The sequence below is a fragment of the Juglans regia genome, chromosome 8, assembly GCF_001411555.2.
Source record: "Juglans regia cultivar Chandler chromosome 8, Walnut 2.0, whole genome shotgun sequence".
Taxonomy (NCBI): Eukaryota; Viridiplantae; Streptophyta; class Magnoliopsida; order Fagales; family Juglandaceae; genus Juglans; species Juglans regia.
The window spans coordinates 25019776-25088536 of NC_049908.1; the positions used below are offsets into that span (position 1 = coordinate 25019776).

The following is a 68761-nucleotide window of genomic DNA, read 5'->3' on the forward strand; positions in this document are numbered from 1 at the left end:
GTAATAACCAATAGAACTGGACAAAGTTTTTTTTTTTTGATAAGTAGAACTGGACAAAGTGAATGCAAAAAGTCACCAAAAGGTACCACCATGAAGTAGGATGGTCATGGAATTGACTTTAAATTAAGAAAACTGCTTGCACAGAAAACAGTAACCATATTAGGATCCGCTCCCAACATGAACCTAATTGGGTTTTGATTTTCCCCAAGAAATACAGGCAACTATAAATCACACTAGCATAAACATCAAACCACCCTTTTCCCAGTGCCCATTTCCGGTTAAAAGGTCGAGGACTGGGGCTCTGAAATTACCACAGGTTCCAAATTGTAGGACCCCGGGTATTTACAAACTCGCCTACCTAACAATCACTATTTTACACAAAGTCCATTGGCCCTACTTAAATTAAAAACTAATTGCTTTCAGCAGCAAACACTTGGCCAGAGCTACTATCCATCTGACATGAGGATTCACTCACACCTAACAAACTAGAAACCTTTCTCCTATTCTTCTTTTTTTTATTCTTCTTTCCTTGCTTCTCTTGCCTCTATATAAGTAGTTAAAGTCAGATGGAACATTTATGAGTAGTTCTAGCCTCTTTTTCACCTGTTTAATCACCCCAATTTGTGGTAGTCATAGGAGCACAAACAGCTTCAACTGATAACCTCTTCATCACATTTGGACATGGGTCTTGCCCAAAGTTACTGTTGGATATTGTCACCGTGCATCTCTGCTTCCCTATGCACTTCTGTAAAAATTGAAATTATAAAGGATTAAGCATCATCAAAATAATGAATGCATTGTACGAGATTGTTTAAAAGAAAAGGACATTGCTGTTTGGGTACCTTCTCTAAGATAGCATATGAGGTTGGGGCATGGCATGCTCCTTGCTGGTAACTCCCACAAGTTCCTAGAGGAGTTCCAAAGCTGGCAAACTTAATGGAAGATATGCTCTGCCCCTGACTACACCGCAGGTGAACCTTAGGTCTGTGTAGCTCTTCTGATTTTCCATAGCTTTCAATGTGCCAATTCTTAAAGGTAGGATGGTACTCTGTGACCTCAGCACAAACACTGGCCATTGATCTCTTCACAAGAGAAATGCTTGAGGGATTTCCTCCAAGTTCCTCAAAGATCACCAACAGATTTTGTGTTGGCTTCAACCAAGACCGAGGCAAATGGTACCTGAAAGGGGAAATATTGTTGGGGGTTTAATGAAGAAATTCTTTGGCCCAGTAAGATATTCAATGCTCTTTCATTCTCCAGCACTAGAACATTTATTATAGATTTCCGTTTCAGTCGTTACCATCGTTGAGTGGGCTTGCCACAACCCAGCTGACACTTTGGAGGTCTAAATGTTCCAGCATAATTGCAACCATTGCAATTACCGCTAGCATATGCAGTCCAATATCTCCCAATACTCTGCCCATTAATCCATATTTGACCTTTGCCCATACCCTCCATGTCCAAGGCCAGTGGTTCATCTCCTTCTGGTGCATTGAAATATGTCTGCCAAGTAAAGAGAGAATTTTAATTTTCAATACCAATACATTTTTCCACTATGACATAGCATTTGATTTGTTTCATACCTTATGCCAAGTCAATGGCTGTTGTTTCTGTGCAGCTAATGATCCCTGCATCCATTCAACAGAGGAAATGGCATTTGGAGAAACTAGGTCCATGGCTTCTCCTTTTAGCCCCACCTGTTTAGGGGAGGCCACTGTGAGCAAAAATTATATGCATCAAAACTAAATTACTAAAAATTAGGAGGCAAGACATGGCTACCTGGTAGGTCCATTTCTGCCAGGATAAGTCCCACTTTCCCTGGTCAAGTCCATGCAGTGCCACTGGACCAAGGATTCCCGTGTTATATGACTCAAAATGGCCACCCACGTTCTTCAGTAGGAAAAAGAAAAGTTAAGTCCGTATAAGAAAATGATTATCCATGTAACCAAAAGTCAAACGCCTGTGCAATATTGTTTAGACTAGGCTTTGTGTGCCATCAAAACTAAAAAGCACTACGCCCCGGTTTGGATTGGAAACTCATCTCAACTTATCTCATCTCATCATTACAACTTTTCCAAATTCCCACACAAAATAAAATAAACAATTTAATTTTTTTAAATCTCAAAACAATAATAATATTAAAAAATAATATTCTAATAATATTTTATTCAACTCATCTAAAACCATCTCAACTCATCTCAATTCATCTCTGATTTGATCAACAAACCACCTAAATATTACGTTCTACTTGAGGATATGATTTCATCAATAAAGCACCCAAATCTTCATTTTTATTTCAAGATGATTTAGTCTACGCAGGGTTCCGGATCCTTTTCTTATCCTGCCTTGATTAAGACGATGAGTTTCCCCAGAATAGAGAAGTCTGATGGCAAGTTTTTTTGATAAGTCTGATGGCAAGTTATCTTAGGTTTTAGTTAACTATAGCCCATTAGGATGGAAGTAGGAGACACCATCTTCTGATTTTTTGACGATTGCACCATATCAATTTGTTCCTTGTCTAGTAGGTTACAATATTACCAGGGTAGGAAACAATACAGGTGGGGAAAGGGAACTAACCGGCAAACCAACGGCAACACTCAGCAGTGCAATTCTGTTTGTTCCAGCGCGTAGATTAACCTTGCCGGTATAAGTGAATCTCCTAATGTCCCTTGTCCCGAACGCAGAGCCTGATATAATATAATGGATGTTAAGGTCTCCTTGCCAATCAGATAAAAAAGCAATCCATGGGAAACTAAATTAAATCTGTACCTGAAAGCTGTCCGTTAACAAAGACATGGACAGCATGGCCAGTTGATTGAACAATTAGAGTGGGGAGTTCACCTCCACGAAGGAAGGATTCAGATTGGCCAATTTCAACACTGCAGGCAATTGAAAAAGAAGATTTTGTAATAGGAAATCATTGTAAGATCCTTCAAGACCACCCTTTGAATTGTGTCAATGAAAAAATTGGGCACATGTCTAGAGCACCCCAACAATAAATGTGATATTAAGTCATGAGGTTATATCATGGGAACTAGTAGGTTGCACAAAAACATTTTTCTCCTAGCTTTTCATCTTCACTAGTATCAAATTCCACCAATGGTGGGTTTTCTAGTGAGAAAATAAGAATAATAGTGACAATATACGGCGTCGAGGAGTTCTGCTGAGCCAGTGGGTGTTGAAAGAAACGAAATATCAAAGTAAACAGTCGTGTTGGAAACACAATTTCTTCCACGTGAAAAAAAAAAAAAAAAAAGGTTCCCAAAGAACAGGTAGACAAAATCACACGATGGATGCATCCTCACCTAGTTATGTACCAGAGATAATCACTAGTATCCCTTGTGACATTTATCTGCTCCAAGAGACCAGGGGCAGTGATTGTTGAGCTATCATCCAGAGAATAAATATCTTCATCATAGCTCTCCCATGAGAACATCTCAGCATTTGTTGGCAACATTTCCATTTGTGATGTTTGAACTCCAACCTAATGGGGAAGAATGAGAACCAGTCAATAACTCAGAAAGTTCTAGTAGTAATTTTATAAATTGTAGAATGAAACAAGATGATTCGAGAAAAATTCTCACCAATCAATTGCACTCCCAAGACCATATCAAATTCACTAGATAAAATATCATACCTTTGCTGTATTGAAGACTACATTTCTGCAATCGGGAAGGATGCTGATGGACCAGGGGGGCAAATTATAGTGCATGTTATTGAACATCACTCTTGCGGTTGACTTTGTGTCATAATTTGAAAGAAAAGCTGCACAATCTCCTGATTCTGATGAGTATACATGAGCCTGGAAAATAACAAAATTTGACTGGCGTCGGTGAACTTGGCTAAACAATGCATTGCCAGATGTGGGAGAGATTGAAAATAGAAGTCAAAACCTGTTGAAAGCTCCCTAACGATGTCACAATAGGATCGGCTGAAACCAAAGCTTGCTCAGACATCTTAATTGTCCTATGAAGCTCCTTCAGATGGCCATACTTTGGTTGCCGAATCAAACCTACCATGTTTTTGCAGGAAATCATTTATATTTGAAGTAGATGTGCCTGGGGTGATATACAAGAGTGTAAATATGTCTGTGCGTGGGTGTATGTGTGGAGAAGCAACTCAGAAATAGAGTTCTTTTTTTCAGTTAAATTCATCTAAGTTTGGATGATGGGTGGTAAAGGCCTAAAAGTGTGAAATTGCATCCACAAGAATGGCTCCCTAGTTCTCTTTTGTTTTGGTTTCAACAGTTCTTCAAGAAGAATTATTCAACAATATGAACTACTTGGGAAAATAAATGGAAAATAAATTTTTTTCATGCTCACCGTATTCATCTATTGGAGCATCATAGTCATAGCTTGTAGTGATGAAAGGACCCCCAGCTGTACGTCCAAAATTGGTTCCTCCATGGTACTGTTTCAAAAAAACACAGAACTCGGTTTTACTCTACTGGTTCAACATTATAAATTGCCTGTATCCTCAAAGTGAATGTCAAATAAAGCCAACCATGTAGTAGTTAACCAAAGATCCTCCTTTCTGTATGAATCGAGCAACCGCAAAAGCCAAATCCTGGACTGGTCGCTGGTGGAGTGGACCACCAAATTCCGAAAACCTTAAGACCAATAACAAAATGAGTGAAAGGGTTTTTTTGTTAAACTTGCAAATCTCTGGTTAGAACACAAAATGAACTTATTTATAAAATACCAGCCACTCCAAGCCTCTGTCCACATCGTGGGCTTGTAGGGTTTGTTGGGAGAGAATGCATCACAGTAAAAACCATTGCATGTGTTTATCTGTCATCAATGGAGAGAAAAAAGTGTTTTCAGACAACCAACAATGCCTTCTGTTAATTGATTTAAATGCCAAAGAATCTAAATCACACTTAGGATTGCTAATTGAAGGGCAAACAACAGTGAAGTAAATTAGATATGTTGGAAAAAAAGGGTTGAGAGTGATTACCACTGGATCTGGGGCATCTTCTTCCTTGCACATCACCCAGGGGACCCCAGTTCCCAATTCAAGAGCCATATTTGCCGCCCAAGTCATGTAATTGTGACCAGCAGCCCCGAGTAACTTACTCTGTGCCCCATACTCATTCTCAATCTACACAAGCATAATTTGCACAATCCATTATAATAACTCTATATGTTAATTATTTAAATTCAAAGAGATAATCTAATCTCGGTATAAAAACTTCCATGTTGTTCACATATATTTAGCGTTTTGACACAAAGCTAAGACTGTCACATAAATTTTGCAGCCGCAAATGGAGGAAAAAGGGACAGATGGAAATCCAAAGACCTAAAACTTTTACCTGAGAGAGTATGATGGGGCCACCCTGGGACTCAAACAGGTTTTCCGTCTTCATCAGTCCCACAATCTTCTCAGTGAACCCTTGCATTGCCCTCTGCAAGACCCCGTAAGTGTGTGCTTAATATGCTAATATTACACTAAATAATGGAGAATCATGGAATTTCTACATGCTTCATTGATTTTTCTTTTTACTATTTATACAATATAAAGCTGGAAACAAAGGTTTAGGAAATGAGACCTTAAAAGGTTCATTGTCTGTTCTGAAACTGATGCCCGGGATATACTTGAGCCAAACGGGAAATCCTCTTAACACAACACAAAATTAAAAGCAGAAAAATGTACAATAATCAGGTTAAACCCTCAAGCAAACAAACGTACGAACTGTAAATACCAAAAGCAAAAACAGAGTAGAAAAAGTAAGAAACGCCCCACTGGTAAAACTGGTTTTAGATCTAGAAAAAGAAAAATGGTGCATACCCAAAATTCCACTCCGCACAAACATAAGGTCCAATGCGGAGATGGGCATAGAGCCCTGCTTTTTGTATGGTCTTCATGAATCTCACCAAATCATATCTCCCTTCGAAATTATACTGAAACCCACATAGGAAACAGAAAACAAAGCACACTTTCAGATAAAATGCTAAAGAAAAAACAGGGAATAACAGAGTACGAGCAGTTCAGGAAACAAGTAAGGAGCGAAAGTAAAGTACATTGCCAGGAGAAGGCTCATGAACATTCCAGAAAACATAGGTTTCAATGACATCCAGACCTCCATCTTTTGCCTTCTGTATCAGGTCCTCCCACATCTACATGCAGCTCATTCACCAAGAAAGTAAAAAACAACCCCAAACATATTTCACCCAAAACACACAGAGACAGAGAAAATGGAAACGATTAGTGTACCTCTGGAGTACTTCTGGGATAATGTATAGAGCCAGAGAAGAGAATTCTCCTTCGCCCATTGATGACCATGGCCTTCCTATCGTAGGTCACGCTACACTGGACCGTCTGGAAACCCAAACCCAGAAACCAGACCAAACCAAAGAAGAAGACCAACTTGGAAATCGAGTTAATTTCCATTGCTGTCTGCACACAAAGCTGGGTTCTTTGGGGCGGAGGGAAAATCAATTGCGCGGGTTATGATACGTGGAATGCAGAGAAAGAGAAAGGGTTTACGGGGCTTTCGTGTAGTTAACAGTGTAGTGGCGCAGCAAAAGCAACCGGGTCCATTCTATGATTTGGACTCAACGCTCAGAGGTCTCTGGGACTCCGAGCAGGGCAATTTATAAGTAATATTATATAGAAGCACGACAGCTTGCCTTTTTCTTTCACGCGCATTCACAAGTGGCGACTACCATAGCACTACTAGCAGTGTGAGTCTGCAGCCTGCAAGCCAAGGATGAAGCGAAGCGTAACTACTAGCAGTAAATTTAGGGACCCTTTATACGGTTGTTGAGTAATATCAGATGCATCCATTTTTCTGAGTTCTCGTCTTAAATTTTATGATTTAAAATTAAAAAACAGACATAAAATATATATATTATACATTATACATAAAATTCGTGGAGGGAATTCCACGAATAATTATAAAATATTATGAAACTTTCTTGAGGTGTCTATTTATCAATCATTTAAATCTCAAAATCTAGTCCCTCATATCCAAATTCTTGCTAAATATGTCGGTAATACATATTTGAATAAGTCTTCTCATCAGTCACAATTTACTATCTCACATTCTATGAAACTATCAGATGTAGAGTATGAAATAATAAATAGTGACTGATGTAAACTCATACATATTTAGTTGCTAGATTTGTTGCTTTCTTTTTCTTTTTCTTTTTCTTTGTCTTTTCTTTTTTGAATTTCTTGATTAGTTTTCTGGAGATTCTTTTAAGAGTTTACAAGAGGAAAATCATGAACCAACAACTTTCAGTGAGTTATTGATAAAGAAAAGGATTAATATCTCTTAGAGTTGCTGTCCAAATTAATTTAAAATATGAGACAAGTAAATACATAGAGTGAATCATATAATATTTATTTTATTTATGATAATGTCCAAGATACTCGCAATTGTAGCAATAATATGTAGGATTTACTTAATAATATTAGCAATAATAATAGTAGCAAGAGCTTGATGGCCTGATGACATATGATCCAGTTCTCTAAATAAAATATCTGGGTTCGAAACCCTCCACTTTTATAAAAAATAATAATAATAATAATCTAGCTTTCTCTTATACTCTGAATTTAGAATTTGGATAAAAACTCTAAAATATTTTTATATTTTTTTAATAGAATTGCTTGAAAAATGTTTTAAAACTTCATTTTTTTTACCATAAATTTGCTTTTCGCATTATGCTAGTAATAGAAATACCATAATTAGTTAATTAAACATTATTATTTTTATTTTATGTGGATTTGATAGGAATTTTGAAGTGTTGGGTTTGACTTGTCCAAGTCATTATGAGGAGGGACATTAGAGGGTAATGAAAGCTTAAAGAATTAAAACATTGGCATATGGGATGATGCTTCGTTTGCTGCCCTTTTGTCTCGGGGCTTTGTACTTTGACATGGACCCCATCCGTACCATTATTTCCATGTGAACCCGAAACTCCCTTCACTTGCAGCCTCCCATGCCCCCTTCTTCTCCTTATTATTATTATTATTATTATTATTATTATTCTTGTTATTATTATTACTTCTACATCACACATACCCTATCAATCACCTTTTACGTCTCAACCCTATTGAATTTGTATATCTCAGTACATCGCAGGTAACTGCATGTATCGGAGGCCACAAGGAGCCAAGAATCAGATATCATTATTATATCGATCCAATAGAATGTCTAAATCACATGATATATACTTTAAAAAAACTAATCAATAATATAATTAGAGTCTCGTCGAAACTTTATAAAAAACAATAACTTCTCATTCTCAAATAATGTCGGATCACATGCACTACCTGTCCTTATCTATATCATATGGAATATCACAATCTACTATCCTTAAATTCCCGACGTCCTCATCGGGCCTATTCATTGTAGATGACATGGCTCAAGTCTCACATTTCTAGTTAGGATAATCTCTGATACTATTTGTAATACTCTAATAGAATGTCCAAACCACATGGCTATATTTCAAAAAGACCAATCAATGATATAATTGGAGCCTCATTAAAACATTATAAAGAGTAAGAACTTATCATTCTTAAACAATGTAGGATCACATACACTATCTATCTTTATTCATATTATATGGGTATCATAATTATCACTCGTATATAGTAAATACAAATCAATAAATATTAATAGTCTCATGCTTCTTCTTTTTTTAGCAAATAATATTTTCTCTAATTTTTTAATCGAATTAGATGTCCACAGACACAAAGATATTAAATAAAAGTAAATTTATAAACTGATGTAATTTCATGAAACACTATATTAAGTTACAAGGACAACTGGCAATTTCTCATAGCATTACAGTAGTCAGTCCCAACCTTTGACTTCATTCTGTCTTCCATTTTAAAGTTGAAGAATTCTAAAGTCGTTTAAGAAAAAATCTAGGTTCACACATGAGAAACAAAATAGAAAAAAACGACAATAAATTGATGAAATCCACTATTTGGATTTATAAAAACAAAATAGCATTTCAAGGCTGTAATATAATCAGGTTAAGATAAGTATAATTAAGAGTTTAAACTTTGTTCATTTATTCCTATTAAGCTAAACTCGATTATTTGAATTTTTCTGAATTTGTTTGATTGGATTATTTATATTTTATATAAGAGTTATTCTATTCTCAAGCCTGTGTGTACTGAATACCATCCAAATTATTTAATGGTAATATTTGATTTGTAAGATTCAAATTTTAAAATCTCTATTCTAAATCAAATTATGTCACGTAAGTATTTTACTAGGTGTTATTCACACCGACTTATAAATAGAATTTTTTTATATATAAACTAAATATCATAATTAAAGTTTTATATATTTGCATTAACCCATTCTAACTACTTGTTGTTTGGTTATTTTTAAAATTATTTCATTCAAGTTAATTATATACATTACATCTTATGCTCTTGTCTATAAATATAGAAAAATCAATCTCGAATTTATATAAAAATGAATGTTATGCATCAGTTACTATTCATTCACACACCCCACACCTCATCTATAGGTTTTTCATAAGGTGTGGGGTGTCGATGGTGAATAGTAACTGATGAGAATAATTTTTTTTATATAAATCAGTATTTTGTGTGTGTACATTGATGTATATGTATACATATGATATGTCTAACCATTTAAATAAACTCATTGTGAATAAAAGTAAAATATAAGATTTTATAGAATCGAGTCGAATTTATACGAATTGGGCATCTTTAAGCAAAAGAGTTTAAATTTTCGGTCGAAATTGTTAATTTTCATACTAGAAATGAACACTTTAACTAATTATTTGTACCATCGTTGTGGTTTAAAGCAACTGGACCAAAAGTATAAAGCAAGCAGCTACTAAAGACCAACCCATATATATTACTTTAAAGATCCAACTTTATTTCCAAGAATCTGGTTTCGTAGAAGATAAATGCTTTGAGTCTCGAATTCGGATCTAAAAAATGTCTCGAATGAGATTTTTTTTTTTTTTTTTATCAAATGATTAAAAAAATATTTTTTAATGATGTTATGAATTTTTTATTTTTTTAAAAAAAATATTTATGATGATTAAAAAAATACATGAAAAAAAAGAATAAAAAGAACAAAAAAATTTACTCTTTTCGAGACAATTTTTGGATCTAGAATTTGGGACCCGTAGCAGAACTCTTGGTAAAATATTTTCCACCATGTAACATGCATGCAAGCTCTCAATTAGTATAATAATTTTAACGGTAAAAATAGAAAATGATTAATAAGTATTATAAGATTTATTTTATGTGTCTATCTTTCTTCTATTTGAATAATTTATTCTTAAAAATAATGAGAGGATATAGTCAAACTTTTTGGTAGGCAATGGCCACAAATTAAGTAACCGCGAATTACGAGAATACCTAATTGAAAAGGAAAAAGAAAATGGTTGTTGGAATATTTGTTCTCATTTCATGGGGGAAGTTGGAAGACCAACGTCTTCCCTAACTGCATTAAAATAATCATGCATTAATCCTAATTAATATGCTCTACTGAATAGAGTCAACTGGGGCCAATAACATAGATAGTCATCATCTTTAATTGGTGTCACATACATATATATATATATATATGTATACACTAGGGAACGGCCCAGTGCGTTAGCCTCAGGATGTACCTAACATAATGATTTAAATAAAAAAAATGAAAAAGTTAGTAACTTATTTATCTGAGAAAAGAAAATATAAGATTAAAAAAAGACAAAAAATAAAGATTAAAAAAAATCTAAATTTCAACAAAGTATCTAACCGCAGGACTATTAATAGCCTTTTGGTAAGACATGATTCTTCATTAAATTCTATAATGGAGTTATACGTCAAATAATAAAGGGTCTTAAAGACTTTTTGATAAAACATAATTCTTCATTAAATTCTACAAAGAAGTTACACGTCAAATGATCAAGAGTTTTAATGATCTTTTGATAAAATATTATCTTTCATTAAATTTTATAAGGAAATTATACATTAAATGGTTAACGAAAAATATGATTTAACGGACTTATAAGGAAGTTTTAAAGATATTTTGATAAAATATGATTTAACAGACTTAACCAAAAAATAAAAAAAGTTAACAAAAATGACTATTTTTAATTAGATAATTATTTATTATAATATAATAGATATATATATTATATGTATATGTATACCCCCACATGGGCATGTTATGTGGGCTAATGAACCAAACTCAAGCAACGTTCCTTTTACCTTTTCGTCTCTTTTGTATAGGGTCCAGCGGCGAGAATGACGGAAATTAAGGAACGGGAAACCCTACGACAGTGGGACCACTCCACTCCGCCTAATCTGACCACTATTTTCTTTGCGCAGATTTCGGTTTCTACAGGTCTACAATTAGGTCACGCAGTCATCATAAATCTCACCCCCTAATTAATTAAATATAATTACTTGGTCCGAAGTACACTTTAAAAAAAAAAAAATAAGATATACTAAAAAAATAATAATATAATGTATAGTAAAAGTGTTACAAAAGTTTAAAATAAGAGGACGGGTATATCAATAAATAAATTACATCAAAATAATTTGATTTGATTTAATTTATTAGATTTATTTTATAATAAAAATAATTTTATAATTTAAAAAATCATATCAAATCACGTCAATTTTTTTTTAAAAGACGGAGATGTGGAAATGGATGCAAGTGGGTGCAGGAGTACTCTTTTCTAGAGGTTTTGCACAGCATATAGAAATTCATGAACCGTCTTACAATTCTGGAACCTCGTGTTGTATCATGAGTCATGACACCTTGCGTGTGCTGTATCTTTATTTATTAATTCCACCGCATTTTCTCATTGCAATCTGACAGTGACCCCCCTTGTGTTATGTCATTTTTGTGTTAGGTAAAGTTAGGTCTACTCCTCATGCACACAATAATGCCACATTCGAAAAATTCTAAAAATTCTTCTTAACAAACCTACACTACTCACATGTACATTTGCTTTTATTTTTTTTTATTTTTATTTTTTTTCTTAATAGATGTGTAGTATAGGTCTGCTCAGTAAAATAACTCTACAACATTTATACTATAAGAAAAACAAGTATTTGTGACAGATTATTTACGACGATAATGACTATTTATGACGAAAACAGATTATTTTTAATAGAAAATAATCATTTTTATCAAAAATAACTGGTTACAAATAAATAATTTTCTTATAATATCGATCATCATTATCATCATCGTCATATACATATATATATACATATGAAGAATTCTATTCATTATCCCCACACACCACATTTATCTTTATTTTTTTTTCTCCTACTAAATATGTGATGTATGGATGATAAAGTAGAAAATTTTCAATTAGTTTAAGGACAAAAAAAAAAGTATGATGTGTAGAGATGATGAATAGCAAAACTCATACACATACATAGGTTTCACTATTTACAGACAACACAACATAATGTCATGACATTTAGTGTATCCCCATGATTTGGTATCTTTTTTCATATTCCTCTAAATTGGAGTCGTGGGATTAGGGTTTTATGAAACTTCCGAAATAATATGGATGGTACTGTTAATTTTTTTTTTTTTAACTTCAAAATACATAATTCAATCTTAAAATAATGAAAAGTTTTATTATCAAGTCAATGTGTAAATCACGTTTAATAAAGTGTTTATGTGATATAATTTAATTTAAAAAATAAATTTTAAAATTTAAATCTCACAAATCAAATATTATTATTTAAATAATATGATAGTTTGCACTCTACATCCGTACTTTTCTAGAATGATTGAGGAGATCTAAATTGGTTCCATTGAAGTACATAAATGCCCCCATCAATTCATTTAAGAAGTAGTGTAGCACCATCCATAAGTTAATAAATAAGATAAGATTGGTGGACTCTACTATTTATTATTTCGCTGTCTTTATGGTTTGGTCGGGCCGATTGACAGGATTCGGTCGAGTATTTTGCAAGAACCAAGGGGCAGGCAATCGACAGTACCCGAGTGGATCGGGTATTGTGGAGATACATATGAGAAATCATATATAATTAAATAATTTTTTTTATATATATCTCATATTTATTTATTTATTTATTAAAATAATTATACGATATTTATATATTTATAATTATAATTATAATTTATTTATTTATTATTTATTTATTTTTTAAAGTAAATGAGAGTCACCAAACAACATACAGACACATCAAACAACATACAGACATCAAAAAAGACATTGAGAGAGTGGCAGTAGAAGTTGTGGGCTGGGGGATTCGACAAGATTATCAGAAGGTATCGAGAGCCACGAGTGCTGCCACCGCGTGATCTGATTGGCTGGGATGTGGGATGGTCCACGTGACAGATGGTGGGCACCACAAGTGTGGTAGTTGAATGGGGGGACCTACAAAAAAGAAAATAAAAGCGACGGTGCACGTGGCGTGCATGATTGCCTTTTCCCACCGCTCGAGATCCTCCTGTCGCGAACGTCGGTGGTCCGGTGGATACAACATATACCGTTGAGTTAATTCTCTTTGGCCAACTGAGAATCCAACTCGTCCCACGTCAGCATAAAAAACAAAAACATGAAAATCTTATTCTTATAAAAATGAAAAATTCCTTGTCATTTCATAGAACTTTTTAATTAAAAATAAATATATAAATAAATTTACAAATTAATATTTCTTGACATAAGATATCAAATTATAAAATTAATTTATTATAATATAAATATTATATATTACATAAAATCTCGTCAATTTATAAATTTATTTTTATAAAAAAATTTTATGATTCTAATATTTCTCTTCATATAAAATTTTACTCATGATACTTTAACTGTCTAATTATAATATTATTTTAAGTAGAGTTTTTCTATACAACTTCTACTAAACTCTACATTTCACATTTTTTTAAATTTTTAATATTTTTAAATTTTTTTTTGAGTTTATTTTTTTTAAATTATTTCAAATTTTATATTCATTATTCATATAATAAATATTTGATAAAAGAAAAAAATAATAAAAATTAAAAATAATGTAGAGTGTGGAGTGTTAAGAGGTTGTAAAGATTTTTTGTTCTATTAACAGACAATGAGTTTTTATAATAATCATTTTAATAATGAAGTCTCTCATATCAAATGAATTAGGTACCATAAAAAATAAAAATAAAAATAAAAATAAAAATAAAAATAAAAACAAAAGAAAAGAAAATTCTTTTTTTTTTTTTAATTTTTTTTCAAATTTGTTTTGAGAAGATTCAGTTTTTCTCTTTTATAGGTTAATTAATAGAGATGTTTTTTAATTTATTTAAAATCTAAAAGATGAGTTCTTTGTTTTTCTTGTTTTTTTTTTAAAGTAGCACTTCTCCTAAAATTGGTAGGGGAAGGGGAAGTTTCCAAGTTTGTTTGGGAACCATGCCCCTGCCTTCCATTTGTCTTTGTCTAGTTTCATAGAGATACGTAACGCCTTAAGGAAAGTTTCAAGGTATATCTAGACCTATATTTCAAAAAAATTAGTCAATAATATAATTAGAATTATATTAAAACTATTACAAATAGTAATAAATTATCATTCTTAAATAATGTGAAATTTCATACATCATCTAATATTATCACTTAGTATGAGGTATTATAATCTCTCATTCTTAAACTCTTGACGTTGTTTTAGTTACGTTTGGATAGTGAGTTGAGACGAGATAAATTGAGATGAGAGTTAGAAGTTGATTAAAATATTGTTAGAATATTATTTTATAATATTATTATTATTTTAGATTTAAAAAAAATTGAATTGTTTATTATATTTTATGTAGAAATTTAATAAAATTATAATAATGAAATGAGATAATGTGAGATAGATTGAGAGGCTAAACCGAGCCTTTTTTTGTATACATGAGGAAGGGAAGATTCTATCCTTGATTCTTTTAGTGAGAAATCAATGTATTACCAATTGATCCAAAAGATGTTGGCAAATCAAACCGAGCCTTAGAGTATAGACACATATATATGACTTGAGTGACTGAGGGCAGGTTTGGGGAGTGGAATGAGATATAAAATTCTCATCTTATCTCATATCATTATTACACATTTTTCAAGTCTTCATACAAAATATAATAAACAATTTAATTTTTTTAAATTTTAATTTAAAAATTTTAAATTATAATATATTAATAATACTAAAATATAATATTTTAAACATTAAAATAAAATATAAAATTCTTATCTCACCTCCAAACCTGCCCTGAGTCTCTTTGGAACGCTATAAGTCCATTATAAGTTGAAGAATGAAAATGATGGTTTTTTTTTTTTTATTTTTTTGGTAAAGATTTCCCGTTAAAACGTGATTTCCATCCTCTTTCCTCTTAAAAGTTAAAACGTCATTTGAAGGAAGTTTCCCGTCAAGCCCATCATGTATAGAACCTACGGGTTGGGTACGGTCTTTTTGAAATTGAAAGTGTGCATATATATTTTGTTGAATGACATATTGCATTTTAAAAAAATAATTATTAGTTTCTGGCAACTAATATTGCACTTAAAATAAATAATACTTTACCTCTTAAATTAATTTCTATTCATATTATAATATAACCACCAAACTATTAAAATTATTACTTAATTTCTAATTTACAACATAAGTTAATGCAATTCTCATTTTTTTTTTTTTATAAAATCGGTTTATATGATATTGTGTGTGAATATATATTTTTATTAAAATTATAATATGTCTTGATCTAAAAAAGGGTTTAAAAAAAAAGATGATCCAAAAATAAAATCGAAATCAGATGTGTATTTTAACACATTATCATAATTTAACAAGAAATAAAGTGAAAGTGGTACAACATTTAACTACCTAGATAAGTAGCTTAAAGTTGCATTTAGATATTAAACTGAGTTGAATTAATTTAAGTTGAGATGATAAAATATTGTTAGAATATTATTTTTTAATATTATTGTTATTTTGATATTTGAAAATGTTGAATTATTTATTATATTTTGTATTGAAATTTTAAAAAATAGAGTATAATACCATCATTAATATTACAAAAGGGCCAAAAGGTAATACTACAAATAACAAAAAATTATGGGATATAAAAAGTATTCAATAGCTTCAATTAATAAGATGGTGATTATTTATTTATTTTTATTCGAAAAGTGATATTAGAATGGTAGGAAATCTTTTGCCTTTAGAAATTATATAGGTTACAGATAAATTGTAATTATTTTGGTATGAAAGTACATATCAATACAATTGATTCCCTCGAGACAATCTTGAATCATAGGCAAAGTCGAGCATTATTAGGTCACTTTGTGTATTTATTTTTATGTAATCTTTGTAATTTAAATATTTCTATAAAAAAAATAGACACAAATCTCATCTCCTCAGATCCCGTTTGGAATTTGAACATAACTCAGATCAACTCAATTCAGTCTAATTTTAAATTGAGTCTAACATCTAAATACATAACTCTCAAATTAGTAAACTCGTCTCAATTCAAAAATTTTTTATACGTGGGACCCACAATATTTTTCAACTTCTCGTAAATAAATCTTAACTCATATTAACATCTAAAAATATCTAAACTCATTTTAAGTAGGTCTCATTAAACTCACTCTATTATCTCAACTCATTATTATTCATAAAGAATTCAACTCAACATCCAAACAGGACCTTAGTGTCCCTCAGATCAACCTTAAGCTCATGACTTGATGTTACCAAACTTGTTAGCTCAATTTTGGTGATAGGCAAGCGGAATTGATTCACTAGATGCTGCCCCGAGGCTTGAGTTGCGGAGGGCATGCAATGCAATGCATGCCTTCATTTACACGACTTACTCAAAGGTTACACGTTTTCAGCCCCATAATTACTTTGTTTGACAGCCTTCACACTTCGGGTCCTGAGATTGTGGCCCTTTATTGCTTTTTTTTTTTTTCTTTTCCTTTTCTTTTTGGTATATATGATTTCTTTATGTTCCTTCAACAACACCACTCTTGTAAAGTGGATTGGATTGGATTCCTTTCCTTTCTTTTCTTTTTTTTAACCTAATTTTGGCAGGCCATAATCAACAAGATCAGGACTTGACAAAACCCTTTGTTTGCCACCATTACTAAAAGCTTTTGTTTAGGTTTGGGAGATCAGAATATATATTATGCTGCTTAATCACAATGCTTAACTTATAAAGCCACACTACAAGAAAAACGAGTATTTGTGACGGATTATTTGTGATGATAATGATTATTTGCGATGAGAACAGATTCATTTTAACAAGAAATGGTCATTTTGGTAGAAAATAACTGATCACAAATAAGCAGTTTTCTTATAATGTCTATATAGAACATTATATTATTCATGACAAAGAGATTGGGCATGCATGCATGCAATCGCAATCGCAGGCTCTTATAATTTTGTTTCTGGTTTTGTCATTCAAAAGGGTAACAAGGTCGAATAAGAGAGATTATTAAGAGCTTGATCAGCATACATCAGCATGATTAAGGAAGATTTTTATACCATTTTAGGACCCATGCATGCTATAAAAAGTACATATACCACCCACATACATGTTATAGTTGTTTAATTATGTAGTGATTTTGATATTCATTACATTAAAAGGGTAGTTGAGGATGTTCACCAATCACATTCAAATATAATAAGGGATGCCCTTTTACACGTCACTCACCCCTACATTGTTTCAACAACTCTATGCTTAAAAAAAAGGAAGAAGAAAATTCACTATTTTCGAATCCATATACTTATCCATACATTTTCACTTAAGTTTTGCTACACACAAACTGATACGTCAACACGTCATTTGTTTTAGAGCCCATTACAACTTTAAGAAAAAATCAAAATACCAATCATTTTTTAATATAATTGATACGGAAGGTTTCCACATCAACTGTATGTCGGGTTTAAAAAAAAATGAGACTTATAAATATATCTTTGAGAGAAAAAAAAAAAAAACACAATAGAGGAACTCCTTATATACCTAGGTAGGCATGACTATTAGTTACACACCTAATAAAATAAATTAATTATATAGCTATATATATATATATATTTTTTTCTTTTATGAGGAAATATATAGCAATATATGTGAGATGTCCCACCATAATTCTTCTTAGTTCTTGGTGCCATGTGCCTCATGGCAAAAAGGGGGAAAAAGAGGGTTTACTAGGTAAGACTTATTAAAGCAATGATGAATTAGCACATGGACTTTATGGGTAAATATGCTCTCTAATCACTGGTAAAAGGAAAATCAACACCTGCAAAAAGGGGTGAATTTGATTCTCTTTTAGGACTTGGATACTCCCTTTGGAAGCCCCAATTCTTCATTGACACGATTTACTCAAATGGTGAACCTTTTGAGCTCCCTCTCCCCCCCATCATTATTTTCGTGACAACTTTTTCTCACACTTTTTGAGGGCTTGAGATGCTCTCTCTCTCTCTCTCTCTCTCTCTCTCTCTCTCTCTATTGCTCTTTTTATCTACCCTTCTCTAGAACCTTCAACGATTCCTTCACACTTGTAATACAAGTGATTGAATAATGAATATCTCACCTCTCTCTCTCTCTCTGTTTTTGGGTTTACATGAAAAAATTCTTCTAATTCTGTTCAAGTACCGTATTTCATTGAAAGGCCTAATTTAGATCCAACAACTTCAAATTTGTAATCTTTCCCACTCTGCAATTAGCTTAAAGAAACAAAAAAAGAAGAGCATGAAACACTGACAAATACAAGTGTAAGAATAAGTATGTAAATCCATTTTGCAACATTGATTGAGAGCTCGTTCAGTTTTTTGACTGCACTCAGTTCAGCTGAGCTCGATTTAGATTTAGACGTCTTTTAATATTTAAATATCGAACTCTTAAATTACTAAACTCATCTCAACTCAAAACTTCTTTACATGTGAGACCTATAACTTTTTTTAACTCAACACATCTTTACACGTGAGATTTATAATTTTTTTTAACTTTTTATAAATACATTTAAACTCCTCTCAAATAGAATCTATAAAACTCATTTTACCATCTTAATTTACTCTATAAAAAATTTAATTTAATTCAATTCAATTTAACATTTAAATACAATCGAAGGCAGTGAATAGAGTATTGGACATATAGATCTTATTTTAGTTTTATCATTAAAAAGTTTAACACGCCCCCCAATAAAAAGAGGTCAACAAGTAAAGGTCTCCTCGTACAGTTTATAATTATGTTAAGCCCCAAAAGCAAGCAAGTAATTATATCTAAAAAAGTGTATATATATATATATACATATATATAACACCCGCATACATTAATATATCTTTTTTTAAATAAAAAAATATCCCCCAAAATCTTTTATTTTGTTTGCATAAATAGAACGTAATTTGGCATTTATAGCAATAATGTTATGCTATATTCTGTCGGTGCCCACTCAAAAGAGTAGGTTTTTCTGCATTAAAAATTGCGTGTGATCAAAGATTGAGGCAACCTGGTCCATCCCAAACACATTTAATTAATGCATACATAGAGAGGCCCATAACGTGTTCGTTTTGTTCACTAGTACTAGGATAAAGAGAAAGAGAAATTATAGTTATAGTTGTGAGTGTATAAATACTGTATAATCATTTAAAAAAAATAAAGAAATAAGGAATTCATATGAAAATAAATTAATTTTTTAATAATAAACCCTACTCTTTTTAAAACGCCTGCATAATGCTTGTGCATTCTATGACTGTATGTAGCATTACTCTAATACAAAACACTAAAAGATTTTCCAAGATTCCAACTCCATACACATTTAATTAATGCATAGATAGAGAAGCCTATAACGTGTTCGTTTTGTTCACTAGTACTAGTACTAGTATCAAAAGAAATGACATGAGTACACAAACGTCGTGTAATCACTTAAAAAAATGAATAAATAAGGGACTCATATAAAAAGAAATTAATTTTTTAATAATAGATCCCACTCTTTTCAAAGCGATTGCATGACATTTGCGTACTCTATGACTATATGTAGCATTACTCTAATACAAAACCCTAAAGATTTTCCAAGATTCCAACTCCATTTTCACAAGGGACAATGCTTGGAGATCGAGAAAGGTGCTCTGCATTGTATTTATAAGTGTAATTATATTTTTTATTAAATATTTTTAAACATATTTAAAGTTTAAACATTTAAAAACATTCAGAAACTCATTAAAAATCACTTTAATTAAAAAAAAAAAAAAGCAACATCGGTTATTTTGGGACACCATTTTGTATTTTCCTTTCATAAGATACTTTAATAATGAGTAGTGCTGCACATACATTTCCTTTTGTTGTTTCATGTTTTGGAGGATGATGCTCTTTAGTTGGTCGGTCTGACAATTTGAGGTGTGCCCCCACAGCCACAGGCCATTATTCTCTGCTTTTTCATACTTTAGTTTTAGCTAAGACCGACCTTCTTTAGCTTTCAATCAGCTCAGCTCTTCTCCATTTTTTGCTGTAATAACTGAGCTATGCCCTCTTTCTCTTTTAATATATACTATCTATACAGATAATTAAAAAATAAAAAATTTACAATTTGATATCAAATATGTTATATTCATTTTGTTCTATAAAAAAATTACAAAAAATTATTTTACACATGACTGACTTGATATGATTTTGATGTAAATATTACCTTACGTGAAATATAAATTTTTATAATTTTTTTTTAGTTCTATTACTTATAGTCATTTTTGCTTATTTCTTGTGCACTCCACTTATGTGATTGACTAAAACAGTTATGTTATATTAAAAAAAAAGTGATGTAGCCAATCACACCAATAGAATGAGCAAAAAATATATAAAAATGACTGCACATAGAGTTTTTGTTTTCTTCTTTATAGATCTACCATTTCTTTTTTTATAGCGACGGATTGACTCATTTGTTTTTGCAGATAGGATGAGATAAGTTGAGATTAAAATTAAAAAGTTGAATAAATTATTGTTAGAATATACTTTTTAATATTATTTTTGTTTTGATATTTGAAGTTGAATTATTTATTTTATTTTGTATTGAAAGTTGAGAAAGTTATAATGATTAGATGAGATAAGATGAGATGTTTTCTAAAAACAAACTAGGCCTAAATTGAAGGGTCACTCCTTGCTGGCCCATAATTTTGGGCTTTTACTTTGGTTGCACATTATTTGAGCACTTGTGATTTGGCAAGTGAGCCCAAGAGCATAAGAACACTGTGTATTTTGGGCTTTCAATGTAGCCCAATTGTGAGGGCCCATACTGTCTGGCTCAGGAGAGAATTCCGCCCATCTTCTTCGAGGTATTAGTCGGTAAAAGTAGAGCTACTTCCGCAGCCATTAGAACCGGAACAAAGGAAGGGAGAGATGGGATTTGGATCTTTGAGAACCCTAATTCGACCGCTATCGAGAACTGTGATTTCTCGTACCTCCACTCGCGTCACTACGACGCCGTTTCCTGCCACTTTCACATCCCCCGAGTCTGTTTTCATTGGCCCCCTTCACCGCTTAGCCCCGTGGTTTCCGATCTCGAACCATCTTCACAGCTTGACGGACGCTAGGTTTCCAAAGAGACGGCCCAGCGATAGGTCTCGTCGCAAAAGAGCCAGCTTGAAACCTCCAGGTTCATCCCTATCTCTCCAATACTAGCGCTTCTTTTACAGTTTATTTTTCTTCGCATCTTTCTCGGCAACCAAACTTGGAAAAGCGTGCGTTTTCACGAACTTTGCGGTTTTGTGAGATTAGCGTTTTCGGAAAATGAATTTCACGATTTAACTGCATTTGGTGGATGTGATTATTCAGAATTGACAGCCTGAATGGCTTATAATTAGTTGAAGAATGCAGGGCCGTATGCTTGGGTTCAGTACACACCAGGCGAACGGATACCTCCGAGTAGTCCCAACGAAGGCAGTGTAAAAAGAAGGAACGAGAAAAAGCGCATAAAGCAGCACCGCGCGTTTATACTGGTGCGTATTTTGTGAAAATCCTGAAGGAAGATCTGGTTCCTTCTAAATACTATGGGAATTTCTCCTTGTCGTTTTTGTTTTTGTTCGTTGTTCAATTGGGTTTGATTTAACTCTGGAAGTATCACCTTGGATAGGTTCGGTTTTTAGCTAGATAAAGCAAATAATTGATTTGATTGGAGAAGACAATTAGGAATCTATTGTGCTCTAACGTACCATATTATCGATATAATCCCCCCATAATCATTAAGCAGTAACGCAACCGAAGCTTGAAATGAAGATTCACTTATCAGGATTAGCAAACATTACAGAACTATGAATGCTCCAGTGATCGTATTGGATTTTCAATTCATCAGTCATGCTCTTGCCAATCATGCTGATGCAATAGGTGTGTGTATGCTTGACTTCTCTTACTTAACTCCTCAACATTTTTACCAGTATTTGTAATATGGGAACAGTATACCATCACGGAATCAATTTAACATATATCATGGGGAGTATGAATGTTTGAAATATATGAATCTATGATAAATGTGGACTTTTTGACTCCATGAATGCTTAGCTTCTCTCAGTTAACTCAATTTATTTTCCCCTAATAGTGTGCTGATAAGTATTCCGTAATAGTCATGCCCACCCATTCAGAGCCTTTATCAAGATATAAATATGCATAATGAAAAGATATCAGATTTATTTATCAAAAATGAAAATGAAAGATATCAGATTTCTTGTTCTGTAAATGTCTTTTAGTAAGCTGCGTTTTAATTTTGAACTGAGCTGAGTTAAGTTGAGTTCTTTATGAATAGTAGTGAGGTGAGATAGTAGAGTGAGTTTTGTGGGATCCACTTAGGGGTGTAAATTTAAACCGGGAAACCGGAAAACCGGTCCGGACCGGATCGAACCGGACCGGTTGGTCCGGTTTTGAACCGGTCCGGTCCGGAACCGGTTCCTATTTTATGAAAACCGGCCGGTTCCGGTCCGGTTCCGGTTCCGTAGTTTCCGGGACCGGACCGGACCGGTTGAAAAAAAAAATATAAAAATTAATTTTATATATTATATAAAATATTTATATATATAATATATAATTATATGTTAAATTTTTATATATAATATATATAATTATATATCATATATGAAAAAATTTCATATTATAATTTATAAATAATAATATAAAATGTTTATCTTAAATATGAATATTTGTAATTTATTTGATCATATGTTATTAATATAATTATATATAAGATAATGTTGTTATAATTTATAAAATAAAAGTTTAATCTTAAAAATGAAAATTTAATTGATCATATGCTTTAAGCATGATATATATATATTAAATTATTAATAACATTTTATAATAAGAATTAATACTTTATTATATATTTTTTACATTTAAAAAAAACGAGAAAACCGGACCGGACCGGACCGGAAACCGGTAAAACCGGAAGTACCGGTTTAGGAGGGTAATCGGGGCGTAATCGGTTTTGAAAAATATAAAACCGGTACATACCGGTTCGGTCCTAAATTTTGTCCAAAACCGGACCGGACCGGACCGGTTACACCCCTAGATCCACTTAAAATGAGTTTAAATGTGTTTGGATGTTAAGATGAGTTTAGATGTATTTATGAGAAGTAGAAAAAGGTTGTTAGTCCCACGTGCAAAGAAATGTTGAATTGCAAAAGGTTGTGAGTCCCATGTGTAAAGAGGTTTTGAGTTGAGATGAGTTTAGTAATTTGAGAGTTAGGTATTTGGATGTTAGACTTAACTTAAAATTAGATTGAACTGAGTTGAACTTAGATGAGTTTAACAACCAAACGGGGCTGTGTTCTTTAATGTTGTTGACTCTTCAAATATTAACTCATTTGGGAAAGATGAAATAATTTAGGAATCCTTAGGGGTTGGCTCAAGTGGTAAGGACCTTGGTCTTGGTGGTATACTCCCTCTAGGTCTAAGGTTTGGATCCTATTAGGTTTTAAACAATTTCTAGATGCAATCAGACGAGAAGAATTTTCCCTTGAATTACTCGCGGTACACTTGTGGGAAACTCCGTGCTGAGGGCATGTGCACCGTGGGATTAGTCGGGACTTTGTTCTTGGACACCCGGTGCCAATAAAAATATAAAGTAATTCGGGAAGTCCAAAGGTGGTTTTTAATGGTCCCTTATAACGTGTTTTTCTGTCAGGTAAAACTTACATTATACCAGCAATCGCTGTTGGACCTATAATTTGCTGGAGACAATCCCTACTATGAGATGGATATATCCTCTCTACTTTTGAACAACAAATTTTTTTGATACTTTGACATTTTTTCCCCAGGTCCAATTGCAGAAGTCTCTCGAATGTACATTTTTGTGTGCTAACATTAGATGTAAATTACTTCATTGTATAGTTGAATTTTTTTTTTTATTTGAATGCCATCTTGAATTTGGGCATGTGCAGTCAGAAAAAAAGAAACGAAAGGCTCAGTTGCAAGAGGCTAATAGGAAGAAAATTATAAAGAGGGTAGAGCGTAAAATGGCTGCCGTGGCAAGGGAAAGAGCATGGGCTCAAAGACTGGCAGAGCTGCAGCAGCTCGAGGAAGAGAAGAAAAAATCCATGGCTTAAAATTCATCCGCAGGACCTCAAATGCAGATGATGTTTCTTGCTTTCTAGCTTTTTACCCATTCTCGACTGCATTTGTCAAATTAGTTTCTTTCAGCTCCTATGTTGTTCTCTCCTATCTGTTGTTAGATAGGTGAGCCTGTGCTCAATTTCTCAGTATTTAGCCGTTCTTAACATATACAGTGGTCTGTTATGCACATTTTTCAATTGTAGAATTGGACTCTTTGGAGTTTATACTTTGGCATGGGCATTGGGCAACTCTATTGGCTGTCTTCCCCAATTCCCTCTCCGCGTGCTTTTTCCCCCTTCTAAACAAGATTTCGTTAAAATGGTGTTGCTACTCAACCTCTCAAAGTTACCACTAGTTCATCGGGTTCTTTGTGTATTTTTTGACCTTTTTCTAAATATTAAAAAAAATAGAAAATGATATTCTCTCCGACAAAGTGTACCGACATTTTGTACCGATCAATGTTTTTTTTTCCCCTAAAGCATTTGTGTATTTATTTAGTATTTTTTTAAAAGAAAATACTAAAACAAATGATTTAAATTTTTTTTTTTTAACACTATCGGGACAAAGTGTCGGAACTTCTAAGCTTAAAAAAATAAAAAGGAAAAAAAAAATATACTAAGTGGTAACTTACTACTTAACCATTCCTTCATTAAATTAGGCACAGAAATTTAGGGTCGGTTTTATTTTGTCTCATATAATTATTATATTTTTTTAATTTTAAAATAAAAATAATATTAAAGATTTATATTATAATAATATTTTATTTAACTTTCAATAAAACATTTAATTTCATCTCATATAAGCTTAACCAAATGAGACTTGGAAGGGGTGGAGGCTTCAACAAAAATTTCATTACAGAAATGCAACAATATAAAACAAATACAAATGCACGAGTCCAATGAATTTGACCAATGTTCCTTGACAGAGCCAAGGAGTCTGCTAAGAAGCGATTTCATAGTCCAATTGGTAAACTCTTCAAATGCAATTTGGGGAATGAACACTATAGTCAACTATTATGATGTTGTCGAAGGAGATGTTGACGTCTTCATCCTCTAAATCCCTGAAATCTATGATGAGGGAAATTTGAATTATGGTTGAATAGCTAGAACTGGAAAGCCCAGGTCGGCAATGGGTAACGTGGACTCTCCCCATGTGTCTTGTATTAGCATCTTGAAATATGCGCAGGAACACATCCACTCTCACATTTACAGTACAACATACAAGCACACTTGCATATTTCTTGGGTTGCTTCTTCAGTTCTTTGATCTCAGATTACAATAATAGTTCCCTGTATAAGCAATTACATTGAAAAGATACAAAAACCAAAAGCCTAAGAGCAAAAAGAAGGTTTATGGAATGCAGATTGCAATTGTCAATCTACACATGCTTTCCATCACAGCGCTATCGACCGGTAACTAGACATGAAAATTATTAAAAAAGATGTTGATCCTCTTCACTATTAAAGTTGGAAAGAATAATCTTGTAAATTTCTTTCAGGGGAAGACAGAATTGCACATCCAAAAACAGATCCAGGGAATTGTCAACTTCGGCTTTCACAAGCAATAGCTTCTTCAGCCACATTGTTGTAGAATGAACTCAATTTGGTTACAGCAAGTGCCTCCCCAAAGAGTGACGCTCGCGTTGATTTCAATATATGAACTTCCACATAATCTCCGACTACCGGGTTCCGTCTCTCGTTAACATTATCATCCGAACATGATGGTACTGATTGGTTAACAAATGAAACTCTATGACCTCTATCACTCTTGCCAATAAGCTCTGTATCTGGAGCTCTCTTATTGGGTCCTTCAACCAACACTAGTTGGACTGTTCCGATTTGGGACTCATAACATTGACCTGTGCTCTCACGGAAAGCCTCGATCAGTTCAGCCAGTCGCCTCTGCTTGACTTCCTCAGGAACATCATCAATGTAATTCCTATGGGCATGGGTTTTCTCCCTCATACTATATGCAAACATGTATGCCATATCATAACCAACAGCCTTAATAAGGCTTAGCGTGTCCTCATGTTCCTCCTCTGTTTCCCCACAGAAACCTGCAAAAGGAATAAATTCATCAAGAGGACAGTTAAGTATGTGACTAACTGTTCACAACGTGAAAGGTAGCAAATAATTGTGGGTTCTAATTTCTGGCTGCGGAATGTCAATGGACCATCTAATATAACTGGATATCTTTTTATAATTATATTTAGAGGTACTTATCATGCAATTACTCAAGCACAAAAAACAGCAAAATCACATTCAATCAGTAGAATGGGAATATTACTGTATTTACAATTGTTGGTTGATGTTCAATAGATTAACTACGGAAGCATTAAACAAAATAGCAACTTGTCATGTGATTGGTGATCCGACCTCTTGCATTGCTTTGCAGTAAAGATAAATACGAAAGTCCACAGAACAAGCTTCAATTCGAAGATGGCAGAGATCACTTCATCTACTATATTTTATCCTAAATAACTGGATCGGGCACACAATGTGGTCTGTCCAAGGTATTTTAGGTGTAAAATTTTGAAACCTCAATCACACCTACAAAAAGGGAATTATACTTTACCACTCTATACTACAACTCTTTTTGCAACATGATCACTTATTTATAGGGGTGGGCTCCGACTCCGACGGAATCGGAGTTGTCGTTTCCGACCTCCGACTCCGACAAAAGTCGGAGCCAACTTGCCCCTCCGACTCCGAACTGAGTCGGAGTCCGATTCCGATCGGAACTCCGAATGAAGGTCGGAGCTCCGACATCCGATCGGAACTCCGTGCGCTCGACGTGGCGCTCGAGCAGAACCCATCCAGAGAGGTTCGCTCGACGTGCGTTCGACGTGGCGCTCGAGCAGAACTCATACAGAGAGGTTCGCTCGATGTGCGCTCGAGCAGAACTCTTCCAGAGAGGTTCGCTCGACTTCCGCTTGACATATCACTCGAGCCAATGTTCAATACAACGTGCACTCGACTTGCGCTCGACACCTCGCTCGAGCGCAAGTGTTCAATATAAAAAAAATTTCGGAGTCAGAGTCGGAGCTCCGATTCCGACTCTGAATAGTTATTCGGAGCTACTCCGAATTCCGACAACTCCGACTCAGTCGGAGTCGGCGTCGGAGCGGAAGTCGGACGGAGTCGGAATTTTCGGAATTTTGCACACCCCTACTTATTTACTCAGTTATTACTTTACTCTCCCAAACTACCACTCTTTTTACAATGTGCCATTTCCTTAAGATTCAAATTTCTAGATTATGTCATGTTACCTATTTTCTGTCCATCTTAAGAGTCAGATCTTATTGAAGGGTAAATTGTAACTAATGTTTCAAATGAGGATGCTAAATGACAACTTTGATAGTTTAATAGTCATATTGCAAAAGAAATGATAGTTTGAGATGGTAAAGTTTGACTTCCCTTTACAGCCCCTCCCTTTAAGATTCAACAGTCAAGATCGTGTCATGGTACCTATTTTCTGCCTAACAAGTGCTAACTCTATAAAGAGAATTATAAAAAACTATCTACAAAGTAATGTGGCTTGATGTAGTACGTCAAATCTACTTTATAATAAAATAAAGTTTTATAATCTAATGTACCACATTAAGACACCTAAGCTTGTAAGGTAGTTGATGCCATTTTTTTTCGGTGGATCAGGCATTTCCCTTTTCTGACAGTCTTAATTGTGAGATTTTAATAACAGGTAAATTGTAACTTATGTTTCAAACTAGCATGCTATGTGACAACTTCGGTAATTTAATCACCAGATTGCAAAAGAAATAAGAGTTTGAGATGGTAAGGTGTTATTTCCTTGAAAGCATATACTTACTAACACTCTTTGTAAAAAAGTTCAACAAAGTGATTTTCACATGTAAAATAGAATCTAACAAGACTTACCACATATGAAATCACTAGTAATTCCTACTTCTGGAATAATTCTCCGTATCTTTTGCACAAGATCTAAGTATGCATCTCGCGTATATCCCCGACGCATTCTTTCAAGTACGTTGGTATTCCCAGTTTGTGCAGGTAAATGGATACATTTGCAAATATTAGGTCTGTCTCGCATTAAATAGAGCAAGTCATCAGGGAAATCTTTAGGATGTGGGGATGTGAATCGGAACCGGATTTCAGGGTATTCTGAGGATAGTCGATCCAAGAGATCAGAAAAACGTAAACCCATTTTTCTGACCTTGGACATGCTGGAAAATCCTTCACTAAGTCTCCAATTGGTCCCCGGTTCAACTTCATTTTCATCAATAGATGCATCATTATAGCTGTTTACATTCTGGCCAAGAAGTGTTACCTCTTTAACTCCTCCATTCCAAAGCTCCCCCACCTCCCTCACTATTGAGTCTACTGGACGCGACCGCTCCCTGCCTCTTGTAAAAGGAACAATGCAAAAGGAGCACATATTATTGCAACCTCTCATCACTGAAACAAAAGCAGTAACTGAATTGTTTGAGATTCGAACTGGACTAATATCTGCATAGGTCTCCTCAAGTGAAAGAAGAGTGTTGATCCCCTTCTGACCATAGTCTACCTCTTCTAACAATCTTGGCAAGTCTCTGTAAGCATCAGGTCCACAGACCACATCGACCATCTTGTCTGCATCAAGTATCTTGTCCTTTAACCTTTCAGCCATACATCCCAAAACCACTACCTTTGGAGGGCGCTGGGAACTCGACCTTCCAATAGCGACATTGCTCTTCCAGTGTCTCTTAAGAAACCAAAAGTAGTTAAGCCTCTGCCACACCCTTTGTTCCGCATTGTCCCTAATAGCACAAGTGTTGATAAAAATAATCTCTGCGCTCTCAGGAACACCCACCACTTCGCTATATCCAGCATTCTTCATGATAGATAGGACAACTTCCATATCATTGATATTCATCTGACATCCGTAAGTCTCATGATAGATACGCCCTCTTGAACTAACTTCTGAAGCAGGTAATTGGCTAGACACATAAGTAAAGAAGAAAACATAGAGGTATGAGATATAAGTTTGCATAATTTGCAATTGTGCAGAAAGAACATTAGAAGCTCTGCACGCTAATGTCCCTGAGAAGTCCATATGGGTGATGCAGAAAGCCGCCCCAAAGAAACACACTATGTGCAAATAAATAATCAATAACCATAGCAGACAGCAAAGGTACAAGCACTGTAATTGTATGCCATATTATGTGCACGAAGCACTGCTTTGCTCTCTCTCTCTCTCTCTGTTTATTTATTCACTCAGGTGGTAATTCTAACATACTTTGCACCTTAGGGTCGGGACTTCATTTAAAAAATTGACATGAAAGCAAAGCAGCCACTGAATAATTGCTTAGCAAAACGAAATTCATAACCATACAATCAAATTCCAATTGTAAAGAACTAGAATTAATAGTCCTAATAATGCCAAAAAGCTCAATAAAGTCAAATATATATATATGAAATGCTCAGTAATAATACGTGTGTTTGGGATAACTAACTCGGGTCGGGTTTCGGAGGAAGCAGTGAGAGCAGCTTGAGCAATGAAGTGGCGGAGGCTTGGGCCCTCATGAGCAGAGATATGTGATTGCGAGAAGCTTCTGGAGGAGGGAGCGAGGGGAAAGGTCTGCCTAAGCGGCCGTGACGTGCGGTGGCAGAAGCAGCTGGAAACGGAAGCCTGGGGCTTCGGTGGGGGCAGAGCCCTGAGGCCTAAGCGGCATCGACTGTGGAGCTTATTGAGGCGGAGACCGCAGTGAGTGTGGCCAAAGATCGAGGAGAACGACGTGAGCGACGACGCCATTGAAGAGGAGAGAGAGCTTGTATTCATGTGCAAGCCAGTCGGCTAACTCGGAATTGGATAGGGAATCGACCTGACCGTGGGCCGAGATGGGCCGAACTGGGACAAGGCCTTTCTGGTTTTAATGCTGGACCCCGGCACAAGGATCACATTCATTTATTTTGCAATACCCACAAACTTCCGAGAAAAGTCAGGGTACGTTTGGATAGTGAGAAGTATTGAGAATATTTGTGAATAGTAGTAAAAAAATAATAAAAAAGTAATAATAAAATATTGAATAGTAATAAAAAGTAAGTGAAAAGTAATGAATAGTAAAAAAATAGATAAAAAATAATAATAAAGTAAAGAATAATAGTGAGAATACTTGAGGTACTCTCACTTGCCAAACATACCCTAAGAGTATCGGTATTGATTTCATCAAAATTATTTTTAAAATTTGATAAAAAGTACACATTTTTTATAAATCTAAAACCTTCGTAGAAATAACCCTATATTGAATTAACTATTGAATACATCGAAATAATAATATAATATTATTATTTTAATAATAATATTTTTAAATTTTTTTATATTTTATAATTATATTAACTATATGTTAATTAAAATACAATTCTATTACTAGCAGTCGGCAGTTGCAAACGGCGCACAGTCGGTACTTAAAATAATACTGTTTAATTGCCACGTCAATAAATAAAGAAGCAGAAATGCGGGAAAGATGAAAGAAGCTAGCTTCTTCTTCAAATTTCTTCCGAAATGTTCTGAGCACGGCAAAAAAATAAAAAAACTTTGAGCTTGCTTTGATTGTTGAAAGAAAGTGGGAAAAATACTGGGAATCATCGGTTTGATTATTTTCTTCCGAAATATTCTTCTGCATTAGTCTTCGTCATCGTCGTCGTAAATAAACCGGTAAAATGGTCTTCGTCTTCTTCTTCACAGTACTCTACCGTGCGGGTCTTCGTCTTCTTCTTCACCGTGTGGTAAGAAATCATAGATTGGATTGTGCTTTGAATGTATTTGATGAATTTCCTCTATTTTGAAGCTATTTTTTCAAGCTCTGTTTTCAAGCTTGAAAACATGTCTAAAAATGTCTAAAAATGGGTTTCGGTTTCTCAAAACAGAAGCACCAAGTGTTTTTCATTTAGGGAACACAACACAGAAGCACTAAAGTGTTTCGTCGGGCGACACAACTGAGTGTTTTTCATTTTTTATAACAACAGCAGGACACATCTCCCTCCGTTTAACAACAGCAGCCTGTAGGACACATGATCTCCCTCCGAAAAATTAGTGGCAGCTGCTTGCACTGCCACCGAGCACGTAGGAATTGAGCTCCCTCCGTTTGACACATCGCCCAGAAAGACTTACCCGTAGCCTCCATTTTCCTTTACTTCTTATTTACACTTCATTTCTTCTCCCTCAATTTCAGGTATGTAAATCCCTTGTTAATTTTTTTGTTTTTTAATTTTCACCTACCATTTAAACCATATCCTCCAACAGGTATATATATATATACCGACCCTTAAGCTTTGAGGACTTGAATTGGTAAGTTTTCTATGCTCTTAAATTTATGTAAATTTTTAATTTATAGTACTCATGTTAGTTATGATTATAGATTATTATATGTGTGATTGAATGGTAACAATTTTGGGAAAAATGGGTCAGGGATCTTGGTTTTGCTATGTAAAACTTGGGTTAATTTCTTCTTCACCGTGTGGTAAGAAATCATAGATTGGATTGTGCTTTGAATGTATTGGATGAATTTCCTCTGTTTTGAAGCTATTTTTTCAAGCTCTGTTTTACTCCCCATGACAACATTGCCTTTCCATGGAAGTCCATTTGGAGGAGCAAGTATACCTTGAGAGCAGCTTTCTTTGTTTGGACGGTTGCAATTGGGAAGATCCTTACTTTAGACAACTTGAGAAGAGACACATGATGGTGATTAAGTGGTGCTGTATAAGAAAGAGGTAGCTAGCATGCTACAGCAAACTGTTCAGTTTATATGGACTTAGTTGGGTGATGCCTTGTTGGGTGATAGAGCTGTTAGCCTACGAGAAGGGATGGGTTGGTCGCCATCATAGTGAGACCTTGGGAAAATCAGCCTGATTTGTTTGATGTGGTGCATATGAAACGTAAGAAATGAGTGAAGCTTTGAAGACAAAGCAAGGACCATCCAGGAACTCAAGACTTTCTTTCTAATGCACTGTACCCTTGAATCTCAACCACTCTATGCCTTTCTAGTCTATGGTTCTGGAATTTTACAACTCTTATCTCCTGACTAGAAGCTTTTGATGTATACCCTGGTGTAATTCCTTTTTCTTTTTATGGTCTATCACTTATCTTAATTATAGGAAGAAAAGAATTTTAGTACTTGCAAGGAATTTGACACTACATAATTTTTGTGGAGAGAATATTCAGCAAAATTTCCTAGCTCCATAACTGTCCAATTAAGAAACTTGAGATCCAGAATGCATGTTATATACCAATTAAGAAACTTTGTGGGAAGAAAGCCTTCCAAGTTGAAAATTGTATTTTTTTTTTTCCTGGGAAGAAAGCTTGCAAGTTATTCTAATTGTTGTAATTAACTTTTGTGGGAAGAAAGCATGACACAAGTGAAAATTGTAATTTATTTGTGTGGGAAGGAAAGATATGCAAGTTATAGGTACATTTTGAGTTGTTGTGATGATGCACCAGTTTTGAGTGGGCAGTTTGATTAGCAAGAATTGCATATTCATAGTGATGAAAGGGCTCTTCAGTTTTGAGAATTGTTAGGTAGTTAATTTCGGTTGATTTTTCCCACTTTGCCTATTCTACATGGCTTATGATCTTTTGTAATTTGCTGCAATATTGAACTGCAGGACGTGCATTTTCATGGACGTGAGTTGGTTATCACTAATTAGTCCTATAATTTTGGCTGCTTTGTGTATGTGAGAAAGTCACTCACAAGTTTTAATCTCTTGATTGAATAAGTTTGTTTTGAAGGTGATGACATTACCTGCTTATGCTCTTGTATCAATGTGATCTTACTAAAAATATACAGGACTTTCAAAGAGGATGATACTCACAATTTTATTAAACAAGTCCTTATGGCTGAACTATAGCAAAATCAATCATAATGACCAACCCGTTTGTAGCACCAGTGCAATGATATGTACCATGGCAGGAAAATGCAAGTAACTTTAGTTAGGGACACCATGCTAGCACTGCATGAAAAACTTAAAACAATAAAATTAATTTAATATCTAGGAGAATAGATCAGACTCAAAAAGCCCCACTTGGGAATAAAGCAATAATATACATACAAACTGTCTTTTGGAAGGTCCCAAATATGCAATATACGTGTACATTGAGAGTTCATTTGCCAGGTGATGGTAATAATATACAAATCAATTTTCTAAGCCACTACCAATTCACCAAGTAACAACAAACAACTATCACAAAATTCCAATACAGCCGGGGTAGCATGCGTGAACGCCTTAGGGGAGCTTCTCTCTCAAGATGGACCAACTCATTTTTTCGAACCTCCTCATTTCTACTGGATAGCACCATCTCTCTCTTCTCGATCTCATCTACTATTTTACGGAGCTGAATCTCCCTCCTTTCGACATCGATGAGTTTTAGAAATATGATGTGGGATTCTGGAACACCTTTTTGTATGAGTAGTTCAATTTCTTGGTTAGCAGAATTACTGTTAAAATTAGTTATGTCCAATCCTCAAAGAATAGAAACTTGAGCTCTAGCTTCAGCTCCAGCTCAAGCAAATAATTTCTAGTACAAAATAACAACTTTTACCTGCTTTCCATTATCTCCATCACGGTGAATTAAAATTTTTCCAATTTTAATTCCCTTACAGCAGGCACGCATTGCGCTTTCCATGCTTTCACCACTGCTAAATAACAAATAAAAAATTCTTTAACATCTTATTTTTCAAAAAGAAAAAATACTATTCAACAAGGTGAATTGCCCATGAGGCACATAATGTGCACAGCATTAGGAACCACATGCTGGAAGATGAGAGTCGGATCTACAATAGATATAAGTTCTTCCCTAGCAAAGACAGAATAATGGAATCAAAGCAATGTTTAAGACTTTTGAGCCCAAGAAAGTCACTGAAAAGTAATAGACCCGTGACTGGACACCTTAAACAATCAGTATGTGAATTTCCCAATCAGCACCAGTGTTCCTTGAATACCATAACTGATTAAGAGAGGGAGAAAAAAGTTCTCTTAAAAAACTATACATGGTTTTGATAACAATATAGCAGGGGCCATTGTAACAAGAAAGCCAGTGAAACTTAAGAGCTATAATAATATGAAGCATAAGGAGAACTCTATTGAAGCTCAAACTTCAGTACCATTCATCAAGCTGAGGTCAGACTGGCCCATGCTTGTTGGCGATTTTTGAAAAATTATTTCCATATCTTTCTAAAGGTTAATAATAGACCTAAAACCCGATGTTCCTTCAGTTGGACCTATGTTGACTCTCCAAGCTCTCAACAATTGAAAAGTAAAAGCTACGGGTAGAAAACACTTTCAAGGGAGTACCTGCCGGAAACTATCTGAGCAACGGCGATGAATCTTAAAGTCATAAATTGGAACTTGGTAAGATTGCCCAGATTTGAGCTTCTGAATGCAATCCAGAAGCTGCTCAGTGTCAAAAGCCTCTGCGAAACAATCAATATATTTTCTTTAAAAAAAACTTGTTTTCAAAATGATCCCTACAGAAAAACAACGCCAAACAACATAAATCCACATGAAAGATTTTGTAACCACAAAGTTTACCAGGATGATCAAAGTTATATTCATGCACGAGTTCAGATTCTTCAGATATCAAACCTCGGTAAAACAAATCCTACAACATTGCCATATCCAATAAACCTTTAAATTCAATAAGATAACGGTCTAGTGAAAATGGAAAGAACAGAAAGCCGTGCCACTAACCTGGTTGACAAGGACCACACGGTGATCATGGAGCTGTTGGATGATCATGTCACACACTGTGGTCTTACCCGAAGCTGTACCTCCCGAGACCCCTACCCAAAATTGCCAAAACAATAAATAATAATTTAGTGAAAATTAAAGGAAAAAGAATAAGAATGAAAAAAATAAACAAACGAATTGAGGGGTTGCATAAAATGGAGGGAGAAGGTTTCCTTTATATACGTACTGTATACTTGAGCTTTGCCTATTCTTGGGAATAAAGATTCTTATTAATTATAAAAAAAAAAAAAAAATGGAGGGAGAAGGTAATAAACCCTAGAGCAAAAAAAAGAACAATGCTACGGATAAATTCCTTTACAAACTCGAGCATTTATATTCGAATACTTCGTCCATCCCAAGATCTAAGGGAAAAGAAAAAAAAAATGAAGGCTGAAAGTTGGATTAATATTGAAAAAATAACTTTCCAACTGTAAGTATTAGTAAAACATAAGTTAAAAAAACTTCCGAAAATCTACGAAGAAGCGAGAATTAGTATAATAATGTAAAAGAAAAGTTATTTCAAAATGTGATTCAGTTAGTTACCGATGACGAAGGGCTGTTTGGGGAAGTTGGAATCGGCGGCTAGGGGTGATAAACTGGAAGCAGAGGCGGAGGACCTTTGAGCAAGAGAAGAAGATGAAGAGGCCGGTGAAGAGGACAAGAGGCCGTCGAGGCGGAGGCCGAAGAAGTGGGGACCGGAAGCCGCCTCCATAATGTAGTCGATTGAAGTCGTTTCCTCCGGCATGGTTGCTCTCAACTGAGTACAGGAGTCGCAGTTCCGTTCCTTTGCGGGACTCTTACAGCATTACTTGTACTTGTTTTTTTTATTTTTAGGCAAAATTTTCTATTGTTTACCATCCCTAGCCGGAGGAAAGTTAGGATTTTTCAGAATGAAGGGAAACGACGAAGTTAGGGTTTTTCGGGATGAAGGGGAAGGGGCTCTTCTCAAAAGATGAAGACGAAGGGAGGATGACAAAGGGATTGCTACCTTCGGTAGGAGACGTGGCTGAGGGAAGGAGGAATCAAAGGCTTCGTTCATGTGGGTGGTCTTAGACTTTCAATCTCGACACTAAGGGAGGCCGTAAGTGGCGGCTTTGAGTGGAGGGACGTGGCTTCGAGGGGACAAAGAAAGAGGCCTGGTGAGGAGCAGAGAGGGAGGGAAGTCGGGAGGAAGAAAAATCGCAGAGAGGGAAACAAGATTGGTCTGAAACATGAGGATGAGGAAACAATTCAAATTCAAATAAAAACGGTGCGTTTTGTCAATGTTGCCACATCGGCAGCCGCTTACGCGGCGCTTCCCCTAGACGATTGAACTAATTGTTTTCCATTAAAATAACCATAGTCATTGCAGGAATATAACAGGTAAATATTTACAAAATGTCAGACACAAAATTTTGGAGAAAATGTTGTGATATTGTATAAAAATTAAAGTAAAAGCTCATCCAAATTGCCTACTTAAAAAATGAGTGGATTGTAGTAGCCGAATTGTCTCATCACACCAAAATGGATTCTACTTTCAAGTGTATCAATCACAGAAGACACTCGAACATTTAAATATAGTTACTGATGTTGGAGTAGTAAATCAGTAAATTAATACAAATTTGTAGTATTTTCATTCATGAGTAGTAGTTGCTTCCAACATAGATAACAAATGAAACAAAAAGGTACACAGGAAGTAGTTACTTCAAATTCATGGATTATTAAAGGTTCCAGAGAAATTCCCACTGATTTCCAAACTTCAAAAGTTTTTTAGAACAAAAATTTGGTTCAAGGTTCCCGTGACTCAAATGAAAAGAGAAGCTTACACATTCAAACCCCTAAAAACAGTTGTCATTCTTAGACATGGTAACCAATGATTGTAAAACCCCTGCCCACAATCTCCCTGCACAAAACCATGCAAAGCATTCCAACCCAAATAAAGCTGCAATACCAGCATCTTCAACCTTCAGCTCTTACCTGTTCTTCCATAAATGCTTCACATAATCAACTTCCTTCCAGAATGCCTCGTAACAGCCAAAAATACTGTACAAAACATAATAAATAAGTCCTATAAAGTATCAGATGTATGTTTATAAATTTGAAGCAAACCACAATAATATTTTACTAATAGGTATAGAAAAAATGCATTTGTGATGTTAAGTTTTCTCTAGAAGAGGGGATAAGTTATTCATTTTTTTTTTTCTTTTGAGACAGCTTTTACCATATAGCTAGAAACATTGTAACCAAAATAAATATTAGTGAAGCAGGTATCAGACACATTGTCACTAACTGATTCTAGCAAGCACGACCCAAGGCAAAGTGAGAATGAGAAACATCATAATAAATGAAACAAAGACCTACAGGACCTGAAACACTCGGTAGGAAAACGAAAACCTACAGGAGATTCTCGCTTGGGTTCAGAGAGAGATGGACGCTTCGTTCATGTGGTTATTTCAATAGGTCTTTTCTCACACTCCCACTCTGATGGTGTACGTGATGATTCTCCTCGCGAATTTCTCAATTTATTCCCTGGGGCATAACAACGCTAGGACCATACGTACCAGAGGTTTGAATCTTTAGCAATTAATGGAGGTTTAATTTCATCAGACAAAGGTGAACTGGTGACTCACGGCAAAGGGAATAGATAGCTTGGTGAAAAAAAAGGGAAAGGAAATGGAGGGAAGAAACGGAGAGGAAGAAAGGGAACTTGGGAATCGAGAAGAAAGGGAGAGGAAGAGAAAGGGGATTTCTAGCTGTTGGGAGAGGAAGAAAGGGGGAGAAAGCAATGAGAATGCAGGCGAAAGATATGGTTTTGCCAATAAAATAATACTGAGAGAGATGAATAGCAAATCTTCAAATTTGAAGATGAAATGAGATACACTGTAGCTCATAGTTTCAGATTTTGAAATATGGTGAATCCAATGCAGTAATTTTAAAGCCAAATTCATCAAACTTTGAAGAATGCCAATGCTCTAATAGGCGATGAAGTTTAAAATGAACTTCCAACGGCATTTTCATTTGTGCCCCAGGAAACAAACATGCACACAAATTAGGGATGGAAATATATAACAAATCTGTAAGTCTATTACGAACATGATATAAAATATGTAAATTTGAGTTTGATATAAATGAGTTTAGGTCAAAATGGGTTGATATAATAAAACACGATTAATAAACGGGTCAACCCACAGTCAGCCTGTATAACATGAATAAAAAATATATTTACAAAATTCATAAATGTTTAGTTCTATATGCCATGTTTTATTAATGGGATGTAATATTAATATTAGTGTTTGACTACTTGATATATTAAACTCTTAAGTTTTCTTTTGTTAATAAGCACTTTTATTTTATGAAATATTAATTTTCTTATATATCATTGGTTTGAATATTGATTTATATAGTTGTTCTAGTGTTATATATGGAATTAGACTAATTGGGTTAAAAATAAATATACTGGTTAACTAAACCCATTTACATGAAACCAGTTAAGCAGATAAAACGGGTTAAATGGGTCGTGCTCAGGTTGGGTCGTGCTCAAGTTAACCTAAGAGAAGTGAATTATTAAATGTTATTTACAAAGGTAGTGTTAGGATTTTAGAATTTGACTCGTTTAATTCAATGGGTCGTATTCGGATTGATTCATAAAATCTAATACCTATGACTTGACACTATACGTATACTACCTCCAAACATGGATTGCCACTTTTAACTGGTCTCAAATGCAAAGGCCCCTTTTATATGCTTGAAAAAAAAAATCTTATAAATTTATTACACGTATTTTTATTAATAAAAAAAACCAAAAAATCCCGGTTCATTTTATACTTTGTTCCCATAATAAGGACCCTGCAACTCAAAATATAAAAAAGCTAAAGTTGTATTGAACACACCTATTATTCTCACTATTCCATCCATAAGAGTATAGTTATCATATGTCATTAGCGAAACTTATGCCATTAATGATGATTATGCATTGCTTTTACAATATGAAAAATCATAAGTGGTAATATTACTGATCTTTTATTAAAGAATAATACAACTATGCCGCCCCATTTTGCTCCCTCATTTTGACCTCTCATATATTTAATTTAATTTTTTTGACATTTTTTTTCTTTTACTTACTGATTAAAGAAGTGACTATTAGTATATTTGTATTTTGTTTTATATTTTTTTAAAATATTAAAAAATATGAATAAGAAAAATAAAAATAATTTAAAAAGGAAATTTTGTCCAAGGGCACGGCCAGCAGTCACTGCTAGGTGGCACACTAGCAGTACTCTTTATTTAAATAAGAAATTGTCTAAAAGAATATTATCATATCGGTTCATTTTGCAATACACACAAATTTATCATTTTATTGAAATTATGCTAACACAATCACAACTTGTACTACATGTTGTCCCTTCTATATTTAATATACTACATACATATATAATTACTTATATTTAAATAACATATTTTTATTAATGCAGAAGTATTAATGGAAGAAAGTGATCTTTATAGGCTTTTTAACATCAGGGGGATGATGAGTAGAAGACTAATGGATAGCATTTTTCTTAATTGAATAGCTATCCAAAACCGTTTTTAAAAATAGAATTATATTTCCCACCCAAAAAACTCAGAAAATACAATGAGAATCAAACTAAAGAACTTTGCTGCCATTCTACTCTTCATTGGATTTAGAGAAAGCTTTCTTCCTCTGCCCAAGCATATAGCTATACATGTGAGGACTGCCTTGCTTGCACCATTACCATGCAATTTTATCAAATGCTTGTAAACGCCTCATTTTCGTCTGCAAACTCATTTTCAACAAGTAATTTCATAAAACCACAAGTCATTTGTTGAAATGAAATGCTTTTTAAAGAGTGAGACTAACAAAATGTTAATGAACCAACTAACTTTTTTTTATTTTTTTATTTTTTTTAATGTCGAGGAACCTCTCCAAGGCAGCCCTTCGAGTCCACTCCTATAGAATAAACCCCAGTTCTGTGCACAACACCCTCGAAAGTTTCTTTACATGAAACTGGTTAAATTGTTGACTTTTCACCAGAGGGTATGACCCTAAATGATTGTTTACATCCATGAGATGTTGAACCTTAAATTTTGAATAAAGTGATACCCCAAGACCAAAGCCCCATACATTTCTAGGTATTGTGAGCAAAGAGAGAAGACGAGGCGTATTAAACACTCCCCAACTTTGGCTACTACATGCCCACACATAGAACCACTTTTTTTCTTGTGAAATTACGTATGATAGAGATGTTGAATTCAACAAATTGACGTACGTATCTACAAAAGGTGCATTGCATATGTACAATAAATCCGAGCAATGCTCTCATCAAACTATAAAGAAACCCAAACACCCAAATTCAGAAATACACATAGAAGGCACTAGCTAGTCTCAGACATTTTTTCATATGCTTGGTGTTCAAGCAATCTGTACCGCATTACCACTACTCCCATACAAATAAAAGCAAACGCAACGGGACGTGAAAATGCAGTTGACGTAAATAGTAGGTAAAATTGAAAAATCAAGTGCAACACTTGCCTCCATGATGGACCAGCTAATTGGAGGTCACAAGTATGTGGCCCTGTGTCTGCAATCATGAGCTTCATTCCGTTAAACAAAGATTTTTGAAATAAAATTAACAATAATTACAACAAACCGACATTTTGGTATTACATAAAAATAGCATTAGTTGAAACTTGAGGGAAACTCCACCAATTGAAACAAAAAGATTTTTACTTGGATGAAGAACGTTACAAAAGAAAGCAACAGACGTAAGACAAATCCAAAATTTGATCAATACTCTAGCTACAAAGTGGTTACACAAAAATAATTCTATAAACTGACATGACTTGATGTGATTCGTCAGATTGTAAAATTATTATTATAATAAAATAAATTTAACGGATAAGATGAATTCACGTCAATTTGTAAGATTATTTTTATGTAATTTATTTATAAATGTAGTAGTGATTTTTCATGATATGATTTCCCATAAAATAAAATAAAAATTGAAGAAAATTACCTGAACTCCAAAGTCAACTCTAATGATGGTTCAGGACTCACATATATGAAGAGGATGATGGGATGAAAAGGCAATCGATTAAAAACTCATTTTGTATGGGAGTTGGGAAAGGGAACTCTACATGCGCAATCCCACATCGATAAGAAACCTCCACATTTAATGCTTTGTAAGCTCACAAGAGAGATAAGCTGTGACCGGGCTCAACAACGCGTGCCTGTAACCAGAGTTAAGGCAATAAGGTGTTGGAACCCTATGCCAGCCCTGTTGGTTAGGTTCTTGAGCTATCATCTGGCCTGTTCTGTGGCTCCGTTTGGTTACGCAGTTCTTCTCACTTAGGCCTCGTTTGTTTGGATGTTAAGAATATGGTCGGATGTAACTCCCACCCTAACCAACATCCCTTGGACTGACCCTAGCTGGACACCCACACTTTTAAATGAATTTGGATAGTGAAAATTTTATCTCATAATTATAATTTTTTTAAATTTTCACATAAAATATAATAAACAATTCAACTTTTTTAAATTTTAAAATAATAATATTATTAAAAATTAATATTTTAACAATATTTTATTTAACGTTTAACTTTCATCTCAACTCATTTCATCTCAATTCACTATCCAAACAACACCTAAGCATTTTGTGTTGGCCATCATTTCACTCATAATTATAATTTTTTTAAATTTTCACATAAAATATAATAAACAATTCAACTTTTTTAAATTTTAAAATAATAATATTATTAAAAATTAATATTTTAATAATATTTTATTTAACTTTTAACTTTCATCTCAACTCATTTCATCTCAATTCACTATCCAAACAGCACCTAAGCATTTTGCGTTGGCCATCATTTCACTATTATTGCAACACAGAAAATGCTTAGAAAAATTTTCTTTTTTATTGATAATAAAGAATTATAAAAATGACCAATTTTTAGAAGGTTCATTAGCAATTAAGAATTATAGAAATGAACAATTTTAAGATGGCTCATCTTTTTCTTCAATGATAGATATCATGCCAAATATAAAATGCTTAGAAAACAAATGTATTTATATAAACATTCTTTTTTTATTGATAATAAAGAATGATAAATGGGATATTCAAGAAATACATTTAACAAGAATTAAATTTGCGGCTAACAAACAGTTTTAAGATAGCTCATCTTCCTCTTTAGTGATAGATATCATGCCATTCTCTAACTTATCTAAGCTGTGAAGATGATTATAAACAATCAAATTTATATCTTCTCATCATGTTAAGCTTTTGAGATAAATAGTAATTTTACGCAAGCATCGTCTATGAATATAAAACTTACACTTTGGCACATTCAAAAGTCAAGTCTGCGTTGGTCGAAGTTTCGCCCCACGCACTACATCTGGTGACATCCTTTTGTACCAATGTGAGGAATGGTTGTGCATTTCAGATGTACAAGTCCTCCCATAAATGATCAAGGGGAATTCTCCAAAAATGCATTTAGGATGAGCTAAAAAATAGAAATCGGCACAATATTAGAACCAATGCTTTGGATTTTGTTATTCTATACATATATCATATTTTCCAGAGTCATGTTCAACAATATAACAAAGACATAAAGGTTGTTCATATTGTCGATACTTCACAATATGGGGAGGTGTAGCACGTACTTGGAAAAAATTAAGAAAACTATCCCATACTGTGAAGTATGAGCAAGAATAAACGCCATACCTTCTGTCCATCTTTATAATATAAATTTGATAAGTGCTATAAACTGAGACATATATTGTAGTTTGTTGCATTTTTTTTGTTGATTAAGCTTTTTCCCTTTCTATCCATCTTATTTGTCAGATTGTAATGAACAGTAAACTGTAAACGCCTCAGTTTTGTCAGCAAACTCATTTTCAAAAAATAATTTCATGAAACCACAAGTTATTTGTTGGAATGAAATGAAATGCTTTTCAAAGCATGGGGCTAACAACTTGTTAATGAACAAACTATAATTTAAAGTTTTTAATGTAAAATGAGTATGTTGGCATATGCGTATGACAAACCAGATTCAATTGAGTTGTAATTCTCTTTAATGAAACTCACATGATGAAAGGTTGAAGAAAATTGATGAAAAGATGCATCCGCTCAACACTCGCTCGACTGGTCATTTGAGTGAAACTCAGATAGAGAATTTGCTCGAATTTTTGCTCGAGTCATGATCAGGTAAAGAGTTTACTCGACATGTGCTAGACTCGTCGCTCGAGCGACGCTCAATCGAAACCTTCACTTAACAGCTCGCATGACACTTGCTCGAGCGAATGACCAAAGATTCAACTTTGACTAGGTTAAAGAACCGTCTTCAAAACTTGCTATAAATAGAACTGAAGCTGCATGACTCCAGTTATGGAGAGAGCACCCTAAGCTGAGAGTTCTCGAGAGAGAGTTTTTTAAAACTCCATTTCACATCCAAGGTCAATTTTCTCTTGAAAACTAGATTAGAAAAGTACTTTAAATATTTGGTATGTAAAATTGTAAACCTTTAAGTAAACCTGTTTGCAAATGTCATATTTTAAATAAGAGTATATTCCTAAAAGATGAGGAAATAAGTAAAATGCTTAAAGTTTCTTATGCTCAAATTGTGGGCATACTCATGTATATAATGACAAGTACGAGACCATACATTTGTTATGCAGTAGGATTGATAAATAAATATCAATTCAATCCAAGTAAAAAAAAATTGACAAGCAAAAAAAATGTATATTAAGGTATTTACAAGGCATAAAAAATATGAAATTGTGCTTTGAGATCAGTGATATGGAATTAATCGACTATAGTGATGCTGATTTTGGAAGTGATGTAGATAATAGAAAATCTACAAGTGGATATATATTTCTATATGGTGGAATAACATTTTCTTGGTTGAGTAAGAAACATGTCGTGTTGCTAAGTCTACTATAGAAGCAGAATATATTGCTTGTAGTACTGCAATAAGTAATGCGGTGTGAATGAAACGCTTTATTGAAAACTTAAATTTGGGTATATCCATAGAACCAATCAATGCATTTTGTGCTAATCAGTATGCCATCCCATTGAAAAAAAGTTAAACACAAAGTTCCAAAGGAAAACACATTGATGCGCATTATCACTATATTTTGGATATAGTGGAAATATGTGAGGTCAAAGTTAATTTTATTTTCTCGATCGAGATAGTAGCAGATCCAATGATTAAGGGATTGTGTCTGGAGAAATTTATAAAACATGTTACTAGAATGAGGTTGAGAGATACCTAGGTAAAGTAACCTCATGGTCAACATGCATAACTCAGGAAATCCTGGGAATGCCTAGATAAATAGAGTTACGGTAATTTACCCAAATAAAATATTTGGTCATTTGTAAAGTTAATGATAATTTAATTAAAAAAAATCTCATGAATGACTTTAATGTGAGTACTTAATAAAATCTTAGTACAGGTTGATTAACCAAATCAATGGTTGATCATTTGTAAAGTCGCTGATAAGGTGATTACGAAAAATTTCAGAAATAGTCTTTAGAGAAAGTACTTAACGAAAACTCAGCACAAGTCAATACATGTATTATGTATTCGACTGAAGCCATCAATTGTGACAGGAATATTGATCCAATCATGAAGAATTGATGTCGTTTTCTAAAGTTTTAGTGAAATGAAGTCACTTCTAATATGTGATCAGTGGGAGCACATATGGTAAATGGTGCTGTAAGATAAGATAATTATAAAATCATGTGCACATAAAGACTTGTCATACTCTGACGCCAATCTGCAGGAGTTTGCATATGAGAGTTGAGTAGTAGAAAACTTAATATTGGTACTGAGGTTAAATACTCAATTGGATTCATCATCCTTTTTGTGTGATCAAGTATGAAATGTAATTTTAAGGAGTGTGGTCACACCAAAAGGTGTACCCCTTAGAATACACTCTCTCCACAATGATGGTTCTCATGGGAGTAATGGTTGAGGAAGTGTCAAAAGGCACAACCAATGAATGTGCCCCTTGCCAATCACTGCCTCATGGTTTATAAATAAAGATTATTTGTGCACAAATAAAACTCTTGAAAAATAATCTATTTATCACCAATTTGTGGAAGAAATGCTTTCATGAGAGTGTCACCATTTTGCCGAAACTATATCCATTTTCGTTCTATATAATTCTACAAATATTACCTGGCAATGTAGCACATTTGAAATCCAAAGTAAATTCACAATCAGCATAATGAAAGGTTATAGCTTTGAAATAATCATAATCGTTACAGTTTTGAAATGATGGGCTGGGCAAAATAGGCTGGTGTTCATGACCATCATGGGTAATCATGTCTGAGATCAAATGACATTTGACATCAAGGGTGTACCCACATTTGTCACAGTTGTAGTTGAAACCATTACATAATAGTTGGCAAGCATTGCACCGAAAGCACTTGTTAGCACGTAGTGCTTCTAAAAGGAGACTAAGTGGGTTTGACAAAAGTATTTATTTTTTCTAGGCAATTGGGCAAAAGAATTGTGAAGAAAAAAATTGCATTGAGAACATCTATAAAATGGACGATATATTGCCCACTTACACCCATCACATTTTCTCGTTAATCTCAAGGTCATTCATAAGCTTTAAGTCATGTTCATGGCTGAAATGTTTGATTTCAATAGCTACTTCAATGTTGTCCTCTCTCATCTTAGTCTATTTGAAAACATAAGCTAATGAGTCGGTGGATTCATTAAGTTCAAGATCTTCAAATTTTATCATATTTGTTAGCTCAATTGGGTCTTCATTTCTAAATTCTCCCTAGGGTTTGTATTCCATTTGGAAAAAGTTTGAAGCAGAATGAAGTTGTGAACTACATTCTAGATGAACCAAAAATGAATATTCAACACAAAAGTAAGACATTCCCTTGCCTTCTTTCCCACAAGCATTGCAAGTGAACAAGAATGATTTATACAGAAGAGTCAATAGGTGGTCATGAATTTTAGTATCTATGGTGAGTGGTAAAATAACAAATTTTAGTTTTAGGCAAAAGTTGCAGGGAGAGCAATGGTAAGTGAACCACATTTGTTTAAATTGTAGCCATCACATCTAGGTTGGATCCTAGATGATCTATGGAGAATAAGAGGATGATTTGGATGCATTTTGAACCATTTTGACTCTTTACCCCAAAAAAAAAAAAAAAAAAAGACCAATTGTTTATGGTTCTTTCTCACTCTCTTTGATCTGCATCAAAAGTTGGTAGTCATCTTTAAACTATAAAAGGACAATACAATATGCTATATTTAGCAAACCAAGTTGGACAAGAAAAATGAGGAAAAACAAACAAAAGCAAATACATCATATTTCAAATAAAAAGTAATAGCTATATAGGACCTAGAATCTTATTGATTTCAACTTAAAAAAAAACAAAAGAAATGTTTTCAGCATACAAAGCAGCCTGCTATATGAAGACAAGCAAATGATATCAAGCACAGAACAACAATATTTAAATTTTGGCTTCGGAGGCTCTAAGTTTAGCCTTAGTTTAAGGTTCTTAAAAATGTAACATCGGTTATACGCTATACGAAGGAAAAGATCAAGGACTTGAGGGAAGTTGACTTTTATTGTCATTGGCATCATCAACCATGCCACTCAATATCGTTCCTTTATATGTAGATGATAATGTATATCTTTTTTATACATACCGTCATTTTAGATTGAATAGAAAAATACTTTATCTACAAATGGATTATATAAAAAAATACAAACGTAATTTTATATAGTACGTTAGATTGTAAAATTATTTTTATTATAAAGAAGATCTAATAGATCAAATGAAATTAAATCAATTTGTACATCTCTTTCAATATACTACATACATATAATACTTTGGTTTAAATACAGTGTGATTGTGATCCCAGATTCAAATACTGTGATCGTTTCAGCCACTGGAGTTCTAGCGAAGGATGTAAAAAAAAATCGGTAGACCAGACCGGACCGGACCGAACCGAACTGGTGGGTTTCATCCAGTATCGAGTTTGGTTCGGTCCGGTATCAATTTTATTTTTCTTAAAACCGGTCAAAATTGGTCTAGTTCCAATTTTTCTTTTTCTAAAACCGGATCGGACCGGTTTATATATATATATTATAATTTTTTTATATTGTATATAATTTTTATATATAATATATAATATATATAAAATAGTTTGGTATTATATGATAAATTAATAATTAATATAATATTAAAATTTAAAATCTTATATCACTATAGTCTATTGTATTAATAGTTATACTAATACTATATAGTGAGTATTAATAGTTATACTACTATTATATCACTATATATTATAATATACTATAATATATCATTATAGTCTATAATATAATATATATTATAATAAACTACAATATATTATCACTATAATATTATATATATTACATAATATATAATATAGTATATTAAAACTAGAAAATCGGACCGAATCGGACAAGAACTGATAAAACCGGAAGTATTGGTTTAGGGGGTAATCGATGCGGAATCGGTTTTTGAAAATGCAAAACCGGTGCATACCGGTTCGGTCCCAAATCTTGTCCAAAACTAGACTAAACCGAACCGATTACACCCCTAATTCTAGCAGAGAAGTCAATATTTGAAGATCGTCAGAGGTTCTAGCTCTGTCGTAGTGACAAATGTCGTTTGTCTAGTCGAGTAAGAGTGTCAATTGATAAATATTTTATAATTGAAACTTGCTTATAAAATACTTTCAAATAGTGGATTGACGTTTCTAGGTAGGCTGCCTTGTAGGGTTTTACCTTTAAAAAGTTGTTTAAAAGATTTCCCTTCGTTACCAAATTCTGTTATGCAATTGATTTATTTCCTGTTAATGATGTTCTTGTTGAATAATTGCATGAATATTGTTTAACTAGTTAATTGATAGAATCGGTAGTCCTTTGAAAGTTTTACTATACATGGGTATTTGGGTAATTTCAATTAGCATCAGAGCGGTTCAAGCATTCGAGTGTGATCTGTATCCCTGTAGATTATGTCTTCATCATTATCAGCCCCTCCACATTTCAATGGAGAAAACTACGCTTATTGGAAAGTTTGAATGAGAGCATTTCTCAAATACCTAAATGAAAGTGTGCATTCAATGGAAAAATGTGGATTAAGCCTGAAACAAAACTGGATACTTCATCTAGAAATGTGATCAATAACTGCAATTAGAATAACAAAGGATGTAATGCCATTTTAATGGTTGTCTCTCCTGAAGAATTTTCAAGAATTTCCATGTGCGAGATTGCCAAAGAAGTTTGAGATATTTTGGAGGTTACACATGGAGGCACAAAGATTGCCAAAAATTTAAAACTACAAATGCTAACCTTGAAATTTGAAAAGATCAAAAAGCTGGAAGATGAGACCTTTAATAATTTTTATGCTAAACTTAATGATATTGTGAATTTCCGGTTTAATATTGGTGAAAAGGTACAAGATTCAAGGGTCGTGAGAAAGATCTTAAGATCCTTACTTGAAAGATTTTGTCCTAAAATCATAGCAATCGAGGAAAGTAATGACTTGGATGCAATCAAAGTTAAAAAACTGGTCGGTTTCTTGCAAACTTACGAGTCCTCACTTCACAAACAAAGAAGGGAAAGTCCATTACGTCGAAAACTGTGAAAGAAGATCAAGATGACTATTCTGATGAAGAAAATCTGAATAATAAGGACCTAGCCCTCATTGCTAGGAAGTTCATAAAGTTTTTGTTTCCTAAGAAAGAAAATGGAAAACAAAAGCAAGTTATGGACTTTTCAATAAAGAAATGTGAAATTGAAAATAAGAACAAAGAAAAATAAATAAGAGGGACAAAGTTAAGTGTCATGAGTGCTTAGGCTATGGTCACATTAGAGTGGAGTGCCCAAACTTTAAGAAAAATCAGAAAAAAGCATTGAATGTCATACTTATGATAGTTCATAATATGAAAATTCTTTTTCATTGTAGTGATAGTTTACACTTAGTGATTGTTTATGGCATTCACCACTATTGTTGAAGAATTCGTGAAGGTTGTATTAGCTAAATCTGAAAGTGGAACTGACAATGATGACTCAGAGGTAGTTGTTGTAGATGTTGATCATGTGTGAAGCATACAAGATGCCTATAAAGATTTGTGTGAAGAAGTTGTTAAGTTTAAAAAGCTTAACAAGAAGCTGTACAACAAACTCACAACAGTGGAACATGAAAAGAATAATCTTTCAGAAGCATTCAAAATTTCTAAAATTGAGATTTCAAGGCTAAAGATTCAAAAGGATGTCCTAGACAATGAGTTGAAGAGCTCTCAAGAAAAACAACAAAAATTTGCAACTCAAAAACTAGAACAGATGCTAGGCAGTCAAAAGGCCAGTAGTGACCGTATAGGGTTGGGGTATACAACTTCCCAAGACATAGATCACTCTAGTACTATTCAATATTTTATCATTACTTTTTACCTACTTTTCACTACTATTTAATATTTTATCATTATTTTTTACTACTATTCACAGATCATTTAATATCAACTCATTATCCAAACGTAAACTAAAGTCTCATCATCCGCTGCCACCAGCTTTAAGAGTATTATTTTTGTCAAAGGAAGTCAAGTTGTGGATGCTCTGAAACTTCTTCAAATTCAAATCATCCTGACCAACCCAATGTAAAATCAACTTCAAAGAAGCTGAACGTAGGTAAATTTATGCATATTTGTCATCATTGTCGTATTTCTAATCATATAAGATCTTACTGCTTTAATCTGAGAAAGATATAGAAACATGAAGGTGAAAATAAATAAAAAAAGAAGGTAAAAATCCTTGGAAACCAAGTCCAAGAGTTAAGCCAACAAATAAACACCATAAGTTTGAAGCTATGTGAATTATCTGAATTTTATCTTAGCAACAAGGATAAGATCACAAGGAGTGATGATGTAGAGCTCACCTCAAATACAATTTTAATATTGTCCCACTCGAGAAGGACTTCCAGTGCCTCACGTTATTTACCCCCGCATTTATCTCTCCCGTTATTTCCTCTTACTGTCTCACGTCTCTAGAGCTCACGCCGAATACATTTCCTCACTTCTCTCGTGTCCTAGTGCTTTCCGTGCCCACAAAATCGTGTCTTTCATTTTCTTCCCATTTCTCCTTCACGGTAAGTGCCATATCATCTTCCCTCTTCTATTTCTAGGGTTTCGATTTTTCACCTATTTGGAATTGTTTGATCTCTTGTGTGATTTTGGAGTTTTCAGTTTAGATTTTTGGTTGTTGGGATTGTGAATCGTCAAACATTGTGGTTGAGTTATGCATTTCTTCTAAACCTCATATATTTAGGAGTGAGAGTGAGAGTTGAGGAAGAGTGAGTGTTGACAAATTTGTGACAAAAAGGGGGAGTTGGAGGAGCTGCGCTAATGAGGGGGAGTTGAATGAATTTTTTAAAAAGAATTTTAAGATTAGGGGGAGAACTAAAATTTCATTTTGCTTGGGTTTGTAACAAGTACAATCTTAACTTTCTGATCTGCTGTTGGTTAGATTTGGTACTTTTGTTGGACATGATTGTAATGTTAAATGACTATGATGTTTGTTTAAAACTCCAATCACTATTTTTATGTTGCTACATTTGTATTCGGAATTATATTTTTCTTGTGACGTTTTCTAAGTTTTTGATAGGTTCAAGTTACATTCAACAAGTACTTAGTTTTGTCATCAATTAGTCAACGGGGGAGATTGAAAATGTGAATTTTAAGAGTTTGGTTAGCATTAGGTGACTAAGATGATAAACATCATCTTGAGTTAAAATTATGTGAGTTGTTGAATATAAAATATTTTGAGTTTGTTTAGAGTTTGTAATTAAATGTTTTAGATATGTCAAAACATGTAATTCCGAGTCTCAAGATTCTTATCTTATCTATTGAAGAGTTTGAATTTGAAACTGCTGCAAGGCTATGAAGATAATTTCCAGTTGTTAGTTAACTGTTAGCAAAACAGTTATGACAGATTCAATCCGTCAACAGAATTTAACTGGGATTTGGAAACTTCTTCCAGAGATATATTTAAATTGTCCTACTGATTAGGAACAATAGAGATTCAAGCCTGGAGATTTTTTTAGAGCACCTTCCAGTGTTTATTTTGGTGAGAAGATCCCCTTGAGAATTTTCATATTGTTTCTCTCAAAGAGTGTAATTGTGATCCGAGGTTCAGATAGTGTGATAGTTTCAGCCACTGAAATTCCAGTAAAGAAGTCAATATTTGAAAATTATCGGAGGTTCTAGCTGCTACTGTGGTAGAGACAAACGGATCTTTTGTCTAGTCAAGTAAGAGTGTCAATTGATAAATATTTTGTAATTGTAACTTGCTTGTAAAAGATTTTCAAATATTGGACTGACGTTTCTGGGTATGCTGCCGCGTAGGGTCTTACGTTTAAAGAGTTGTTTAAATGGTTTCCCTTCGTTACTAAATTTTGTGTTATGCAATTAATTTATTTTATGTTAATATTGTTCTAATTGAATAATTGCATGAATATTGATTAATTAATTAATTGATAGAATTGGTAGACCTTCAAATACTGGGATATTTTGGTAATTTCATTAATAAACACATTTACTTAAAGGAAAAAAAAAAGAAAAAAGAAAATTATTTGTTCAATCTTTAGGCTTGGGCTGGGGGAAACTCATGGCCCCCAATGCCTTTTTGACTTTAAGATTTTGTTTTGGAGCCACCAAATAAAACAAAAGAAAAAAAAATTTTGAAAAATGCCAAAGAAACAACATAAATGCACTAGGGGTGGATAGTGGGGCTCTGCGCCCCGCCACCCCACCCTCGCTTGATCGGTGCGGGCAACCCCATCCGCCCATGTGGGGGCGGGGGCGGGGGCGAGGGCAGGCTGGGTTTAGAAATATATACATACACACGCACACACACACTTATATAAAAAAAATATTTCGTTACCAAAACAACTTTGTATTGGTAATGAAATCTTTTTTTTTTTATTATTTAAAAAAAAATGCCAAAATGATGTTGGGGGTGGGGTTTAGGGTTCCACTTCCCCCTCCTATCACCTCTCTCTCTCTCTCTCTCTCTCCCCCTTCTATGTGCGCCGTAGCTCCTCTCTATCGTGTATTGTTGCCCTCTCTTCCTCTCACAGTCACCCCGGTGGTGCGGCCCACGTCCCATCTTCTCTCTTTGCTAGTTTTAGTTTTTGATGTGTATTGTTGTGGATTTGAGATGGTTTTTATAAATTTGTTGTGGATTTTTTTTTTTTTGTGTATTTTATTTTTGGCTGGAACAACTCACAATCGTGAGTGGCAGTGGACGAATGAAGGGTCTGTCCCCGCCCCCGCCCATGCGAGGCCGGGATGGGGGCATCCCAGCCTCATATGGTGCATGTAGCACCCCTAAAATGCACTATCATCGGTGCAACCCTAAAATATTTTCGATCAAGAATGTTACAAAAGATACCAAGAGATGTGACACAAATCCAACGACGTTCGGCACACATATCTAGAGATTAAAAAATATATTAATTAGTTGAAGATTGATGGCCCGATGGGAAGGGAAGGCAATTAATTAATTAGAGAGTTGGGAAAGGGAACGCTACTTGTGCAATCCCATGTTGATAAGAAACGTCAAACTTTAATGCCCTATATTCTTACAATATTCTCGCAATAGAAATGAAATAAAATGAAATACTTGCCGTTCTCAGTTATATTTAGATGTCAATATCACCTTTCATGCTGTGAGCGCAACGACTATCTTCGAATTGCCGACCATTGACACTTGAACCCAATCAAGATCCATTGGACTAACCCTAGTTGGACCATCACTTTTTTAATTATTTTTTACTTAGAATTTTTTTTTTATATATATAAAAGGACACATGACAATATTTTTACTTAGACATTTATCATTTTTCATATGTGAGTTTCCTTCGCCAACTTAATTAGAAAGAAAATTTTGTACATTTGATTATGAAACAATCATTGCCAAATATTGTTTGTGTGATTGTTGCAATGATCATTACAGAGAATTTCACTCTCAATGCCTTCACTCCTTTGTAATTTGGAGCCATTACCCATTCTTACTCTAACTCTGGCACTGGTTCCTTGAACCGATCAGACCGACTGTTGAACCCATCGGTGTATAGCCGAAACTTTCAACTGTTGCATTTTTTGTTGGGTTTGCTCCTTTGAATCCCACATTGGTAGGAGAAGAGTGAGGGGCAAGGCTCATGGCCTTTATAAGGGGGTCTAGTTTCCTTGATAAAGTACACCAAGTCATAACCTTAATTAGCAATATGTGACTCTAGGAAAAATCCTCTGTTGACCTTTTTTTTTTTGTAAATAGGGAAGATGTGAGAGTTGAAGTTTTGCTAGTGGGGAAGCTTTGTGAGTGTCATTTGGGGTGAGGAGAAAATTGTGTGATTGTAATAATTTTTCACATAGTGTATTTTCTTCTTTGGGTCTGGTGGTTTTTCTTCAATTGGGGGGTTTGCCATGTAAATTTTTGTATTGTTATTATTTCTCTGTTTTTCTTGATATTTCTATAAATGGTGGATCCTGGGGAGTGAATTTGGGAGGTCCAAATTCCCAACAAGTGGTATCAGAGCCTAGGTTCTTTTGGTGAGGTGAAGCTTTGGTGTGATAGTGTGGATATTTAATGTCTAAGGAGGTTTTGTCTAGGAGATTGGAAATTTAAAATGGTCCATTGTGACTCTCTAATATTTCTTGTGAACCTTGAAGTTCTGTCTAGGAAATGAGATCTTTCTTGAGAACTTACTTAGTGAGCACTGTTTATTTCTACGAGAAAATTTATCAAAGTAATATCAGGAGGTAGGGCTTCAAATTCTATCAGATTTGAGGTGGAGAAATTTGTACACAAGGCGTTGAAAGGTAGACCAACCCAAGTCAGCAGTGATACTAGCGACTGGTGAAACAACCAATACATGGAGCAGGTTCGGCAAGTGGCTCCAAGTCAGTAAATAAAGATATTGGTAATGAAGCTAACGTTGTGTCTCTCTCTCCATAGAAGAAGATTTCAAAAGGGACATGTACATCTTCATGGCATGAAATTCCAAAGTTGCCATGATAGAGGATGTGTTAATGTTAGCTGGTCCATAAGTTTGCACACAGGCATTGGTTTGGCATTGATGCAGGCTGTGTAGTGGAAATTCATGTCGATGGCTGATGAACTTCGCATCGACGTGAATTTTCAAGAATGCCAAACATGGAAGTTGAACCGTAATTTTTCAGCAAGATTATTTTCAACATGGGCCGAAATTGAAATGGTTGGAATTGATTTATTCTGAGTGGTATGCTTTTATGGTGGAGCATGATAGCGAAAGCTATGAAGATCTTTATTGCAGTGGAGCGTGGCTGTGGGATCAGCCAAAGTCGCAAGGTGAAGATTGTTGAATCTGCTCATTTTGAATCCCACATTGGTGGGAGAAGAGTAAGGGGCAAGACTCATGACCTTTATACGGGGGCTTAGTTTCCTTGATAAAGTACACTAAATCATAAGTTTAATTAGTAATATGTGACTCTAGGAAAAATTCTTTGTTGGCCTTTTTTTTGTAAAAATGAAAGATGTGAGAGTTAAAGTTTTGCTAGTGGAGGAGCTTTGTAGGTGTCATTTGGGGTGAAAAGAAAAATTGTGTGATTGTAACAATTTTCACCTAGTGTATTTTCTTCTCTAGGTCTGATGGTTTTTCTTTATTTGGAAAGTTTTTCTTGTAAATTCTATGTTGTTATTATTTCTCTGTTTTTCTTGATATTCCGCAAATGGTGGATCCTGTGGGGTGAATTTGGGAGGTCCAAATTCTCAACTTTTTTTCTCATATACCCAATCTATCTTCTTTAGTTTATGTGTGGATCAAACTTTTTTTCAATGAATGAACTCAATACATAGAATACTTATTTCAATAAAATAGAGTATAGAGTTAAGATTCGAAATCAAAACTTCTTTTTTGATATTACGTAAAATCACTACTTATTTTAAAAATTTAGAGTGATGAGAAAAGATAAATTTAATTATTTATTTTATATTCTGCAAACGACTTAGTCACCTGCTTAAACCCCCAAATGCAAAGTTCACTTTTATACAATTGAAAAAAGTCCTTGCATACAAAAAAAAAAAAAACAAGTTCATTTTATAGCTTATTTCCTTTTCTCATTTATGACTCTTATCATTATACTCGGCAAACTCTGCCTCGTTTTCCAAACCTTTTTTTTGGAAAATCCAAATAATGATTCGATTTACTTGAAGTGGGTTTACGAGAAAAACTACAAGGACGTCTACTTATAGATTGAATTTTAGCTTGAAATTTTGAAGCACGAAAGGTTTCATTCATTAGGCAGCGCCTCTGGAGTGTACACGACTAGGATTAGGCGGGCACCGCCTCCTGCCACCCTGTTGTCCACTGCCCCAATCCCATCTGGGCTAGCCTGCATCATGTGGGGGCGATCTGGGCCCAAGCCCACAGCCCACCACAACCCCAACCCACTCATACTAGTCCAGTCCAAAATAATAATTATATACATATATATAATTCGTTGATAAAACACGTCGTTTTATCATATGTTTTATTTCTTTCTTAAAAAAAAACAACTATGTTGTTTTGTCATTAGGTTTAATTAACTAATTGTAACTTTCTCATTAATGTAAACACTACATACGTAATACCCATTTACTAAACCATATTATTTACTAGCAATATTTAGGCGCCGTTTGGATATAGAAACGGTTTTATCTCATCTCATTTTATCATTATAATTTTTTTAAATTTTCACACAAAATATAATAAATAATTCAACTTTTTCAAATATAAAGTAATAATAATATTAAAAAATAATATTCTAATAATATTTTATTCAATTTTTAATTTTTATTTAAAATCATCTTATCTTATCTCACTATGTAGTTGAGGCCTTAAAAGAACAAAATCTAAATACTCTTTTTTAGTAACAAAAAGCTTTTGGATTATAAATTAGTTGATAATAAACTTTCCTTAAGATTTGGTTTATTTTTATAAAATTTTTTAATTCATCTCATCTAAATATTAAAATTTTTTTAAATTCTCACATAAATAAATTAAATAATTTAATATTTTAAAATTTTAAAATAAAAATAATATTAAAATAATATATTATGATAATATTTTATATAATTTTTAACTTTTATTTTAATTTAAAAACAAACGTATGCCAGAGTTTAAAGTCAAACTTCTCGTCTCTTCACATCTTTGTCGTACCTGGAAATTATGTTTCACTTCCCGTATAATGATGCAATTCGCATAGAATTTATACAGTGAAAACCATTGATCTCTCTCTCTCTCTCTCTGTTTTTGTGAACTTTGAGAAGAGTTGGGGAACCATGAGCGGGGTGATCATGAGCGAGGTGAACCACCAAAGGATCAAAACCAACGGGCTATGGATTCACATAGCAGAGCAAGGGACAGGACCCCTTGTTCTGCTGCTTCATGGCTTCCCAGAAATCTGGTATTCTTGGCGCCACCAGATAACCCACTTGGCTAACCATGGTTACCATGCGGTTGCTCCCGATTTGAGAGGCTATGGAGATTCTGACTCTCCTCTCAGCCCCAACTCCTACACTTTTCTACACGTTGTTGGAGATCTCATCGGCCTTCTTGACCATTTTGGTGAACAACAGGTACTTTGTTCATAACTTTTGTTTGAATGTTTAGTCATGGGGATTCTGATTTCTGACTGTTATGCTTTTGGGATGTGAGAAAGGCGTTTGTGGTGGGAGCTGACTGGGGAGCCATTGCTGGATGGCATCTAAGCCTTTTCAGACCTGACAGAGTCAAGGGACTAGTCACTTTAAATGTCCCATACTTCCCAAGATCTCCAAATTCTAAACCAGTTGATTCGATCAGAAGATTGTTTGGAGAAGGAAGCCATGTCTTCCAGTTCCAGGTTCTCCCTCACTCCTCTATATTAATGTAAAAGTCCATCTGTGATCAAAACAACTTGCTTGTGAATATTGACTATTTAATTGGAGCTTTTGTTGGTTGGTTGATAAGGAACCAGGAAGAGCAGAGAAAGCATTTGCAAGGTACGATTATTTGACGGTGATGAAGAAGTTCTTGCTTATAGTCAACACAGATAATTTGGTAGCTCCTCCGGGAATGGAGATCATTGATTACCTGGAGACTCCTTCATATCTGCCGCCATGGATTACAGAGGAGGAACTCCAGGTCTATGCAGACACATTTCTTGAATCTGGTTTTACTGGTCCTCTCAATTACTACCGTGCCATGGATTTGTAAGTTTAGCCATGATTTTTCTGTCCTCGTTTTTTGTTTTTTCTTGGGTCCAATTTTAATCTTCAAAAGCCTTTGGTCATTGATAGGTAGCTTCCTTGAATCTAAAGCTTACGACTGCATAAAACTTTGCCATGTCCAAATTAGAATTAATTAATCCCAGAAAGGGACAAGGATATACACAAAACTCTTTACACGTCTGCTGTGAAAGATACATCAAACCTTATCTCCATATCTACTTTTTGTTTTTTTTTTGGGATTAGTTTTTCTGTCACTAGGGGGCCAGGTTCTGACGAGCACCTTGGTTTTGAGTTGTGTTGAGTCTCACAAAACCCAGATGCACACACCCCTACAAAATGTGTATGTGTGTGTGTGTTCAAACTCATCTTTGACTGAAATACTTTTTGCAAGTTTCTCAATATTCAAACCCAAGAGCTTGATCAAACCACATCCACCATTAAAATAGTGTTGCCCAAGACTATAGGGAAAAACAGCTGTAAAAGTATTTTATGAAAATGCTAATCTTATTACAAGAATTTTTAGATTTTTGACATATCACTAACGTCAGACATATGACTGATGACTGATGAGCAGTGCTACCCATAAGTCTCATACCTTGCACACCCACTTAAAAATATGTCATTTTACCTTTTTATCCTATTTTACTTATGAACATATTTATAATCATTTTCATTAAGTGAGTAAAAAGGTAAAATGATATATTTTTAAATGGATATGCAGAGTGTGAGGCTTAGTCCAAAATTTTTCATGACTGATTGAAGTCGCTAGTAAGCCAAGAGTCTGATGACCTGATGGCATACTGTCATTCTCCAAATATTTGGAGAACATGGGTTCGAAACCCCCTCCCCCATTGTATAAAAAAAAAGGCGGCGGTAGTAAAATTGGCATTGGTTGGGTCTTCGTACAAAATTAGGCCAAAGTTTTTATTTCTTTCATTTTCTTTACTATGTTCCTTATGAAATGACAACAGGAATTGGGAGTATCTTGCACCATGGCAAGGATCAAAAATAAAAGTTCCTACAAAGTTCATTGTTGGTGACAAAGACATTGGTTTTGAAACTATTGGCATGAAGGAATATGTGGAAGGAGATGTTTTCAAGAGCCTTGTCCCTGACCTAGAAGTTGTTATTCTAGATGGTCATCATTTTCTTCATGAAGAGAAAGCTGAACAAGTCTCCCATGAAATTCTGTCCTTCCTGCGCAAATTTTCAGTGGATTAATTTGATGGTTTTTCTTTAGGTTGATTGTGACTTAAAACTTCTGTTGTGGTGATAATTCCATGTTAAATGAGTCATTTCTTATGAATGCTTATTTCAAAGTTGGTTTAATTTTACAGTAGTGCTAAGGCTGTCGCTCTGCAATGGTCATTGGGCGTGCTGCCTAGAAATTTTAGATTTTTTTTTTAAATAAAAAAATATATCAATATACTAAAAATTACTTCTTTAATCAATAAATAAAATAAATAAAATAAAATATATGAACTGTCAAAATAAAAGAACAAATTCAGACCACATATTAATATTTCTATTAATTTTAATAGCGATCAATATAGAAGTGATGTGATCTGCCGGCCTTTAACAATAATGTGATAATAATCATTTTTATAATTTTATTTGGAATGGAATGCATTTTTATTAAATAATAATATTGTTCTTCATTTAAAACAAAATTATAACATAATCATAAAAAGATTGTAATTATAAAAACATTGTAATTTTTATTTTTATAAAATTGTAACATTGTTCTACTAAAAGAAAAGAAGTAAAAAAGACCAAAAGTAAAACAACAAAGGCAACTAGAAGTCTTGCTGAAAGGAAGATAATAGCGTTCTCACTTCTCACTATAAGAGAAAGAGGAAACCTGTAAAAGAAAGAGGAAACCATTTTATAGAAGAGTCCTTCTAAAGCCATCGCTGTAGCCTCCCGATGGGTTCTACCGCTAGTATATATATTTTTTCTCGTGTATTTTTTAAAAATTTTTAAATATATATTTAAAAAAATCACAACATCTTTAAAAAAATACTTTCTTAATCATTGAGTTAAAGAAAAAAACAGCCATCGGGACTCACCATCAAGAGAACCCAACAGGACACATAGCATTTCTCTTTATAGGAAGTTTGTTTTTTCACCTTTCCTCTATCTCTCTCCTAAAAATCATCTCTTGGTTAAAACTCTCTCATTTTACCCATTTTCCTAGCCGTGAAGGAGCTAGGAGCTCCCTCTTCCACTTCCCCCTTTTCATGTTTATAAGTTTTTAAAACCAATTTTTTTGGTTTTACTTTTTGTAGCTCGTCTCCAATTTGAGTTATTACCTTCTGGTGACTAAATTCATACACTTCTAGCCCTACGTCCACCCGCCTACATGATAAGGACGAATAGAGTTTCTGTAGGGCAAGGCGGGTGGCAGTGTGGCATATGGCCATCCAACCCAAGCAAGGCTGGGGGCGGAAAGTGTTTCGATCTGCCCATATAGAGTGGGTAGCAACCCTAAATTGGTTGGAGTCAATGGATCAAAGGCAAAGTTAGATTTGGTAAGTTGGAGTCGGTCAGAAAAAATCACTGTCTCTTCCTCCAACTCTGATGAGATTTTGTAAAAAAATCGAACCCCACCTCCATTTTGTTGTAGCTCCAACTCTGTTGGTGCAAAGTTGGTGAGGAGCCAATGCCGGAGTTTTGCATGCCCCTATTCTTGCTTTCTTGTATGTTGAAGCCCTTCATTTGATATATAGAAAATCACCATGTGTCTTAGTTATTCATTGTAATCCCTTTCATATATAACTCCTTTTGTTGTTGCACATAAGGATTGTTTGCAAGTTTTACAATGATATTAATCATTTGAGAACAAGTTCTAAAGCCAATGAACTAAGACTGCTGGATCTAATTAAAAAACCACCTTTCTCATTTGCAAACAATAAACCAATCTATGTTTCAATGGTCATTCCTAACTAGCCATAACTCCCATAAAATCAACATAAGAGTAATGGAAGTAAGGATGGAAACTTGATCCTTTCTTTTAGTAGCCAAAGTCTTCCCTTTCACATGTCATTTCTAGGAGAATTACTTCATATATAACACACACTAAACTTAAAATCAATTTATGGCATTTTAGCCTTCCATGTTTGATACCAAACTCAATGAACATACATAATCAATTTATACTTATTTCAGCATTCCACTCCTTGGCAAAGTCTAGGGAACATAGGCCTAGATCCAACTTACTGATTTTTTTTTTTAATCTTTTTGCATTGCATCTCCTATAATGAGATTTTTGTTGGGGTCCTCTACCCTTCTTTGACTCTTATTTTGGTTTAATACAATCTTGATTACCCAAAAGTTACCTTATGTTATCTTAGCATTTAGCCTCTTTCAAAATCTAGAAACCATTAATTAGTTTACTGGTCCTGTTAAGGGTAAAAGTCTCTTGGCCTAGATAAATCAAGTCCAGCCTATCGAAGGATCACCACTAGGAAGCAAGTGGGAAGAGACAAAAAGAAGACAAGGAAAAGTAAATTTCAAATGAGAAGACAAGAGGGAAGGCAGGTGTAAGGGGGAAAGAGAGAAAAATAAGAAAAGGGGGGGAAAACAAGTCAAACATGCAAGAGGGATAAAACGGCCATTCCTCACCACTCTCAAAGCCAGGATAAAAAGAGATTAGAATGGATGAGAAAGAGACTCCTTCAATCTTCAACCTCACAACAAGAGCTTCAGAGAGAGGATCTTCTCTAGAAAATGGGTCTCTGATCTCCTTTGCACAGTGAGAAATAAGAGATTATGAGAGATTGTAAAATACTCATATTATAGTAGATGTGTCCTCAAAACGACCCATGGACATAGGCACTGTGTCGAACCACGTAAATCTGTGTGTCTCTATCTCTTTTTATATTTCTTGTATTTATTTTCTATTCACTGCTGTAGATGTATAACTGACACCGTACAATCACTCCAAACTATCACCAAGGGTTCCAAACCACACCGATCAAGGCCTGAATCGTCACCGTGGGCCTTGAATGATTCCTTCTCCTATTTCCAGCCTGCTGTGCGATTTTTGACATTAATATTTGGTGTCGTCTGTGGGATCGATTTATTTTTTACACCAAAAGTGGGAGAAGGACAATTTTATAGCGTGCAAAATAATATTAGATTGAGCAGATAAATTGTTTTTCCAAATAAGTGTTTTTAGCATTTCTACTCTTATTTTTTATTAACAATACTATTACAAAAATCGGGCGAATAAATTTTTCCTCGACCATGTGGTTAAAGATACTATGCACTTAAGTGTACTGTGCATAAAACACACACCGCATTGGCCAGGAAGATGAGTTACCCAACCACTTGAGTTGTTGTAAGTGCTCTGTGCACTTTGAGTACACTGTGCAAAAATAGAGGTGAGAACACAGGTAAGAACTGTGCACTTAAATGCACTGTGCACATACACATACACATACACAGGCGGGTAAACACTGTGCACTTCAGTGAAAAGTGTCACACAGTGCCATGCATGTCCCAACTGATTGCCATGCATAGTGCATAACGGGTGCACGACAACCGTGCACCTGCGAGGCTAGCGGAAGCCCACCGCGGGCCCAATTAACCCACCAGCTGCCACCACGTGGGCCTCCGGTGGTTTTTGTCTGCGCCACACTAGCCCCTGTCCACAAGGTTCATACACAGTGCACATAACAGGTGCATGTTGTCGTGGACCCAAAAGGCTCACGACAGCTTTGGGTCCACGACAGCCAACCATGAACCCATTGAGCCTTTGTCGATGGTTTTCATCCCCCTCCCCCCAAGGCGATCTCTGGTGATAAGGAGGTGCATGCCATGCACGAAGGAACAACAAGTGCACAGTTAGAGGCTCGTGACAGCCAAATCGCGAGTGCAAGGAACCATTGGAGGCCACCACCTAGTTCGTCAGAATTTTCTGTTTGTAGGATGGTGGTCCTCGACTGCAGGGGGCTCCTTCACCGCAAAACTCCAACCACCACATCGCACCACGGGACAACAACGAAGCTCTGCCCAACTGTGAGCTCATGGAGCCACCGACGACCACCACCAAGTTGACAACGATCATTGTCTAACCCACCAGCATAGTTTGTTGCTAGTGGGGTGTTCCTTGGCCATGCACGAGAGTAGCCATCACGCAACGTACACGGTGGGCAACCCCTTGCCCTGCCAGGGCTTGCAAGGCCAAAGCTCACCCGGCCTGTGTTTGCTCGACCATCACTTTGCACAGCCAAAGTGGGTTCCTCAGCCAAAGGTCCCCTGACCATTAAGTTTCCCAGCCACTCAATTTCTCGGCCAACACAGGTCCCTCATCCACCATTAGTTCCTTGCCCAAGTTTTACGGCCACTGTTAAAGCTTCTCGGCCAAGGGTTCCTCAGCCATGAGTTGCATGGCCTCAACTCCTCAGCCATAGGTTGCCTGATCAAAGCATGCTCAACCACCACATTTCCTTGAGAGGCAACTTGGTGCACGGTGCACCCGAACACAACTCAAAGTTGCTAGACCAATAGAGAAATGTTCTCCACAACTTGATCGACCAACAGAGATCCTTTAGCCGCGTACAGAAAATGGCTGACCAATTGAGCTCCTCCATCACGACGAAGCCATAGTGTTGCATGTCCTTGGGCACACATTGCATGCCCCATGTAACGTTCCAGGACCTCCCATGCAATTGTGTTTTATCCTCCCAAAGTACATGCCCCGAGAAAATGAGCAGAAAATTTCCTAGAAGTAGTGAAGTCCACATCGCTTTGAAGATACTTGAAGATAGACAAGTTCCCCATCGGTAACCAATCTAAAAATAACAGAGAAAAAAAAAAGAAGAAACAACAACCACCAACAAACAATTTCAATCAAACAAAATCGGCTACAGAGGCTAAATCACCTTGGTTCGTCTCTCTCACGATTTGTGTGAGTTTCATTTTTACTAACAAAATTGGTTCTTGTGACATGAAATATTGCCTACTCAGCCCCACATTGGCACCATTTAGACATCTTAAATTTGTCTTCATCAAAATAAATTGCTCGTATCATGGGCATCCAAGACCTTCACCAAAGCATGGTTGCTCGCAGGCCTCATTGTCACACCTCAAACCCTCGCCACGCTCGAGCTAAATATTCAGGTTTGCAAATCTCACACTTGTAATTTGGATTATCTACGCTAAGTGGTTTGACTTTTATGAAGATAGTTGACTGCTGAGAGTCAATAGGCAGAATAAGTTACCTGACTGCCCAACCTCCCTCGTGACGAGTCAATAGGTGGGAAAAGTCACTTGACTGCACGATCTCCCTTGTGATGAGTCAACATGCGGAACAAGTCACCTAACTGCCTGACCTCTCTCTCCTGGACATCAATATCAGCATAACATATTCTCTTGCAAATGCCTAGTGTTTACACTCGTGCCACAACCGCTGCTAGCAGGTTACCTCCAAGAATGAGTCTCTGAGCTCTACAACCGCCTCACGTGGGCTACCTTCGAGAACGAGTTGACGGGCTAGGAAACTGCCTAAGATGGACCTAGGGGGTTGATGGGCTCTCTGACCACTTAGTGCAGGTTATTACAAACAAAATCTAAACAACAAAAATGGAAACACCAACAACAATTCACATCATGGTGCAAACATCCGTTAACGCCATCAAAAACAAAAATCGGTAGAATATGCACTCTTTGCTAAACTATAAAATAGTCTCATGTAACCTATCAAGCAAACGTTCATACAAGCTAACTCAAAGCCAAGTCTCTCGACTTGCGGCAAACAACGGTGATGACAATTCCTTGAATGCTTTGACCTTCACCCATAGGTTCAGCAAAGTCGAGTTTCTTAACTCACGGCAAACAACGGCAATAACACTCCCTTGACTACTTTGACTATCGCCCACAGGTTCAACAAAGTTGGGTCCCTAGACTCGCTATGATCTACGGGTGGTGACAGTCCCTTGACTACTTGACCCTCGCGCCTAAGCCGAGCTCTGCGCTAGCACCTAGTGTGCTTGAGTACATCTCCCGCCTAAACCGAGCTTCGCGCTCGCACCTAAAGCAGTCGATCACATCTCCTGCCCAAGTTGAGCTCCGCATTCGCTTCTAGCTCTCCAAGTGAGCTCTGCACTCACACTCGCACTTAGTGAGGTTGAGTACATCTCTCGCCTAGCCTTGCGCTCGAAAATATTTATCACTTAACGCAAGCAAAACAGAAATCCGGGGCCCCGCTCCTGGAATTTATTTTTCTACATATTTCTACAAACTATCTATGTCGCAATTTAATTTGAAGATTCTCGAAACCTCCTTATTGAGCAAGCTGGTCTTAAGAATGACATGCATATGTTAGGGGTAAAATCCCTTTGGCCCACATAAATCAAGCCCTACCCATCGAAGGGTCACCACCAAGAAGCAAGTGGGAAGAGACAAGGAGGAAACAAGGAAAAATAAATGTTAGATGAAAAGACAAGAGGGGAACGCAGGTGTCAGGGGAAAGAGAGAAAGAGGAGAAATGGGGGAAAGCAAATCAAACACGCAAGAGGGATAAAGCAGCCATTCCTCACCATTCCCAAAGCCAGGGTAAAGAGGAGATCAGAACGGATGAGAAATGAACTCCTTCAGCTTCTTCAACCTCACGACAAGAGCTCTAGAGAGAGGATCTTCTCTAGAAAAATAGTTCTTCAATCTCTATTGTACAATAAGAAATAAGAGATCATGAGAGACTGTAAAATGCTTATATTATAGTAGATTTTTTCTCAAAATGATCAGTGAACGTAGGCACTGTGCCGAACTACGTAAATATGTGTGTCTCTATCTCTTTTTTATATTTCTTGTATTTTTTTTTCTATTCACTGCCATAAATGTAAGTACGGACATCGTACAACTGCTTCTGACTACCACAAGGGATTCTAAACCACACCGATTGAGGCCCGAATCATCACGGTGGGCCAGGAATGATTCTTTCTCCTATTTTCAGTTTGTTGTGCGGTTTTTGACATTAACAAGTCCATTGCAAAAAATAAAATAAAATTGGTAATTTCACTAAATAAAGTGTGAAGTAATTCGAGATCGAATTGAAGGCTAAATAAAATCCCAAAAAATTATTATTTTCTATTTTTTCTAAATTCTTTTCACTTTTTATGTTTTTCGTGAATATTAGTGAACTAGATGTGAAAACAAAGCTTGAAGGTATAAGGACAACATCTTTCACCTTGAACATCACGACACCAAGTTATCCCTTTCTGACTTCACACATGCTAGCTCTATATATTGTTTCTTATAATATAATATTACATTTGCTGAGAGGAAATTAACCTCGAGTTGATCTTAAAATAGGATTAGGAGACTTTAGGCATTTTATACTATCCAATGAAAGAGTGCCACGTTATAAATTCGTCAACTTATTGTGGGTTCACTCACACGTTATTTCTCTTTAGAAATAATCTACCCATCAACTAGTTTACCATCCCATACACCCCACACCCTACGTGGCAAACCAGGTTCACTAACAAGTGAACCAGTTCTACCCTAGCCCCTTCATCTCCCCCTCAGTGCCTTGCATGTAGAAAATTTGATGAAAAACAATAAAGTGAAAATCAAACCAACCCAAAATTGAGATTGTGGAGAGTGAGAGAGGTCGAAGAGAGAGAGAGAGAGAGAGAGGGGAGAGAAAGGTCAATGAGAGAGATGGGTTCGGTGAAAGAGTTTGTAGAGAGAGAGTGAGAGTGAGTCGTGGAAAGAGAGGATTGCATTTCTAGAGAGAGAGAGAGTCGTAAAAAGAGGGGGATTGCATTTCTGGAGAGAGAGAGAGAGAGTGAAGAGAGATTGTAGAATCTAGATGTGGTTTCTGAGGCCCCATTTGGAACTTTGACTCAGTCTAATTTTAAGCTAAATCTAACATCAAACATCCAACTCTCAAATCACTAAATTCATCTCAACTCAACCTCTTTACACGTGAAATCCACAACCTTTTTCAACTCAATACCTCTTTACACACGCGGCCCACAAACTTTTTCAACTTCTCATAAATACATTTAAACTCATCTTAGGTGGGCCCTACAAAACTCAATCCACCATCTCAACTCATTACTATTCATAAAGAACTCAACTCAGGTCAACATCCAAATAGGGCCTGAAAGAGAGGGAGAGTGAAGAGGAAGTGAGTGAGTCGTGGAAATAGGGGGATTGCATGGCTAGAGAGAGAGAGAGAGAGAGAGAGAGTGAAGAGAGATTGTGGATGTGGTTTCTGAAAGGGAGGAAGAGTGAAGAGAGATTGTGTGAGTCATGGAAAGAGGGGGATTGCATTGCTAGAGAGAGAGAGAGTGAAGAGATATTGTAGATGTGGTTTCTAAAAGGAAGGGAGAGTGAAGAGAGATTGTGTGAGTCGTGAAAAGAGGGAGATTGCATTTCTAGAGAGAGAGAGTGAGTCGTAGATTGTAGATGTGGTTTCTGAAAAGGAGGGAGAGTGAAGAGAGAGAGTGAGTCGTGGAGAGGGATTGCATTTCTGAAAGCTTTATGTGTTTTGCATCTATTGTAAACTTGTTGTACCTGCCACATGTCACCCTCCCATTAGAGGATGTAAATCTTATAATTACACAGCATTTGGCCTGTAGGGGCTCCCAATTAACAATTAACCTTAAAAAAAAAAAAACCTAGAAGAAAGTCTTCACACACCTTTATTTCCACCCTATATTTCTTGTGTGAATCCTGAATTTTGATGTTAAGAAATAATTCATCTTATCTAATCATTATAATTTTATTAAATTTTCACATAAAATAAAATAAATAATTCGAATTTTTTAAATTTAAAAATAAAAATAATATTAAAAAATATATATTTTAATAATATTTTATTTAATTTTTAATTTTAATTTCATTTTAATTCATCTCATTTACAAAAACAAATGAGGTCCAAGAACTTTATTGGTTAGAAAACATACCCAAATAAGATTGACCGTGAACGATGCTTCTTGATTGCTTAGAAAACATACCCAAATAAAAAAAGGGAAATGCTATATCTCCCGCCCGCTGGAGATTAGTGTATTTTTTATGTGTTTTTTTTTTAAATTATTTTTTATATAGATTTTTTTAATAATTTTTAATATTTTTAAAAAATAAAAAAATTTAAAATATTATTAAAAAATACTTTCTTAATCATGAAGTAAAATAAAAAATCATAAAAAAATATTTTTTTATTTTACTTCGTGATTAAGAAAGTATATTTTAATGAATTTTTTTTACTTTCTAATTAAGGAAGTATTTTTAATGATGTTCTAAATTTATTTTATTTTTTTAAAAATATTTTTTATAATTTTTTATTTTACTTCATGATTAAGAAATTATTTTTTAATATATATTTTTTTACTTTCTAATTAAGAAAATATTTTTTAAATGATGTTTTAAATTTATTTTATTTTTTTAAAATATTTTAAAATAATAAAAGATTTATATAAAAAATTATTTAAATAAAATACATATAAAATAACACTACACCCCCAGCGGGAGCTCCAGCGGGAGCCCCCAGCGGGGCTGTAGCATCACCCATAAAAAAATGGACTCTATTTCGATTTATGTTTAGGTAGTCTAGAAGTATAGATAATGTCAAAGTCGTACCCTATCAGAACTTTCGAGACTACCTAGTACCTACATGCAGATAATTACTTGATAATTCAAGAATATGGGTAAGGTGATCCGTTCTCATCTCTTTCATCTCTCTGTTGAGTTTTTCTTTCCCCTAACCTCAATGGACATAGCATTTGCTTTTAAATTCAGTTTGAATATTAAATCCATCTCAATTCATCTTGATTTATCTTATCTAATTATTATAATTTTTTCAAATTTTAACATAATATATAATAAATAATTCAACTTTTTTAAATCTTAAACTAATAATAATATTAAAAAATAATATTTTATTTAATTTTTAACTTTTATTTCAACTCAATTCAACATTTAAATTTTTTCAAATTTCAACACAAAATATAATAAATAATCAATTTTTTCAAATCTTAAAATAGTAATAATATTAAAAAATAATATTTTAATAATATTTTATTTAATTTTTAACTTTTATTTCAAATCACTTCTCCAAAGTTTCTAAAATTTGTGGTCGAGAAGAGCATTTACTTTTATTGATATTCTTATGATTTAAATTGGTATTTTAATTTATTAACCACTAATCAATCATGCAATCCAATCCAAATCCAATCCAATCAAATCAGCTGCTAAAATACTTTTTGACAGCTTAACTATAATCTTAAAGCAC

The 68761-nt window shown here is 34.6% G+C and overlaps 5 protein-coding genes across 5 annotated transcripts; 2 read left to right on the forward strand and 3 right to left on the reverse strand.

Moving 5' to 3' along the window:
• Positions 1–63: 63 nt before the first annotated feature.
• On the reverse strand, positions 64–6603 carry LOC108982360 (beta-galactosidase 3-like). The gene is made up of 19 exons (XM_018953711.2): positions 6214–6603; positions 6021–6116; positions 5788–5900; positions 5549–5615; positions 5312–5404; positions 4957–5100; positions 4702–4790; positions 4504–4609; positions 4323–4410; positions 3894–4012; positions 3638–3802; positions 3306–3484; positions 2770–2879; positions 2578–2687; positions 1780–1890; positions 1584–1697; positions 1301–1503; positions 843–1179; positions 64–745 (listed from the first exon to the last, which is right to left on the reverse strand). Exons 1-19 carry the CDS (start codon positions 6388–6390, stop codon positions 608–610), a joined length of 2559 nt encoding a protein of 852 aa, XP_018809256.1. The 5' UTR covers positions 6391–6603; the 3' UTR covers positions 64–607.
• Positions 6604–21248: 14645 nt separating this feature from the next.
• LOC109008540 lies at positions 21249–24750 on the forward strand. Its single transcript, XM_018988664.2, has 3 exons — positions 21249–21557; positions 21779–21900; positions 24331–24750. Exons 1-3 carry the CDS (start codon positions 21302–21304, stop codon positions 24493–24495), a joined length of 543 nt encoding a protein of 180 aa, XP_018844209.2. The 5' UTR covers positions 21249–21301; the 3' UTR covers positions 24496–24750.
• Positions 24751–25678: 928 nt separating this feature from the next.
• Positions 25679–30312, reverse strand: LOC109008539 (CDK5RAP1-like protein). The gene is made up of 3 exons (XM_035693407.1): positions 29969–30312; positions 28395–29452; positions 25679–26557 (listed from the first exon to the last, which is right to left on the reverse strand). Exons 1-3 carry the CDS (start codon positions 30292–30294, stop codon positions 26043–26045), a joined length of 1899 nt encoding a protein of 632 aa, XP_035549300.1. The 5' UTR covers positions 30295–30312; the 3' UTR covers positions 25679–26042.
• A 4086-nt stretch (positions 30313–34398) lies between these two features.
• On the reverse strand, positions 34399–36051 carry LOC108982808 (uridine kinase-like protein 1, chloroplastic). The gene is made up of 5 exons (XM_035692834.1): positions 35781–36051; positions 35199–35290; positions 35040–35109; positions 34803–34921; positions 34399–34455 (listed from the first exon to the last, which is right to left on the reverse strand). Exons 1-5 carry the CDS (start codon positions 35980–35982, stop codon positions 34399–34401), a joined length of 540 nt encoding a protein of 179 aa, XP_035548727.1. The 5' UTR covers positions 35983–36051.
• Positions 36052–56432: 20381 nt separating this feature from the next.
• Positions 56433–58852, forward strand: LOC109013795 (epoxide hydrolase A-like). Its single transcript, XM_035693637.1, has 4 exons — positions 56433–56883; positions 56967–57149; positions 57257–57498; positions 58488–58852. Exons 1-4 carry the CDS (start codon positions 56587–56589, stop codon positions 58735–58737), a joined length of 972 nt encoding a protein of 323 aa, XP_035549530.1. The 5' UTR covers positions 56433–56586; the 3' UTR covers positions 58738–58852.
• Positions 58853–68761: the final 9909 nt, after the last annotated feature.

Bases quoted from the DNA above. Each gene is read 5' to 3' on its own strand.
- LOC108982360 (XM_018953711.2), bottom strand. From the start codon at position 6,390: ATGGAAATTAACTCGATTTCCAAGTTGGTCTTCTTCTTTGGTTTGGTC. The intron at 5,101-5,311 runs GTAAAAGTTTTA...ATGCTTGTGTAG, and splicing joins GCCCCATCATACTCTCTCAG to ATTGAGAATGAGTATGGGGC. The intron at 1,698-1,779 runs GTAGCCATGTCT...TCCCCTAAACAG, and splicing joins GGCAGAAATGGACCTACCAG to GTGGGGCTAAAAGGAGAAGC.
- LOC109008540 (XM_018988664.2), top strand. From the start codon at position 21,302: ATGGGATTTGGATCTTTGAGAACCCTAATTCGACCGCTATCGAGAACT. The intron at 21,558-21,778 runs GTTCATCCCTAT...TGAAGAATGCAG, and splicing joins AGCCAGCTTGAAACCTCCAG to GGCCGTATGCTTGGGTTCAG. The intron at 21,901-24,330 runs GTGCGTATTTTG...GGGCATGTGCAG, and splicing joins AGCACCGCGCGTTTATACTG to TCAGAAAAAAAGAAACGAAA.
- LOC109008539 (XM_035693407.1), bottom strand. From the start codon at position 30,294: ATGAATACAAGCTCTCTCTCCTCTTCAATGGCGTCGTCGCTCACGTCG. The intron at 29,453-29,968 runs GTTAGTTATCCC...TTATGTGTCTAG, and splicing joins TCCTCCGAAACCCGACCCGA to CCAATTACCTGCTTCAGAAG. The intron at 26,558-28,394 runs GTAAGTCTTGTT...TTCCTTTTGCAG, and splicing joins TACTAGTGATTTCATATGTG to GTTTCTGTGGGGAAACAGAG.
- LOC108982808 (XM_035692834.1), bottom strand. From the start codon at position 35,982: ATGCCGGAGGAAACGACTTCAATCGACTACATTATGGAGGCGGCTTCC. The intron at 35,291-35,780 runs GTAACTAACTGA...AATTTTGGGTAG, and splicing joins CAAACAGCCCTTCGTCATCG to GGGTCTCGGGAGGTACAGCT. The intron at 34,456-34,802 runs GTACTCCCTTGA...TCTCTTAATCAG, and splicing joins GCTCAGATAGTTTCCGGCAG to TTATGGTATTCAAGGAACAC.
- LOC109013795 (XM_035693637.1), top strand. From the start codon at position 56,587: ATGAGCGGGGTGATCATGAGCGAGGTGAACCACCAAAGGATCAAAACC. The intron at 56,884-56,966 runs GTACTTTGTTCA...GATGTGAGAAAG, and splicing joins ACCATTTTGGTGAACAACAG to GCGTTTGTGGTGGGAGCTGA. The intron at 57,499-58,487 runs GTAAGTTTAGCC...AAATGACAACAG, and splicing joins TACTACCGTGCCATGGATTT to GAATTGGGAGTATCTTGCAC.